Source organism: Geotrypetes seraphini, chromosome 5 (genome assembly GCF_902459505.1).
Source record: "Geotrypetes seraphini chromosome 5, aGeoSer1.1, whole genome shotgun sequence".
Lineage (NCBI taxonomy): Eukaryota > Metazoa > Chordata > Amphibia > Gymnophiona > Dermophiidae > Geotrypetes > Geotrypetes seraphini.
This window is the reverse complement of record NC_047088.1, coordinates 177663180-177735268: the sequence shown is the minus strand read 5'-3', so window position 1 is coordinate 177735268 and position 72089 is coordinate 177663180.

Below are 72089 nucleotides of genomic sequence, written 5' to 3'. Positions count from 1 at the left end.
TAGCTGATACAGTGATTTCAATGGACCATATTCAATTACTGAACTACATAATTTATCTGAGATAACAATAAAAGTATAAGAACAGTCTTGCTAAATTATGTGGAACTAGTCTAGTATACCATTCAATGCCTCAAGATCTCCTGTAGAATCTCATTATCAGCAACTTGTTCAATTTCCAGTCCAATTGATTGTTCAGAGAATTGAACTGAAGTCTGGAATCCACTGTAACATGAAAACTTGCTTTTTGTCTATACTGTCAAACGAAGGCATCACCAAACCATTTTTCATTTTTTGATTTAAAATCATATAAGCATTCTGAAAATTGAAACATGTAGTCCTTAAATAGAACACAATCATCATGTCTTTTTATCATCTCATCAACTTTCCTCTTTTGACAGTTATAGATTTAGTACCTGCCCTTTTCAGAATGTTTACCAGTTGAGGTCACTCCTGTCTAAAATTACTGAAAGGAATCTATTCACTAAAGGTTGTTAACAGATATGTACAGAGAACCAGTTCAATATGCACAATACATTTGCCATGCACTAAGGCCTTATATATACACACTGAAACTTTAGTAAGCTGACAGTATACCGTAACATCTAACTGCATGCTAATGAATATAATAGAATGCAAAAAAAGAAAAAAAAAATCATGAGATCAAATACATTATCACCTTATTTACTAATTTCCATATTCTGTATATGAAACTCAAACTTAGGCACATAATTGGGTACACAGTTATAAATAGGGCCAATTACACATTTAAACTAATTGGCTTAATTGACAAAAACTATCAATAATTAACTTTAACAGGCACTATTAAGCACAAATTAGCAGTTATGCATGTAACTGATCTACACCATTAAAGCGTCTACCAGCACCTAAATAATACATGCTGGAATCATGCTTACGTAGGTACTTTAGGCTGCTGAATGCCACTATGGGCATGGCTATTGCTGGAAGTAGCAGCCTTAAGCGCCTATGTAGGCACAATTCATGACAAAAGTAATGCCAGAAATATAGGCCCAGCAAATTCTGGCCTACTTTTATGGTGCCTATCTTTCACAGAGGCACACTTCTCTATAGGGCACTGTCATGTAATTGACACGAGATCAGCGTATGCTTTTTAGGCAGCTACAAATATCTTCACCCTATAGAGAATCTAGGCCTGTGTGTTTAATTTTTATAGCACACAACTCTGTAGGGAATATGGTCAGGGGAAAGACCTAGAAGACTTCTTGTTGGCATGGTTCAGTAGTTTTCTTACTGAGTTCACTTTTTTTGTGATGTGTGGAGCACAGATGTAAACTTCAAGGAAGTTGTCATGTGGGGTCCACAGGTATTCCCTTTGTCCCCCATTCTTTTTAACATATTCATTCATTCTATGTTAAAAATAATTCATACATATGATATTTGTCCACTTGCATATCGACGATTTACTGTTGATTTGGCATACGCAAAATTCTGAGATAGATTGTTCTCCTTTACAACGTCGCCTGAAAGAAATTGAGAATTGGATGCAGACCATCAAATGTCTTTGAGTATGGAAAAGACATTGGCTTGTTGGATCTATAGTGGTCCAGTATTGCCCACTACTTCTGTTTGTCTTTTAGGAAAAACACCAAATTAGCTCAGGAATGTGATAACAGATATAAATAATCAACACCTCATACTCATCCCATATAACCTTAATTCATCTCAAAGAACCTTCAGAGGTATCTGTTAGTGAACAGCGATAGATGCCAGCTATTTCACTAAATCATCTTCATTAGTCCTGAGGTTTAATCATTCATTCATTGCAAAACTTCAAAATATGCATTAAAGTTTCTATTTTTCAATTTTTCATTTAGTAGCATTCATTCATTTAGTCGCTTGAATACGTATTCTAATGCTTAAACTTAATGAGAGCCAAACACTTAGCTGATTTATATCAGGGGATTTTTGAAAAATAGAAACTTTAAAGCATATTTTGAAGATTTGCAATGAATGAATGATTACACCTCAGGACTAATGAAGATGATTTGGTGAAATAACTTACATCCATCGCTGTTCACTAACAGATAACTTACCTATGAACGTTCTTTGAGATGAATTTAGGTAATGTGGGGTGCCTCTTCTAGGGTTCTAATCTTGAAAAATGTCCCCTCACATCATAAACACAAATGTGAAGAGGAATGTCCACCTATGATCTCTTAATTTTGTTGTGAATTCCTTCAGCTCACGTCTCCCGCACTGTGTAGCTGATGCCAAATCTTGGTATATTTCTATATTGTATATGTCCTTCTTCCAAGGACACTTACCCCCCTCTTCTACAAAACTGTGCTAGCAGTTTTTAGCGCAGAGAGCTGTGTTGAATGGTCCATGCTTCTCCCCACCCTCATTAAATAGGTGAGACATCCAGATAAATAATTGTAGAGCGTCCTGAGCACCATTGATAAAGCTACATTTGTGGTGAAACGGGCCCCGTCGGGCATGTCATGAAATACTGCGCACTAGAGATAAGTAACATTTCTCACTGCTTGATATATAAGTAAAAAAGAATAACTAAAATAAATTTTAAAATAGTGAGAATTAAGTTAAACACAAAAGGCAGTGGAGGTTATATGGGTCAGTGATGGAAACTGTGAACCATTAAAAACTTGGTATCAGATTAATTATCTTTACTCAAGTAGGTTTCTGAGACCCTTTATCCTCCATGTTCTCCTGAAATATTCTACTGTGGGATTTTCTCATATTTGCGTACTATATTCTCTCAATGTGCATAGCAGGCCCCTTGAGGTTTCTCTCGAACTGCAAAGCTACCAGTTGCTTCACCACTTGAACTGCTTCCAAATATTCTCCTGTCTCAGGAATCCCCCAGAAGTGGTGGTTGCAACATTGACTGCGATTCACCAGATACTTGATCTTATCAGCAAGGAATGCAATGTCCTGTTTTGTTCCAGCATCTTCCTCATGATCTTCAAAATGCTGCTCTACTTCCTCCAACCGGTGCCTGAGATTTTTCAGATCCATCCATATGTTTACTACTAGTGAGGTCAATTTAGCTCTGCCTGCCACAATATCCCACCTGAGCTCTTGAAATCACAATTGCAACTTGCCTAGATCATAATCTACCACTCCAGGGACCCCTCTGCACTGTCACTGGACTTACCAGGGGGATTCTACCTTGCCAGGGAGAGGGAGAATTGGAAGGTGGGAACTTTTTTGGGTGGGTGGGAGGGGGATCAGAAAGGAGGATATTCCAGAGAATCAAAGGGGCTTAAATTATTTCAAAAGTTATACACTAGGGCCTGATTCTCAAAACGGCATCCCGCCATCAGAAATTTCTGGGCCCCTTACTGAGCAATCCTATTGGGCCCCCCCACGCACCCCTTCCCCCCCACTTTTATCCGGGGGGGTGCTATCAGGAAATCGGCAGGGGACAAAAAAAAGTATGACAGCAGTGTTTATTGTTGTGCACAGCAGAAGAATAATACAAGAATTTGTGCTATGGTGGCCTAGGACCAATGCTTCCTCTAAGGATTGATGAGGTGTGTGCAAAAAAAAATATGCATGAGCGACAAGTTACATACTCCACAAATTTATGAGCAGGCACGGAGGACGCATTTTTAAACAAATGTAGTTTATCCTTGTAATCCTTATGTATTTTTAATCATCTATGGATATGTTTGTATGTTTATTGTTCAAATGGTTTTATTTATTTCCCCAAATTTATTTTTGTTATACGCATTGAAAATATTTGATATTGCGTTTAAATCAAAATTTCAATAAACTTGAAACTTGAAACGAGTGCCCGTGAGATTGTGGGAGGGTTAAATACTCAAAACTTAGAAGAATAACAATTTACTTAAAGTTTTTGCTACGCCAGCTTTCTGGTATCTTTACATACAGTGGCGTACCTAGCATATGTAACACCTGGGGCCCATCATTTTTTGGCACCCCCCCATCTGTAAGAAAAACATGATTTTTAGTAACAAGCCAAGTCACACATGAGTACCTAGGAAAAGGCAGCATCTTACATATTGCAGTGAGCAGTACATCAATATACCCATTGTAAAACTAAACAAGCCAGACCAGCACAGATCAATCCTACATCGTCAATCCTAACAGAAAACCATGTCTTTCAAACACACAGAACACAGAAAACACCTTCGCCTAGTATGGAATATGTCATCACAAACGAACCCCTCTCCCTTTTGCAAAACTGTAGTGTGGATTTTAGCCACGGTGGTAACAGCCCTGACGCTCATAGAATTCTGAGCATCAGAACTGCTACCACGACGGCTGGCGCTAAAAAACGCTCCACAGTTTTGTAAAAGGGGGGATAAAATAGAAATACACAGTTTCAACGCTCTAGCTCAGAGATGCCCAAACTTTTTGGGCTTCCGAGCTACTTTAAAATGACCAAGTCAAAATGATCTACCAAAAATAAAATTAAAAAACACAAAGCACACTATATGCTGAGAAAATGTTAATTATCATTCCTATTCTGGGTTTTTTAAAGAGGTCAAGGCAGATGACTCTATGCATTGCCACCTCAGTAACAACCATACAAAAATAGACAAATATACCCCCCATCCTTTTTATTAAACCACAATAGCAGTTTTTAATGCAGGGAACTGTGCTAAATGCCCAGTGCTGCTCTCGACGCTCATAGGCTCCCTGCACTAAAAAACACTATTGCAATTTAGTAAAAGGGGGCCATAGTGCAAAATATAGACAGCATATATAAATTCAGACACATTTTGATCACTAAATTGAAAATAAAATCATTTTCCTACCTTTGTTTGGTAATTTCATCTGGTTGCACTTTATTCTTCTGACTGTGCATCCAATATTTCTTCCCTTCTTTCAGCCTCCTGTATGCTTCCTCTCCTCCAGACCTCATTCCCTCCCCCAACTTTTTCTTTCTTTCTCTATGTCTGTCTTTCTGTGATTCTGTGCCCCATATTTTTGCTTTATTTCTGGTTCCCTGTCCCCCCCCTTCTTTCTTTCTTCCTTCCTTCCTCCGTGCCCCATTTTTTGCTTTTTTTTCTGGCTCCCTATCCCCCCCACACACACACACCTTCTTTCTTTCTTCCTTCCTGCCTCCCCCATGCCACCACCACCGCGGAATAGGCTGCTGCCGCAATCGGGAACAGGCCGAAATCTCCCTGCTTCTCTTCTGCACGGGGCCGATCAACTCTCGCTGCCCGACGTCAATTCTAACGTCGGAAAGGACGTTCCGGGCAGCCAGGCAGCGATTGGCTAGCCAGAATGTCCTCTCGACGTCAGAATTGACGTCGGGCCGCTGCGAGAGTTGGTCGGCCCAGCAGGGAAGAGAACAGTTGACCGCCCCCCCCTCTTGGTACGCCACTGGAGCAGCAGCGTGTCTGGCCGGCTCATTCGTTCAAAGCTGCGGGTGGCGGCTCCTTGCGAGATCCGCGCCTGCGTCTGAAGCCTCTCTGATGGTGTGGCGTCAGAGAGGCTTCCGATGCAGGAGTGGATGGCGCGAGGAGCCGCCAACCCGTGGCTTTGAACAAACGAGCCGGCTGCTGCTCCAAAAGGAAGAGAATGATCGCCTCCAGACCGCGGGCCACAAATAAAACCTGGAGAGCCACACGCGGGCCGCGTGTTTGAGACCGCTGCCTTAGAGGGAACACTGCTAGGACCCTGGGGGAGCCCAGGCCCCCTGTCACCTCCGGGCCCCTGAATGCAGGACTGGTAGTACTGCCCTGATGGCGGCCCTGTCTGCAGGCATACCTAGGCGCTTCTGTAGGTTTAAGTCAGATGCCTTAAATGTAGGCCTCTAAAATGTAGGCCTCTAAAAAGAACAAGGAATATTGGGGAATTGGTTAAAAGTAAGAACTCGGTGGGCCCACATTGTAGGGGCAATCATACTGTATGTGGAAGGTGTCAATGGTGCATTTTAATTATGACAGGTGAAGATTGGGTGCATCCAGACACCAGGATCATCTATTACACTTATGCCTCTACTAATTGTGATTCTACCTGTGTGGTATATCTGATTCAATGTCCCTGTAATAAGATATACATTGGGCGCACGATGCGGTCTATCAAGACCCATCTAAATGAACATAAATCTTGGGTCCGCAAAGAACATGATACCGCTCCTTTAGTTAGACACTGGCAATTGATGGGGCATGTCTGGTCAGACATTAAATGGCGAATTATTGACTCTGTTACAGTAGGGTGGGACGGAGGCAATATCCAAAAAGCTCTAGCGATCAAAGAACAAAAATGGATATTTAAACTTAAATCTTTAGCTCCAATAGGATTAAATGAAGAAACAGAATAGGTATCGACCTTATGAGAGTGTTCCTATTGGTGGATACTTTCAATGTGGGCTGTGCCTCGCACTGTGATGATGACGTCACACGTTTTGCAATGTGTGTCGGGCCAGCTGTACTTAATGGCCCTAACTGTAATTCGCGGCCATGTTAAAAATTTGAACAAGCTCCCTCAAATGGTAAGCTTCTACATCTGTGCTTCTTCACCTTATTTTATTGTAGATTTGAGGCTTAGTCTGTTGTTAAGCTATGTCGATTATATATGAGAAAGGAAGGCACAGTGACTCATTTATTTGATTTTATTTTAGTTCCCTCGACCCTGAAGAAAGGTTTCACTTTGAAACATGCATATCGGGAGAGGTGAAGGATGGACACACTATAAGGCTAAGTGTAGTTCTGTTGAAAAACAAAAGTTATAAGCAGAAAAAGTAGAAAAGAAAAAAAAAAAAAAAGTTTAAAGCTGAACAATTAATAAAGATTGGACCGACGAAGAGTAATACAACCGGTAGCATTGTGCCCGGCTGTGGTCTGAAGGTCCATACAATTGAGAATAAGAACATTAAGTATAAATGAAAATTAGAATGGTTCTCTGCCTTGGATGAGACCTGAGTAAGACAACTAAGATATAATTTGATTGGACATACAACAGTGGCTTTTGTATTGTATATGGGCCTATATTTAAGGCATCTGTACAAAAAATAGACCTGATTCTGGAAGCGATATCTACCGGTGATTGACACACGGTAGGAGCATATTTTGCAGGCACTTACCGCAGCAGGCACCATTTCCAGAATCAGGCCCTAAATATTTTCTGGCACTCATTTAACTTCTGCTTCTTCCCAGCTGTATCCTCTGTAGAATGCCTGACTTGCCTACTTCAAACGTGGCTAGTGAGAGCTGATATTTAGCAGCACTGCCTGTTTAAGTGCCACTGAATATTGGTTACTGGGCAGCCACAAATGATATAAGGGGGCAGGAGAGGCTCCTACTCATTTAAATTGCTTTGAATACTGGGCAAACTGTGAATAGTGGGTTCTATGAAATGCTATATAAAATTTGAATGTATGCATATATTACTCCACATAGAGCTTTTAAAGCTATGATTTGTGAGTGGTATGAATACCCTAAGTGTAACAGAAGCCAATTTAAGACACATATTTTATACCTGTAGTTTGATTAAGACATTCTGATTGAATTTATGTCAGCATTATGTTGGGAGTTAATATGACACTAAATCTAGCTTCTTATTTGATCATGAGACTGCAATTCCTATTTTTGACAAATGTTTAAAGTGTTTAAAGCTTTCTTGATTACCCGTAAAAGTGTTCATTTAATATGGAAAGCCTTGCAAGCTCCTACAGGGATACTCTGGATGGTAAAAATGATTCATTTATTTACTATGGAATGACTGACCATGGATGCAAAGAAGGAATCGTAATGGAAGGGCTTCCAAAGAATATGGGAACCATTTTGGAATACATTTACAATTAGAGCTATTGAATACATCATATACATTGAGCTGATTCCGGAAGCAGTGCCTGCCGCGTGTCAATCTTGGACAGGCGCCGCTTCCAGGATTGCAGTGAGCAGGGTCCCTAGGCATTGAAATGTAGGCCAGGGTTTGACAGGCCTACATTTCTGGTGCCTAGGGTCCTGTCAGAATTGTGGCCAGTGGCGCATAGTGATGCCAAAGCCTGGTACCTCCCCTACACATGCCCATTTCTGTACTATACACCGCTAGCCACCTGGGACCCATGTGATAGTCCCAGAGGTCGCGTAGTAGTGAATACTTTTTTTTTTTTTTAAAAAAGGGTTTTAATGGCATGACCAATTATTGCACCACTTAAACCCAATTAAACCACTTATGTTAGGTGCCAGTAGGCATGATCTAGATCAGTGATTCCCAACCCTGTCCTGGAGGAACACCAGGCCAATCGGGTTTTCAGGCTAGCCCTAATGAATATGCATGAGAGAGATTTGCATATGATGGAAGTGATAGGCATGCAAATTTGCTTCATGCATATTCATTAGGGCTAGCCTGAAAACCCAATTGGCCTGGTGTTCCTCCAGGACAGGGTTGGGAACCACTGATCTAGATGCCTGCCGGAGCCTAACATAAGGTGACTTGTTTGTGAATCCAGCCTGAATATATCTTAGCCCTTGGATTATTGTGGAGTTTCTCATTTGGAAAATTTTTGTAAGTTGTGTGGGAGGGTAGGGAGTGGGAAGATTTGTCTCTTTTTTGCTATATCACATCTCTACGTCAATTTATGTATTATTATAAACAATGTTTTCTTTTATTGGTGGTGTGTATGAAAGCAACCATATGCTGCCATTATCTGTTTCAGTAGAATTGTTTCTGTCCTGTTTGTAATGTTTAAGACTTAAAAAAAAAAAAAAAAATCCCTTATATTGATTCCCCTTAAATAACTATTTTTCATTTTCATCAAAATATCTGTGTTTCTTCAAAGATACAAAAGTACATATTTTATCCATGACTAAAGAAAATTAACAAAAGCAAAATGAAATAGCCCTGGCGAAAGGAATCAATAACTGTTGTAATTGGTATTCTTGGCAGATCAATTAAGTTTGCATTAATCCTTAGTAATTTTTGCAATTCCAGTTCTCCTTGAATATACCTGTATTCAAATTTTAACACCACCCTCCATTCATTGGAATAGCACATAAGCATTACAATTTGATAATGTTAGTACAGAGTTGGGCTGAAAAGGAGGATTGTTGTAGTTGCCCATTTGTGAAGTGTAATTTTTATAAGATTCCTATCTTAAGCTAGAAAGTAGACACCTACTTGCAAAGGTAGCATTTTATTTCATAAAGAAAAGTAGACACCTGCTTATCTTTATAAAATGCTAACATATGTAGCATAGGTTAGGTGCCTTCGACTCGTGTTTTGAGTCCTAGCGACTTGATGAACATCATCAAGTTTTCATGTAAATGTCCATGGCTAGATATCAAAAAACATATGTAAATTATAAGATTTTATAATATATGCATGTAATGGTGTGCTCTGCCCAAACTCTGCCAATATGTATGCTCACTGGCAAAATACACACCAGCGATTCTATGTGTAAACTTATAAAATTGTTCCATTTACATGTGCTGTTGACCACTTACATATTTATGTGCACTCTTAGGACTTGATTCTCTATCGCATGCCTTAATGCACCTACATTATAAGTGTACAGGCATGCGGTTATCAATCAGCCACTAAGTGCACATAGTAGAATTGCACCTACTGTTTTGGAAATGTGCGTGAAATGTAGGCCAGCATTTTGCAGGCCTACATTTCATGTGTCTACCTCATGCATTCAGAAGCGCATAGCGATATTATTTGTAAGGCAACTTCTGGGGCAAACCATACCTCTGCCTGCCCTACGAATGATTAGGCATCACTATGCGCCTTTGTATGCCTGTGGTAGGTGCGAGGTAGGCATATTAGTACACATGCCTAATTTTTTTAGAAAGCGTGCTATGCCATTGGCTATTTAGGTAGCAGTAGCACACCTACTGCTACCTAACTTTAAAGTATGCTATGGAAAATCAGGCCCACACAGCCTGATTCTATAAAAAGGCCTACTGTTAGATGCCTATATTGGGGGCCTACCAGATCTAGGAACCTAACTTAATTTTTTTTTAATTGGCTTAATTGATGCTGATAATTGAAAGTTAAAAACTATTTATAAAATTAAAAATTAATTAGCCAATGGGCATCTATTGCAAGGCAGTAGGTGTGTACACCGAGGCACCTATCAGTACCTACACAGAAAGTTGGAATGTTAGAGGCAGAGTTCGGGTATGGATTAAGGTGGGTGCCTGCCTTAGGCACCAGTATTTTAGGCCAAGAAAACCCTGGCCTAATATACTGGTGTCTAACTCAATTTAGGTGCTGCTAGGCATGATTCTACAATCATGTCTAACTTTTAAGAACATAAAGTCCATGAAGCCCAGTATCCTCTTTCCGGCTATGGCCAACCCAGGTTACAAGTACCAGGGAAGATCCCAAGGAGAAAAAATAAATTTTAAGCTGCTTATCCTAGGAATAAACAGTGGATTTTCCCAAGTCGTCTCAATAATGGCCTATGGACATTTGTTTTAGGAAATTATCCAAACCTTTTTTAAAACCTACTAAGCTAGCTGCTTTCACCACATTCTCCGGCAACAAATTCTAGTTTAATTACATGTTGGATGAAGAAATATTTTCTCATTTTTGTTTTATATCTACTACTTAATAGCTTCTTCACATGCCCCCTACTCCTAGTATTTTTGGGAAGAGTAATCAAGCGATTCACATTTACTCCACTGAACAATCTCTTCACCATGCTGAAAAGCCCTAGCCACTTCAGCACTTTTCTGTACCTTTTCTAATTCCACTATATTTTTTAAAGATTTGGTGACCATAATTGCACAGAGTATTTAAGATGTGGCCATACCATACAGAGGCATTATAACATTTTCTTTTTTGTTTTGCATTCCTTTCCTGATAATTCCTAACATTCTATTTGCTTTTTTAGCTGCTGCCTCACACTGACCTGAAGGTTTCAATGTATCCTCAACAATGGTACCTATATCCTTTTCCTGGGTAATGATTCCTAATATGGAAACCTTCATCACATAGCTATAGTTCCGGTTCCTCTTTCCCACATGCATCACTTTGCACTTGCTCACATTAAACATCATCAGTGGCGTACCTAGGGTATGTGGCACCCGGGGCCCATCATTTTTTGACACCCCCCCCCCTCATGGAAAAATTTTTTTTTTTTTTTTTTTTGCAATAACCATGAAATGGAATAAATGGTCAGAATAGAAACAGGCAGTGAAAATTTTCTTTTATTGAACCTCATTTATGTAACCATTATTCCAAACATAACATAACATAAATTATGTCGGAATTGTCATGACATCAGAAGTACATATGGAGTAGTTGCAGGTGATGCTTGGGACAGTTCTGATTATGTTAGTTTGGTTTTATGTGTTTTTTGAATAGAAGGGTTTTTATTTCTTTTTTTAAGGTTTTGTAGTTTGTGGTCGAGGTCAATAGGTTGTAGAGTTGGGGGTCAAGTGTTGCAGCTCGAATGGCTAGGAGGTTGTCGAACAGTTTTTTTCTTTTGACGTTTTTGGTTGGAGGGTGTGTGAATGGTGCGTGAGTTCTCCTATGTCTGTTTGAAGTGGATTGAATTATTTAGCTGAAGAAATTAGTTACCCCCCCATTCCACACACATTAATTCTCTTCCATTTTTGTTCCCATTATAAAAAAACACTGATAAGTTCCCAGGAAAAAAAATACATTAAAATAAGAAGTGAAAACAAAGGCCCCTACAGATGAGAACATAACATAAGAATAGCCTAACTGGGTCACACCAATGGTCCATCATGCCCAGTAGCCCATTCTCATGGTAGCCAATAGTGCTGCCCGATTCAGAGAAAAATATTTCATTCGATTCGATTCACCCTGTTGAATCGATTTTTCGATTAGATTCACTGTTAATGACACCGCTTTTTAAGTTTAAACAAAGTATAACAATAAATTTCACAACAACAATAAATTTCACAAAGTACTTAAAAAAAAAAATCACATTTTTCCAGAACTGATTCTCACCTTCCATCCCCAGCCCCCAAGACTTACCAGACCCCCCCTGCCGATGCATTTACTTACTGCCTGAACTGGATATTAAATCGTGGGGAAGAGAGGAGAAATGCGGGGAAAGAGCCAGCCAAAACTAGTATTTGTTGCTGCTGAGTGCACCAATCCAGGGCAAGCAGACGCTTCCCCCATGTCTTAATAACAGACAATGGACTTTTCCTCCAGGAATTTGTCCAAACCTTTCTTAAAACCAGCTACGCTATCTACTTTTAACATAACTTCTGGCCACTTCATTTTTAAGCTTAGATCTTTCCTTCCAAACAGAGACCTTGCTAGATGTCAAATACAGCACAAGGTAACTTCACATGGACTTAACTGTGCAGGAAATGAATCTCCTCATACACCCACCATATAGTGCAAAAATGTGCAAAGGTCTGTTTTTTTCTTTCGATCACTACATAGCCTAATGCCACACAAGCAGCGCTGTTACAAACATATTCTGAAGGTCAATGCTAAGGTTGACAAAGTTTCCTTCCTTGGACCAGAAGGAGATACTGACAAACCACTGGAAGAGATTCTAAAACAACTACCCAGAAATAACACCCAAAGACCCACTCAGTGTGTGAACCAGTTGAGTGGAGTGGACTAACTGGGGGTGGAAATGGGCCCAGAGTTTGCTCAGCAGAATTTCCCAGACTACCTCTTCCTCTCAACACACTGACATGCTACCACCACCACCAACACTAGGAACACCTCACCGAGTATGCCAGCAATGCTTATAAACTTTATAAAACACATTATTATATTTTCTTATAAAGCATATATTTTAACTGAACTCAGCCTTGCCATTCACAAAAATAGAAAAGTTCCCATTTCAAGCTGTCTCATGTACACTTTTCAAATCTAACATATTGTAATCACAAAACAGAAAATAAAATTATTTTTTCTACCTTTTGTTCTCTGATCAATATTCAAATCTTGTTGGTCCCAGGCTCTTGTTGTCTTGCTTGCCAGGGTCTCCTTTCTCCGTGCTAACCATCCGTCTGCCATCTCTGTTCTCCCCTTCCGTTTCCCTTCCCTCTCCCGGAGCTCTGGCATCTTTCCTTTTTTTTGTCTCCATCCACAGATTCACCTTTTCTCAACTCCCCACCACCCCAGGATCCACCATCTCTCCCTTTCTGTTCCCAACTATCCTCCTATCCAGTATCTCTATCCCCCCTCCACACCATCCCCTGTTTCCAAGTTCTCTCCCTTTCTGTTCCTTCCCTCCCTAAATCCCATTATGCACCATCTCTCTCCCACTCCTCTGTTTTTAGACCCATTATTTCTAACCCCCAAAGTCTGGCATATGCACGTATCTTTGAACCCCCCCTTCCCTCTCTCCCTCTGTGTACTTTTACACCAGGACCCCCCCCCCCCCGAAGGTCTGTCCCCCCTCAGAAGGGCTACACCCCACCCCTGAAGACCTGCACCCCCCGAAGGACTTTACCTCCCACCTGAAGGTCTGTCCCCCTCTGAACGCCTAAACCCCACCCCTGAAGGCCTGCACCCTCCCCGAAGGATTGTACCCCCCACCCGAAGGTCTGTCCCTCCCTGAAGGCCTGCACCCATCCCGAAGGCCTGCACCCACCCCGAATGCCTGCACCCACCCCGAAGGCCTGCACCCACCCCGAAGGCCTGCACCCCCGAAGGCCTGTCCCCCCCCCTTGAAGGCCTGACCCCCCCTTGAAGGCCTGCCTGCTTGTCCCCCCTTGAAGGCCTATCCCCCCTTAAAGGTCTGCCTGTCCCACCCCCTTGTAGGCCTGTCCCCCCTTAAAGGTCTGCCTGTCCCACCCCCTTGTAGGCCTGTCCCCCCTTGAAGGCCTGACCCCCCCTTGAAGGCCTGCCTGCTTGTCCCCCCTTGAAGGCCTGTCCCCCCCTTGAAGGTTGGCACCCCCCCAAAGGCCTGCACCCCCTTGAAGGCCTGTCCCACCCCCTTGTAGGCCTGTCCCCCCCTTGAAGGCCTGCCTGCTTGTCCCCCCTTGAAGGCCTGTCCCCCCCCCTTGAAGGCCTGCACCCCCCCTTGAAGGTTGGCACCCCCCCCAAAGGCCTGCACCCCCTTGAAGGCCTGTCCCACCCCCTTGTAGGCCTGTCCCCCCCTTGAAGGCCTGCCTGCCTGTCCCCCCCTTGAAGGCCTGCACCCCCTTGAAGGTCTGCACCCCCCCCGAAGGCCTGCACCCCCCCGAAGGTCTGTCCCCCCACTTGAAGGCCTGCCTGCCTGTCCCCCCCTTGAAGGCCTGCACCCCCTTGAAGGTCGGCACCCCCCCTGAAGGCATGCACCCCCCCTGAAGGCCTGCCCCCCCTTGAAGGCCTGTCCCCCCCCCCTTGTAGGCCTGCACCCCCTTGTAGGCCTGTCCCCCCCCCCTTGTAGGCCTGTCCCCCCCTTGAAGGCCTGCCTGCCTGTCCCCCCCTTGAAGGCCTGCACCCCCTTGAAGGTCTGCACCCCCCCCGAAGACCTGCACCCCCCCTTGAAGGCCTGCCTGCCTGCCTGTCACCCCCCCTCCCCCTTGAAAGTCTGCCTGCCCGCCCGCCCGCCCCACCCTGAAGGCCTGATGCCCCGACCCACCCCGAAGGACCATTCGCCCCCCTGGCCTCCCCGCACTACCTATGAAGCAGCCGCAGCAGGATCGCGACGTCAGCTATCTTTGCGCTGCTTAGGAGCTGCTTCCTGCGCCGGGCTACCTTAAGCTACTGCCCCCCCCCACGCCCGAAGGACCGCTCGCCCCACTGACCTTCCAGCACACCTATGAAGCAGCCCGCAGCAGGATCGCGACGTCAGCAATCCCTCAGCTGCTTGGGCGCTGCTTCCTGCGCCGCGGTCCCGCCCCCTCCTCTGACGTCAGAGGAGGGACGGGACCGCGGCGCAGGAAGCAGCGCCCAAGCAGCTGAGGGATTGCTGACGTCGCGATCCTGCTGCGGGCTGCTTCATAGGTGTGCTGGAAGGTCAGTGGGGCGAGCGGTCCTTCGGGCGTGGGGGGGGACTGAGCGGCAAGGCCGGGAACACCCCCTCAGGGCTGGTACCCGGGGCGGCCCGCCCCCCCCGCCCCCCCCCTAGGTACGCCACTGAACATCATCTGCCATTTTGATGCCCAGTCTCCAGGTCTCACCAAGGTCCTCTTGCAATTTTTCACAATCCTTTTGCAACTTAACTTTGAACACCCCTACAGATGCCTTAGGCCGTCATAGGTGTGGCTTACGCCAAAAGTGGACAGGCATCTGTAGACGTGCCTAGGCACTTCTGTAGGTGTGAATCAAGACACCTTAAATGTAGGCCTGTAAAATGCTGGCCTACATTTAAGGCATCTGTACAATTTAATTATCTCAGTAGTTATTCCCATCTCTAGATCATTGATATATATTTTAAAAAGCAGTTGTACCAGCACAGATCACTGGGAACCCCACTATTTGCCGTTCTCCATTGAGGCTATTGACTATTTAAACCTACTCTCTCTTTTCTTTCAACCAGTTCTTAATCCATAATAAGACATTGACTCCTATCCCATGACTTCCTAATTTCCTCAGAAGTCATTCTTGAGGTACTTTGTCAAATGCCTTTTGAAAATCCAAATATACAGTATCAACCGGCTCTCTTTTATTCACATGTTCATTCACCCCCTCAAAGAAATGTAGTTGATTGGTGAGGCAAGATTTCCCTTGATTAACCCCCTCTTTTACTAAGGTGCTAACTGATTAGTGCTTGCTAATCAAATTAGCGCACGCTAAACGCTAATGCATCCATAGACTAACATGCACGCATTAGAATTAGTACATTCTAAATCAATTAGTGTGCGCTAATCAGTTAGCACACCTTAGTAAAAGAGGGCCTAAATCCATGTTGGCTTTGTCTCATTAATCCATTATTATGTATATTTTCTGTCATTTTTTTTCTTTATAATAGTCTGCCATTTTACCTGAAACCAATGTCAGACTCACCAGTCTATAATTTCCTGGACCATCTCTGGAATCCTTTTTTAAAAATCAGCATTACATTGGCCACCCTCCAGTCTTCTAGTACCATGCTGGATTTTAATGATAAATTACTAATTACTAATAATAACTGCAAGTTAATTTTTCAATTCTCTCAGCATTCTGGGATGTATGCCATCTGGTCCAAGTGATTTTATAGATTGTCAAACTGAACCCATTATTCAGTTTATCAAATTGACCCATTATATCTTTCAGTGTCACATAAATTTGTTTCAGTTTCTCTGACTCGTCAGCATTGAATACCACAAGACTGAAGGTGATATCAGACCAGAGTAGATAGAAGGGGAGGACATGCCAGGCCAGGAAACCCCATGGACCTTTTTCTTTAAGTAGAATGAGGGAGGGGGGGGTCAAAGAAGTGCTAGGCTATGGGTAGTGGGAGGTGAAGTAGAAAGGGAAGAACATATGGGTCCAGAATGATAGGGGAAAGAGAAAGAGATAGATGGTGGGCAATGGTCTAGAGGGAGAGAAGTTTGATGTGGGGTGGGGTGGAGGAAGAGGGAAAGAGATGCTTGAAGGAATGACAGTTGGGAAGAGAAAGGGAGAGAAGGTGAATCTGGAGTGGTGCAGAGGGAGGGAGAGATACAGGATGGGAGGATAGGGTAATTGGAAAGAAAAGAGGAAATATGGTGGACCTGGGGAGGGGGGAAATAGGAAAGGGTAGTTGGGAAGAGAAAGGGAAAGATGGTGGACCTGTTGGAGGGAGGGAATTAGGAGATATATGGGATAGGAGGGCAGTTGGGAAGATAAAGGGAGAGAAGTTGGATTTCAGAATGGAAAGGATGGAGGGAGAAATGTTAGGTCTGAGATGGAAAGGAGAAAGAGATGCAGCATCTTTTTTCCCTCCCTCCCTCCCTCTCATTGTTAAGCATCAAGGAGGTAAAGAGAAGAACAAAGAAAAAAAAAGAGAGGCTGAGATGTTGAACCATGGGTAGAGAAGATGAGAGATAGACCCATGGGAGGGCAGGAGGGAAGAGAAGTGAAGTAGGATAAGAAGATACTAGGAGATGGAGAGAAAGGGACAGGGATATATAGCCTGATAAGTAGAGAGAGGAAGAGGGTGACATGAATATGACTTGAGAACAGTAAGTACAGTGGCACAAATGTGGTAATGGGGAGTAAACAGAAGAAAATTGGCTGGGAATGGAGTGAGTTGGTAAATGGGAGATCTAGGGGCAGAGAGGAGATGGAAAATTGATAGGTAGCTGTAAATTTAAAAAGAAGGGTGAGAAAGATGGCATGATTTGAGTGGCTAGAGGCAGAAAAAAGGTAGGAAAGCTGAAAGGGAAAAGTCAGTATATTGGAGACAGGAATAATGAGGGAATGGAGCAAGAGAGAAGAGGAGAGAAAATGGACAGTAGACAACAAAAAGTAGAAAGAGGAACTGGAACCAAAATGATGGAAAAACAAATTGTTCAGACAAGGTAGAAAAGTGTTTTATTTTGAATTTATTAACTGGAATATTTTAGATGTAAAATATGTGCATCATTAAGATATTTGTATTGTATTCAGTGGCCCTGCCAAATGAAGACCTCCTCTTCTGGTCCAGCAATCAGAAATCTCCAAGCTTTCCAGCTAGTGACAGTATTCTCAAGATGCCACTGCTTCCATGCATGCATAAAATACTTTTTTTTTTTTTTTTTTTTTTTTTGGGGGGGGGAGGCAGCAGCTCTGAAATACTACTGTCAGTTGCAGAACTTGGAAAGTTCTGGTCACTGGATCTTACGAGGAGGAGGAGGTCATCAGCTGATGATGCTTGGGGATCCCCACCAGCAACAGCAAGGGAGGTGTTAATTTTGAGGGAGGCCTTTACTAAAAGTGAGATATTTATTGTGTCCAGTATTTACCAAGTTTAACTTTTGGGGGTTTCCAGTTCAGTTTTGGTATTCATATTTCTCTTTCTAATTTGTCAGCCATTGTTCTGTGTTTAGTGAAGGTCTGTGTGGGTTTTGTTTGTGAAGAAGTCATTTAAAGTTGTTTTATATGTGGTAGTAATGGTGGTTGGAGAAATTGGGAGAGTGGCCAGGTAGAAGAGAGACCCCCTCCTTAATTTCTTCCTTGGGCCCCAACATTTCTAAAACTGATCCTGCTTATGCACAATGTTATATAGTAAAATTTCTCTCTGAAAGTGAATTAATTCATATATTAAACAGACAACCTAGCTTAGGCCTCATAAAGAAACTGGATCATCTTGTCTCATCTAAATTCTGGCTGAGCCAGTAGCAGTAAAGAAAAAAGAAATTTATGAGTAAATATTGTTGTAGAAAGGTAAAAAAAAAACCCAAAACAAATTTGTACTTGTGAAAAATAAATATGTTTTCAAATTGCAGTGAAAAATAGAAAGTCATCAAGTTCCTTAAGTTAGATAAGCAGGCGATTGCATTTTTCTATTTCCTTTAGTAAATCTTGCCCTAAGAAAATAGGAGAAACATCAAAAAGAATTTGTTTCCTTTCTTTTGTGTGGATCATGTAACCATGATAGATAATTTGCAATCATTTTTGCAGTTATTATTATCACCTGCTGTGCTTTGAACCAATGTATACAAACTTCTGTAACCCCTTCCTTGAAAAGAATTCTTTCAGATGGAATGAACAAATATAAAACAGCAAAAGTACTGTACTGATGGAACTAGCTCAAATCTAAAATACTCTGGTTCCCATCTATACAAGTGACATCCTTATTACCCACAATTTTGTTCCAGCGTGTAGATTTTAGAAAGCTTTTACCTTCTTTTTTGCTGATTTTTCAGTGTTCAGATACAATGAATTCCTTCTCTAAGAACCATGCATTAATTGAGATGGCTACAGAGTACAGTTACAAAGGCTGTGGTTACCCAGATAATAAAAGCTATATGAACACTTCAAGATGTATCAACTTCCTATGACATTCCCTGTAAGACACTTATGTTATAGCAATAATAATCTTTAGAGAGCTGATAGTAAGCTGAACAGGTACAAATTACAGTTCAGGGTGAAAACACATATGATTGTGTACAAAGAATATGGTGTGCTCAAAACTATAATACAGCATGCTTTCTTCTTATTTTGGTAGGAAAAAGCCCTGTTTCTTCCTTTGACTTGGTTTTAGCCCAATCCATGTCCTCAAATGCTTCCACTTAAAGCCTACTTAGTTTTTGAGAGGGTGGGTTTCAGTGCATGTTCTGATCTTTTGATTCAAAAGAATGTATAACCTTGTTTCTTTCCATTTTATGGCTGTAAGTTAAAGAGTATAGTATAGGATTTTTTTTTTCTTATTCGTGTTGATTATTGTTACTTTTTGTATTTGCCGCTATTCTCTTTATTTCTTTACATATCATATACTTAGAGTTTATTAGAACATTGTATACCACCTATGAAAAGAGATTAGGTTCCTACCTTTATAATATCTTTTCCAGTAGATAGGTGAGACTTTCTAGACAAGTGTAGAGAATGACATGTGACTGTTACCCATGGCTAGCCCACAAGAACCGGGCCGGGGTGAGGTGGGGGGAATACTGCCGTGTCCCGCAGAAAAGTTTCTGTTGCGAGTTGCCTCCCATACTCTTCCCGCCCCTCCTGGTCAGCAACCCTTGGCACGATTGTGTGTTCAGCAGCTCCCCTCCTTCCCCTTGGAAAATCTTCTAATCAATCTAGTGGAGATTAGCCAAAATGGTGCAAAACTATGCTAAGATTTGTTATGAAAGACTTGAAGAACTATACATCTATACTTTGAATGAGAAGTATGATGGAAATATTTAAATAACTTAGAAGTAATCAAAACATATTTTTCAGGATGCACATGGGAATGGGTTTGTCATCACATTTAGACTAACATAAAAAATGCCTGTCAGAATCCTAATGCATCTTCTGGCATACTCTAAAAAAAAAAACTGGCTTGGATACAACACAAAAGATCTACATACAAGACTTCTTTCCTTTGAAAGTAGCATAAAATATCTGAAAACACACTTTTTTAAAAAATTACAACTATTTAGAGATGGAGAAAGCATTTCTTCACTAAAAGATTGTTAGATACAGTATTTGGAACAAACTCCCAGTGGAGGTAGTGGAATTTTTTTTTTTTAAAGTAATTTATTAACTCATGCGAAATTGGTGATTAATATGAAAGTCATGATTCTTTGTCATCTGCAAAATTACAGAAGTGAAAAATGGGCACCTGTATGGGTCTTGTCATTATTATCTGCCATTATATTTTGCATTTCTTTGTGTCTTTATAATTACTTTGGTTAGTACACCATTACTGATACAATGTGAAACTAACAAGCCAAGTAATTAGAATGCTCTAGGTCAGAGTATTCACCTTAACATCTAAAGGATAAATGAATATGGAGCATTCTAATATTTAACATATGTCACAAACACAATTGTAATACAACAACTGAAAGGTTACTTTCCAGAAAGCTCTTGATCTTCCTCCTTGACCTAAAAGTTATTTGTATTGACTTACATGGTGGTCTTAATGAAGGCCATTACAGAAATTTAATTGTAATGCAAATGGGTCAAAGACATGCGACCAGCAGAGTGACTGAACAAAGAGTTATCACATTTCACTGCTGCCGCTGCTGGAAATATGAACTATCTAAAAATTAGATTTTGCATTAACTAATCAATCCAAAATAAAATAGTGAAGGGGCAAATAGAAACAGAACATTTTTGGAAGTTGAAACATGCTGAATGTAATGTTACCCAAAGCAGAATACATGGAGGTACATGTTCAAGGCCCCTGCTAATATCCATAATAACCACCTATGGCAACACAGACGGCAGCCAGATGCCATAGAGGTAACTCAATAAGATACTAGATGGTTGCTCAATCCATTCAATGGAGTGGGTGCAACAGATGCCACCAGGATGATCTCGGGGCTCAAGGATTTATCGTACGAGGAAAGGCTGAAAAATTTGCGGCTGTACTCACTCGAGGAACGTAGGGAGAGAGGAGACATGATCGAGACGTTTAAGTATATTACCGGCCGTATCGAGATGGAAGAAGAGATTCTCTTTCTCAAAGGACCCTCAGCCACAAGAGGGCATCCGCTCAAACTCAGGGGCGGGAAATTTCATGGCGACACCAGGAAATATTTCTTCACCGAGAGAGTGGTTGATCCTTGGAACGAGCTCCCGGTGCAGGTGATCGAGACAAACAGCGTGCAAGAATTTAAGAGCAAATGGGATGCCCATGTGGGATCCCTTAGAGGGTTAAGCCAAGGGAACCTGTCACCAGGAGTAGGATCCCTAGGATAGTAGACTTGGGGGTGGGTCAGTAGAGTGAGCAGACCTGATGGGCTATGGCCCTTATCTGCTGTCATCTTCTATGTTTCTATGTAAAACTCATCAGAGAAGGCAACCCTCTGCTAGTTGGTGTAAGTCCAATGTCAGTAAACGTGCCCATTAAATTCTATGGATGTGTTAGCATTTAGCGTGCGCTAAAACAACTAGCGTGTCTTAGTAAAAAAGGGGGATTGTGCAACATATGTAACATGAGAAATATTAGCATTATAGACATAGTATGGAAAAAACAGTATGGTAGATACAAGTATAGTATGACATATGACAAGGTGTGGCAAAGCATTGTATGACAAAACATGGCATGGTCAGACTTAGTACATAGTACGGTAGAACCATGCATAGCAATGGAGGCTATACATTATACCACCAGAGGGGACTTGGTACAGTAGAACTTTATGGTATGGTAGGATGAAGCACATCAATGTTTGAGACTTGAGACAGTGGAAGGTTGGTGCCGTTTCAGTTGGTTGCTACACTCTCATAGAGAGTCAAAGGAAGAGGTGTGTTTTTGTTGCCTTCCTGAAGATCAGTAGACCTTCTTATGTGAGTAGGTTTTTAGTTCCAGAGGCACGGTAGGTAATATGAGTAAGATTTTTTACAGGTGGCCTCAAGGTGGAGGACATGTCCTGAGGGCGTGTGTAATAGATTTTCTTCTTGTGAGCAAAGCAGTCAATTTGGGGTGTAGAGTGGAAGTTTGGAAACCATATAAGCGATATCATGTCATGGAAGAGTTTGTAGGCCATTACTAGACCTTTGAATATACATTGTTTGTCATTCAGCAGCCAGTGGGCAGCACGCAATGCTGGGGTGATTGGATCTCATAAGTGAAGATTCTTTAGAAGTTGGATAGTGGTATTTTGTATTCATAGTTGATGAGTCCATTTAGGAGGGCATTGCAATAGTCCATATGGGAGAGGATAAAAGCATAGAGTAGTTGAGAGAAGACTGGTTCTGAGAAATATTGTCTTTTTTTGTAGTTGACGGAGGTAGTAGAACGAGGTGCATACTACTTGGAAAATACTACAAATGTCTAACCACCCTCATTTCAAATGAACCCTCCTACCAATCCTTCAGGAAATCAATTAAAACCTACCTCTTTGATAAATTTCTCTGACTCCTTCCTACCTTGTCATATCACTGAAATATCTGCTGTACCTCTGACATATTTCCTGTTATACCCAATCTCTCTCGGCTCACTAATGTAATTGAAATTTGTTACTAATGTACTTGACAAAATTTTCTGTAACATCGCTGTATATGTACAGTCTCTTCCTCTGTAAACTGCTCTAAACTGCTTGTGGTACTGCGGTATACAAAAAAATAAAGTTAAGTATATGGCCAGAGAATGAAAGGTTGCTGTTAAGGATTACCCCTAGGCTACGTACTTTGTCTTTGGTAATCAGGGTGGCAGATTCCCAAGAGATTGATGGGTGAGTGAGTTTGGGATCACCTCTCAGTATCCAAAGGAGCTCAGCTTTCAGCATGTTTAGTTGCAGCTTGTTTTGAGTCATCCAGTTTTTTATTTCTGATAGCCAGTTGCGTAGTTTGGAGATTTGAACATCTTGGTTTGAGCCTAGTTATATTAAAATGGGGCTGTCGGTTGATGGGAGATTCATATACTCTTCATATCCCATTTGGGGATTTTTGATGGATAGCATGAGGGATTGTATCTGTCAGTACCTTTTTCCATAGCAACAACAGAAGTGCCTCTTAACTCGCGAAACATGATTCATGTCAGTAGTAGAATGGTCCCCGGTCCAATAAAAGATAAGACATTTTTATTAACTTTTGAGTTAAGAGTTATTGACATTTAAACATATGAACTGCACTATTGAATTAAATCTAAATCTGAAGATTAAAATATGAAGACAAAAAGTTGAACAATAATGGGTCAGTGAAGAAATGATGCATAAATCATTAGTGGTTATGACAACATGAACCACAATGGGTGGCACCACTGCGACCTTTGAAGAAACGTAAAGTTTTATAAGTGTTTTTTGATAGTTGATGGCTGATGATTGATTACTTTGATAATTTGATCAACTTCAAGAGTATTTTTCTAATTAACCAGGTATTAGATTATAGAATTGCCTTTCATATCCTAATATGAAGAGTTGAAATCATATTCAGTATCCATTTGGGTGTCTGCATTCATGTTTACTCTTTCTTCTTTACTTCAAAAGAAAAAAAAAATCCATAAGCTGTGTTGGGGCATTTTATATTATCAGACATAAAACAGTCTAGATGACAAAATTCTTCATGCAGATTTTTCTTGAAATTGACACTCCAGGCTATTTTCAGTTGTGTCATATGCACTCTATAGCAGTCTATGACAAATAAGCATATTTCAAAGATAGCATATACAGAAAGGCATTTGGCCAAAAGTGCAACTTTTGAGAGCACCTTAGCCACAGTTAATAGTAATCAGTGCCTTGTGGTATTTATATAATCACTTTCCCTGCAGGTTTTAAGATGATGCATTATTGTTCTATTAGATCTTAATTCAGAAACTGTAAATCTTGTCACTCAATGCTGTGTGTAACTTTCAAAGAAAAGATTCAGCCTAACAGTAGGGAAAACTTTTGCATATCTAGTGCTGGAATGACCATAACCTTGGCTACATTTGGGAAATGTAGACAAATTTACAATTTCAAGTTTATCTAAAATTTGATAACATTGCTTTTTCAGAATTTCAAAGTGATGTACAATAAAAATAGGGGAGACAAACAATATTGTCTAGAACTGATCCTTCAAGGCTGACTTTGCTTTCACACAAATATGACAATACCCTGAAATCTTTTCTTCCTAAAGTAAAAATAAAAAATAAATTGCAGATAAATCAGCTAATTTCTTTTAAAATACTGCTAATTTATAAAATTTTTATCTATGTATTTGTATATATGCATTGTTACATTGAAAGATCTCTCATGAACAAGAAATGTGTAGAAAGACACCTGTCCATCTAACAATCCCAGTGCACATTAAAAGGTGTCAGTTAAAAAAATTATAGTTTAGATGTAAGCTCTGGAGAAGCTTGAATAAATAAAGCTTGGAAGGTCCCACATTTACTGTTCATTTACACTCAGGGTGAGAGAAAAGTCCAAGTTTTTCTATATGAATATTCTGCAATATATTTATTAAAGCATCTAATACTTCTTCCATCAGCTCTCAATCCCTCAAATTTACAAATTATTTCCCAGCAGTCTTTTGAGTATGCAAGCTAGTTATTCAGCCTCTGTTAATGCTCTCCTTCCCTTGAAAGTGCTTAAGAAACAAAACCCTTGGTTGCTGCATGGCTGCTACTTTAAGTCCACTGGCTTCTCAGTGTCATACAGCTGCTTTCTGTCAAGTTCAATTAATAAAAATGCCTTCTCGTATACAAAACCTGTGTCTATTAATCCAGCTGTTTTACATATAGACAGCCATTTTAACTACTGGCAGCTTATAACATACTTGGCTGTCCTTTCTCAAGTACCATGCTTACCATGCTCTTTTTCTTTAGCAGGCATTCTGCTATGCCATTTTTAGATCATTTTTACTATTTAGGGTTTAAGCATATAAAAAGAGAATGTTCTTTCCACATGGCTTCCTTTTTGCCACCCCCCACCCCCCTTAGCCATTCCTAAACAAAAGATGCAGCCACACTGCAAGAAAATTTGCTCCCAAAATTAAATTAAATATAGGGCTCCTTTTACAAAGGTGTGTTAGGGCCTTAACGCGCGGAATAGCGCGCTATAAATTGCTATGCATGCTGGACCTTAACGCCAACATTGAGCTGGCTTTATTCTAGAAGCGCGGTTTAGCACACATTAATTTTGTGCGTGCGCTAAAAAAGCTAACGCACTTTAGTAAAAGGAACCCATAGTCTATTCCAACTGTCTTTAGCCTTTAATGGTCATATTTTCTAAGAGAAGGTTCAGCAGGAATTAGAGCCAATATTCTCAGAACTTCTAGCTCAGAACAAGGCTTTAACTTTCTTCTCTGACTTCCCACTGCAGTGTTTCCTCTCAGGGCAGACTCTTTCAGATCCTGAGTGGAGCTCTTCTTTTCCTCCCCTTCAACTTCCTTTTCTATCAGCCTAGGAAATTTATATACTACAGGGAAACTAACATCTCTCCCATCCCTCTGTGGTTGGAGCATTAAACCTCGGTAGAGCCAAGGAGTCCAGCTTTCTCAAGTGTCCTCTGACGTTCTGCCCTATGTTCCCCTTGCCCAACTTTTAAAGGGACACACATATGCATCTTTTTATTATCTGGTCTTAAGGGCTGTTAACTCCCATTACACTTTGCCCTGCATTGCCTATATGCTCTGTGAGACAAAGTCGCACATACTTCCACTTCATCATAGGCTCTAGGGCCACTAAACGCCTATTCCAATAAATGAGTGTCATGCCAAGTTTTCTTCCCCTTCTAAGCTCTAGTCCATCTTCATGAAACTCCTATGTACTAGCCAATTAGGAAGAGGGCAAAGGGACACCAGAGCAGCCTCTTGGATATGGTCCACCACTTAATATAAAAAAGGTACTAAGAATCCTGACTTGCTTCTTTTAATATTAATGTTGTCATGCCAGCCCCAGTCCCTCTACCATAGGAGCCATTTCTGTGGGTGCTGTGGGTACATGAGCACCCCCAATATTGAACAAACTCATTGATTGTATCCAGGGAGAGGCAATATCCATTGGGTTTACCACCCCCAGTAATTTCTAAAAGCTGACTTATTTTCCCTCTATTATATGTTTCTGGGCTCCTTCCAGAATACTGACCTTAGTGACCTTTTTTCATAGGCTCTCAAGGTCTAATTCCATAAATGGTGTCAAACTGCATCTAACTTGTAGGCATTGCTCCTCGTAATTGTCAATCAACTGCTATGCATCCTTTATAGAATCATACATAGCTGCGCTTAAGCAGACTTAGGTATCGCTAAGCTTTGTAGAGATAGGTATCACTAGGCATGTGAGTTAGATAAAACCTGGCCTAATATACAGGCACCTAGGTTTTCCACACCTATTCCCTGTCCCTAACCATGCCTACTTTTGAGGCATGGTTCCCTAGGTGCCCTTAATTGTGAATTTAAAAAATAGGTTTTTAATGGCTTAGTCGATTATCACACCATTTAAACCATTATAAATGAATTAATGTATGGACAAATTTTCATTAGGCATCTGAAATTAGGGTACCTAACCTTGGCACCATTTACAGAATCAGGCCCTCAAGTACTTCTGTGTATGAAAGAAGAGTGGGGCTTGAGGGTAATTGTGTCTTATGATCTTAAAGTTGCAAAACTGGTAGAAAAGGGGGTCGTTGGGTCAGGAGGGCTTGGGCTCCCTCCTGCCCGGATTGTTGTCAGGCGGGGGGGGGGGGGGAGTCGCTGGGGCAGGAGGGGTTGAGCTCCTTCCTACTCGATCTTGTCTGGGGGGGGATGGATCGTGGCAGAAGAGATTGGCTATCTCTCCTGCCACGATGGCAACCACCCCTCTACCTGAACTGCCACAAACCATGGCAGGAGAGATTGGGCATCTCCTGCCATGGGTCGTGCCAGTTCGGGTAGAGGGGTGATTGCCATCGCGGCAGGGGAGATGAGCCATCTCTCCTGCTGCGATCCATCACCTCCCCCCCCCGACAAGATCGAGCAGGAAAGAACTCAACCCCTCCTACCCCAGTGACCTCCCCTCTCGCCTGACAATGATCCATATACAGAAATTGGGGGTTTATATACATGCCAAATCTTATATAAAATTACTTCATGACACACACTATGGAATTAAGCATGGACTTATAAATGAATTTAGAGTAGGCAGGCTCAGGAGGGGAGTTGGATGGAGCACAGATGGAGTTAGGAGAAATTGTGGCATATAGGGTATGTAGCCTGGAGCAAACATAGCACATAGTGAAATGTAGTGGGCAATAGGGACCATGGCCTTACCAATTTATGATGCTAGACAGATATAATAATAATAATAATAACAGCTTATATACCACAATACCGTGAAGTTCTATGAAGATATGTATGGTCTGTGTCCTACACGTGGTAAGAAACAAAGAAGTGTGGCCAAATCCAGAATGGTGGAATGGAGGTCAATGCCAGAGAGACTTGTATGGTGTGTTGATCATTTTATTGTTGCATACTGAGAGTAGGGGAACTATGTAGCTTAGAAAGGAAGGGAAAGCATCTTAACCATGTAGCTTAGAAAGGAGGGGAAGCCATCTTGACTGAATATTGTAAGTAATACACCATGTATCATCCCCATCATGTTTGGCTGCCTATCCCCCTCTTCTACGAAATTGCATTAGCAGTTTATAGCACAGAGAGCTGCATTGAACGGCCCACGCTGCTCATGATGCTCATAGGAACTCAATGAGCGCATGTCATTCAGCATGGCTCCCCATGCTAGAAACTGGTAGCGCAGTTTCGTAGAAGAGGGGGTATATGGTTGACATGGCGGCAATATCACAACCAGAATTTAAACATGGGTGGACTGGGTCTACAAGGATTGGTTGGCGACGCTCTGGACATCTTGTTGAGAAGACTGGATAGACCATGTGTGTGTTATTGTGCCTGTACTATATATGCCAACACATATCTTTTCAAAGCAGGCTTAAATGTTTGCAGCTTCAATCTAGGTATATTTTTTGCAATATTTGTGCTAATACTTTATTATATAAGCTGTGTATAGGTGCTTTATTTTCTCTTCACATATAGAACATTTTAGTAAAATAGAATTGCCCTCTGAAAGGTCTTCATAATGCCACATTTTTATTTTACAACATATATCTTTCTAAACAATCTATATGTACTGTGGCACATTCACATGTATTTGGCATATTCACATGTATTTTCTGGCATTTTACAAAAGGTTCCATGTTCAACAGAACTTTTTATAAAATCCATGGGGAACTGTGAATGTGTCATCCTGGACTTCCCCCCAACCCCCAATATTCAGTGATATTTAAATAGCATTTTTGTGGCTAACCACAAATACTCAGTAGGAGATAACCATTTATCTCTTGCTGAATAGACGTGATTAGCTCCTACTGCTAAACCAGCAACATCACGTGATTTATTTGGCTAGGTACAGATATTCAGCACCATATCATAAGAACATAAGAATAGCCTTACTGGGTCAGACCAATGGTCCATCAAGCCCAGTAGCCCATTCTCACGGTGGCCAATCCAGGTCACTACTACCTGGCCAAAACCCAAGGTGTAGCAATATTCCATGCTACCAATACAGGGCAAGCAGTAGCTTCCCCCCATGTCTTTCTCAATAACAGATTATGGACTTTTCCGCCAGGTATTTGTCCAAACCTTTCTTAAAACCAGCTACGCTATCCGCTCTTACCACATCCTCTGGCAAAGCGTTCCAGAGCTTAATTATTATCTGAATGAAAAAAAATTTTCTCCTATTGGTTTTAAGAGTATTTCTCTGTAACTTCATCGAGTGTCCCCTAGTCTTTGTAATTTTTGACGGAGTGAAAAATTGATCCACTTGTACCTGTTCTACTCCACTCAGGATTTTGTAGACTTCTATCATATCTCCCCCAGCCATCTCTTTTCCAAGCTGAAGAGCCCTAACCATTTTAGTCTTTCCTCATACGAGAGGAGTTCCATTCCCTTTACCATCTTGGTCGCTTTTCTTTGAACCTTTTCTAGCACCACTATATCTTTCTTGAGATAAGGAGACCAGAATTGAATGCAATACTCCAAATGAGGTCGAATCATGGAGCGATATAGGGGCATTATGACATTCTTAGTTTTGTTAACCATCCCTTTTTTAATAATTTCCAGCATCCTGTTTGCTTTTTTGTCCACCACCGCACATTGGGTGAAAGGTTTCATCGTATTGTCTACAGTGACACCCAGATCCTTTTCTTGGGCACTAATCCCCAAGGAGCCCTAATCCCCAAGGTGGACCCTAGCATCCGGTAACTGTGCTTCAGGTTATTCTTCCCAATATGCATCACTTTGCATTTGTCCACATTAAATTTCATCTACCATTATGTTTAGTAGTTAAAATCAGACTACATAAAAAGCAGTCTTATCTTTAAGCACTATAACTTAAACAGTCAGCCGCTGAATATTGGTTTAACTGGGTAAGTACAAAAACACACACACACAACAGATATTCAATGCTAGTTGCCAGAAATGGCCTGGGTTTCTGGAAATAATGTCAACAGCAGGCAAAGTGCTATCTGCTACTGGCTTTATTCTAACTAGACATTCTATGCAAAGCCAGGTATACAGTATTATATGCAAAAACTTTCTGAAACCAGCATTTGAGCTTTCAATAGAATGATTGCCTTCATAGTACAGAATGCAGATTAGAAAAGTTGCACTGTGTAATTAATATCCTGCTATTCAAACGGAACTGGGGAAAATATGTCACAAACTATTTTGCTACATTTCACAGCTCAGTTGCATTCTATGAAGTATACAAGAACAAAGACACTAGTGTAATAAACTAAATAAAGTCAAGACCTGTAACTTCAATATCTCAGAATTTGTTGACAGTGCATGACTTGATGTGTCTGCAAGCATGGCTTACAGTAACCTTGAGTTTTTGATATATTCTGACATTGTCAGAGGGGACTTTTGAATTCCACTGAACAGCTGGAATTATAAAACAGCTCAGGACTGATATTTTGTATCTGAGCACAGTTCCAGGAAAATTAAGAAATTTGTGTTGTAGAAGCAAGGAGAATTTGTTACAGTTGCAAATTAGCTTTGTAGCAAACATTTGCATGGAAATTAGCAAAAGGGCAAGACGATTATCATTTTGAAAAAAAAAAAAATATGGGCCATGAAGTTTTTATCACATGCCCATTTAAACTAAAATTTAAAATGAATGAGCCACTTTGAAAATTTGTGTATTGCAGAAGTTCAATATTTTTAAAAGTAATCTTTCATATATTTTTTAATTTTTTTTATTATTATCAATTAATTACACACAAAGAATTAACTTTGAAAAGAAAATTAGAAACAAGTACAATCAATTTCCATTGAAATGAAACATAGAAAATTCCTAACTTAATATATAGTCCACAATTGGGAGAACAAAGTAAGAAAATAGAAATCCCTTTCAGGAAAAAGGGTAGATACAAATATAATTATAAAGAATAGAGCAGTTAACATCGGCTAATTATTAACAGACATCAGAAATCCCTTTTCCTTCTTTTTTAAAAAAAAATTATTTATTCATTTTCAAACTTACAATAAGTGTGATAAAATGTCCAAACAAATTAACAATATCTATATCACTTAATAATCATCAATGGTAACAGTGATAAATACTTAACTCCCACCCTTTCCCCCCTTACCTATCAAATAATCAATACTTATACAGTACATAACTATAAAATCCCCCCCCCCCCTTCCCTCACAATTGAACTTGTAAATTTAAGGGAAAAGAAAATTTCATCTAATTAGTACAATACTTTGTTAATGGCTCCCAAACATCTTGAAATTTCTTGAAACTATCCCGCTGTATTGCCAGATATCTCTCCATTTTATATATATGACATAATGAATTCCACCAAAAATTATAATTTAATCTACTCCAGTTTTTCCAATTATACGTAATTTGTTGAATGGCAAGAGCAGGTCATTATGAGTAATAATTTGTTATTGTTTATAGAAATCTGACTTTTTGCTCTCATTGCCATTCCAAATAGCCACTGGGTTATTTAATAAACAATTAATTTGGTCCCAAATTGATTTCCAGAAATTCATAATAAATGGACAATAGAATAATAAATAATCTAAAGTCCCTGCTTCGAGATGACTGTGCCAACATCTATTAGACTTAGAGCTATCCAATTTTTGTAACCGAACAGGGGTCCATAACGCTCTATGTAACAGAAAAAACCAAGTTCGTCTCATAGATGCTGACACTGTACATCTCATCCTCCAAGACCAAATTCGTGGCCATTGAGATGCAGTAATTTGATGCTTAATCTCAATGCTCCAAATGTCTCTAAGACCAGTGTTTAATTTATTTTTAATAAGTCAATTTAATAATTTATACCACTGGGCGAACTGGTGACCCAAGAAGTTTGACTGAAAACATAGGAACTCCATACTATAATGATTATTAAGGTTTTTCCAGTCAGGGAACCCCGCCTGAATGGCATGCTTCAGATCTATTAAGTCCATATTTATGTTGCAACTATGAAAATTCAAGCATATTAACATTAGAAATGACATCATCTAATATACGTATTCCTGCAATCATCCAATGCTTCCAGACGAGCCTTTCTCCGCCAATTTGAATCTTGGAGTTCACCCATATAGATTGATTTGTAGATTTGTGAATTGGAATAGTTATTAAATTATTTACATACCACAATGTTTTCCATGTATCAGCTAAAATTCGGTTATTTTTACTGTAACTAGGCATTTTGATACTGAGCACATGACAAAGGCGTAATAGAGACATGAGTTACCATTCTATCCACAACTAATCTAGGAGTTTTTCCATGAGCTCTGGGAGGACCCAATACATACCCTGGCGCAAAATATAGGCTTGATGATACCTATAAAAATTGGGAAAATTTACCCCTCCCTCTGAAATTGGTCTTTGTAAAGATACCATAGCCACTCTAGGAGTTTTACCCAACCAAATAAATTTTATAAGAATACTATTTAATTTTTTGTAAAAGGACCCTTGAAAATAAACCGGCAACATACCCATCTGATAACAAATTACAGGCAAAATCATCATTTTAATAGTTTGAACTCTCCCCCACCATAAAATATGTAGAGGATTCCATTGCTCACACAATTCTGTTACCTTCTGCATTAAAGATTTTTCATTAATTTTCATTGTCTCTTCCAACGTATTTTTAATCCAGATGCCTAAATACTTTATTCCATCCTCTTTCCAAAGAAAGGGAAATGAATCAAATAAACCTTTTGTACAGTGGACATTAAATGGAAGAATTTCTGATTTACTCTAGTTTATCTTGTATCCTGAAAATTTTCCAAATTCCTCAATCAGTTCAAGTAAAGAGAGAATAGTTGTCTCAGGATTTCTCAAATAGAACAATATATCATCCGAATAAGCAGAGACCTTATATTCCCGATCCTTATAGGGAATACCCTGAATCTCCTCTGCCTGTTGAATAGCTAATAACAAGGGTTCCAATACAATATCAAAAAGTAGAGGAGATAAGGGACATCCTTGTCTAACCTCCCTCTGCAACCTAAAGCCATCTGAAAAATTATTATTAATATATAATTTAGCAACAGGGGAGCTATACAATGATTGAACCATTTGTATAAATCCTGAACCAATACCAAACCACTCCAATGCTTGATACATGAAGGTCCATTCAGTACAATCAAAGGCCTTCTCTGCATCAAGAGACACAGAAAAAGCCGGATCATTTAAGTCTTTTGACAAATTCAACATATGTAATGCAAGACCTGGAAACAGAGGCAAAGTGCGAGGTTATAAAATTTGCAGATGATACCAAACTGTGCGGCAGAGTTAGGTCCAGGGAGGAGTGTGAGGACCTGCAAAGGGACCTGGAGAAGCTGGAAGACTGGGCAAACAAATGGCAAATGCGCTTTAACGTGGAAAAATGCAAGGTCATGCATATAGGGAAAAAGAACCTGTTGTTCAACTACAAATTGGGGGGGGGGGCATTGTTGGGAGACAGCAGACTTGAGAGAGACTTGGGTGTGCTGGTGGATGCATCACTGAAGCCATCTGCACAGTGCGCAGCAGCCTCGAAAAAAGCCAACAGGATGCTGGGCATCATAAAGAGGGGCATCACAACCAGGACGCGGGAAGTCATCATGCCATTGTATCGAGCGATGGTGCGTCCACATCTGGAATACTGCGTTCAGTATTGGTCGCCATACCTCAAGAAGGACATGGCGGTACTTGAGAGAGTCCAAAGGAGAGCAACAAAACTGGTAAGAGGGCTGGAACACTGCCCATACGCCGAGAGGTTGGATAGGCTGGGGCTCTTCTCTCTGGAAAAAAGGAGGCTCAGGGGAGATATGATAGAGACCTTCAAGATCATGAGGGGCATAGAGAGGGTGGATAGGGACAGATTCTTCAGACTGAAGGGGACAACAGGTACGAGGGGGCATTCGGAGAAACTGAAGGGAGATAGGTTCAAGACAAATGCAAGGAAGTTTTTTTTCACCCAAAGGGTCGTGGACACTTGGAATGCGCTACCGGAGGAAGTGGTCAGGCAGAGTACGGTACAGGGATTCAAACAGGGATTGGACGGATTCCTGAGGGATAAAGGAATCGTGGGATACTGAGAGAGGTGCTGGGATGTAACACAGGTATAGAAAGCTAACCAGGTAATAAGTATAGAAACCCGACCAGGTCGTGCATGTGCAAGACCGGAGGGTTAGGACTTCGATGGGAAGATAGGACTTAAATGGGAAACCAAGGTGGCAAGGGGGCCCCTTCTGGTGATTCAGACAGGTTTGGGCCGCCGCGGGAGCGGACTGCTGGGCATGATGGACCTATGGTCTGACCCGGCGGAGGCACTGCTTATGTTCTTATGTTCTTAAGCCTAGTGTTGTTAGAAGAATGTCTTTGAGCAACGAATCTTGTTTGATGCATTCCAATAATAAAAGGGAGAGCTTTAGCCAAACATATAGCTAAAGTTTTAGCTAAAAGTTTTCCATCTACATTAATTAAAGAAATAGGCCTGTAATTTGAAACCAGTGTGGGATCTTTATTTGGCTTTGGCAAAACTATAATTAACAATTCTGCCATGGTACCTGTAATACATCCTTTAGTTAATTGAGTCTGATATAAATTTAACAAATATGGTAATAGGGTAATTTGGAATGATTTATAGAACTCTACTGTAAAACCATCCCCACCTGGAGCGGATCTAAGGGACTTCAATGCTACTTGCAATTCTTTTATTGATATTGGTTTTTCTAAACTTTCTTTTATATGTTCAGGAATTTTAAGTCCCTTTATTAAATTTAAAAATTCCAATCCATCCTTTACTTTATCTAAATAAGGCTCAGAAGAATACAGGTCTTTGTAGAAATCCAAAAACTGTTTTAAAATTGGTCCAATTTGAGAATATGTATTCCCTTTTTCATCTTTTATTGCCACTATTTTCGTTTTCCGTTTTTTTGCTTTTAGATAATTTGCCAATAATCTTCCCGCCTTATTTGAATTCCCATAATACAAAGCCTGTTGAGAAAATAAATCTTTTCTTATCAATTTAGAAGAAATCTCATTATATAGTTTTGGTTAAAACAACAATTTGAGCTTCAGCAAAATGAACTTGATCATTGGGGTTGAGCCTCAGATAATTATAAAGTTCCATTCTTTTTGGAGATTTGGGAGTTAGCGCACTACTGAAGATCTTGAAAAAATCAGCAGGGATGCCATCGATGCTCAGAGCATTTTGAGTGGATACAGATTTAATAGCCTTTGAAACGTCATCTGTAGTGATTAGATCATAAAGATTATGGTCCTGGTATTCCATAAGAGTAGAAAACCCTAAATGGATAATAGCCAATAATATCCAAAAAGTAATAAGAATAAAGTGAAATTGGCTAACACACCTGATCCTTGGGGAAAAAAGTCTAAGGAGATGGGGCAAATCTACAGATTAATAAATAATGGACATCAGTATGAGCCCTTCATGAATGAATGAACGTAAACCTCTGGCTCAGGCAATATCTCAAGAGGTGACCAGCACCAGACCACAGTCTAAATGAGAATAGCCTCATACATCATATAGTCCATATGTGTCTAGGAATGCGTACTGCATTCCACAGCCTCCCAAAACTAAATAGACTTTTTTACACCAAGGGAAAGGGGTTAAATGGGCAACACATACATACTATCCCTAAAAACACACCTTGTGAAAAAAATTTTGTTTCTAATACATGCAGCAATGAATATAATAAATATAATAAATACTATAAATATGCATATAAAAAATATATAATATAACAGTGTTTATGTGTAAAGTGCAGTTAAGAGAAATAAATACATAAATACTTGATAAATAATCATACAAAGTGCAAGGTGCTTCATAAAGTACAAAATGTGTGGCTGAAATAAGACGTAAAGTGCAAATGCAAATGCAACCTATAGCACCAAGGATGAATAAATACCTAATCAATAAATATCAAGGAAATACAAGGTGCAAAGAAATATATGGCAAGAATGAAACTTAAAGTGCAAATGCAGTCTATAGCACCATGAAAAACACTTATAAATATAAATATAAGGTGCAAATGCAAATCCTTCCGTTTAAAGTGCAAGTGCAATCTCTCACTCACCATAAGTTATAAGCACCACAAACGCACACACATGCGCACCAAGCAAAAATAATGAATAATAAATACGTAACTAGCAAATGCTAAACACTCACACATATACACACACTCATACACCGGCTCAAATAGAGCCCAATCAAATATCCAAGTGTATCACAATTTGAAAAATCACTAATGAATATCACCACTCATATCCAAGTGTATCACAACTTGAAAAATCACTAATGAATATCACCACTCGACAGAGCTCCGTTTCGCCACTTCGTCAGGAGCGGAAATTGATTTAGAAAGAATATATATATGTAAAGTGGATAAGAGCCCGACATAAACTGCTAAGTTTGTCGGTGGAAAAAAATCTCACGGTTCCCAAGCGTGTTGCAATCAAGAACGGTCCCAGCGTTCTTGATTGCAACACGCTTGGGAACCGTGGGATTTTTTCCACCGACAAACTTAGCAGTTTATGTCGGGTTCTTATACACTTTACATATATATATTCTTTCTAAATCAATCTCCACTCCTGACGAAGTGGCGAAACGGAGCTCTGTCGAGTGGTGATATTCATTAGTGATTTTTCAAGTTGTGATACACTTGGATATTTGATTGGGCTCTATTCGAGCCGGTGTATGAGTGTGTGTATATGTGTGAGTGTTTAGCATTTGCTAGTTACGTATTTATTATTCATTATTTTTCCTAGACTCTTTAAATTGTTTGGGTCTTTGTAAGGAGCAGACTCTTCACTACATCAGCTCAAATATCTTTGCAGCGCCGGGGGTGTTAACAGTGCTGCCTTTGGCGCTTTCCTGATGAAGCTCCTGTTTAATGAATGGGAGCGAAACGGAGGTCTTCCGTCGTTGAGAAGAAAATTGAAATAAAATATTTTCAGCCAAAGAAGATGAAAGCTAAATAATTTCCATTAAAATGGAAGAGTAATATAGTAGTATTTTAGCTGCACTAAAGATAGAAAAAAGCATAAAAAAATAATATATATAAAAAAGTATAAAAATACAAAAATAACTATAAATTATTGGTACAGAGAATATAAACGGGACCGATGATAGCTCACCGAATAAGCCACTAGCTTTATAATATACATCGGGCTTCTGGCTGTGAGCACTTGAGGCCCCTGGTTTCTCTCTGTAATACCTGTTCAAGTGATTATAGACCTGTGTGATAGCCTATTCTTAAAGATTTTAGTGAGGTTTTTATTATGACACATTAATATGCGTAGAAACCATAGCATGAACAGACAATGATTTGGGTAGAATAGATGATGTGAAATCTAAGTGAAGAACATTTTGGATAAAAGAAAATCTGGAGTAAGATTGGTGTGAAGCAGAATAAAATGTGAAATCTTATGCTGTGGAGTTGAGTATTCTCCATGGATCAGATAATCCAAATTATTTGATGAGAGATTGTAAATCCTGCCACATAGCAGATGGACAATATCTATAGGTTGATTGTTGGTCTAATATAAGGGCTAATGGAAAGCTGAAATCTCTACCCACAATAATTGGGAATTGACTTTGTCACATTTGCTGTACTGGGAATCACTACTGTGGCTTTGTAAAAGGGGCCCTATATTAGGTGCATATACATTTAATACTGAGAACTTAATTAATGTGAATAATGCTATTGCCTATCTCCCTTCAGTGGACTGCTAAAGTATAGAAGGATTAAGGGTTTTTATTTAAATAATGGGCACACCAATAGGTTTTGGTGCGATTACCTTGGGTCTCCACAAGTAATCGGCTTTGTAAAAGTGTTTGAAATATGAAAATCTCTCCATCCAGTCTGTCCATCCACAGTAACCATTTTATCTTTCTCTCTCTGAGAGATCCCAGTAATAACCCAACCAGTGTCTCTAGCATAGAGAAGCTCAAACAGATACATAGTGCTGATGTAAAACTTAAGGCAAAACACCTCATTTCAGTTGAACAAAAAAAAGGGGGAAGGTAAAATTAATAAAGTATAATCCTGAGGCATAACATATGGGTGTTATTTTAATTATAATAAGGTTTGATTAAAATGGAATTAATATACAGTGAAAGTAAAAATGATGAGATAGGATATAAATATAAAAAGTCTTGAAGCGGTCTAGATGAAGGCAATAGAAATGATAAGGGATCTGAACCAAAAGAAGTATGAGAAGAGACTGGAAGACTTAAACATGTATACTCTGGAGGAGAGGAAGGACAGGGGAGATGTGATAAAGACATTTAGGGCTCCTTTTACAAAGCCGCGCTAGGGCTTTAATGCGTGGAATAGCGCACGCTAAATTGCTGCGCGCGCTAGCCGCTACCGCTTCCTTTTGAGCAGGCAGTAGATTTTCAGCTAGCACATGCTATAACGCACGCTAATCCGGTGCATGCGCCAAAAATGCTAACGCACCTTCGTAAAAGGAGCCCTTAAATACTTGAAAGGTATTAATATAGAACTAACCCCCTCTAACTCTATGAACATCAGAAGCACCGCGAGCCATTCAGCGCGGCTCACCACGCTAAAAATGGCTAGCGCAGTTTGATAGAAGAGGCCCTAAATCTTCTAATTCTTCCTGCCCCATTACACTGAATCTTAGGGAGAACTGTTTCAATTTCATTTGTATGGGTAGATAACGGTTCCAGCATTGTTGAGACCAAGCTATTTGAAAATATGTGTCTTCTAACACCTTCCTCATGTCTAAAAATGCTAGCATGGTTTTGTAAAGGAGGGGGGGGTATGTGCCTTGCGCACATAAGTGCCACTGTAATCGGCAGTACATGCCAAGATGCACAAGGTGCAGTTCTATTAAAGCAGCATGTAAGTGTTGTGCCATGTCACTGCAAGGGGTGGAAAAGTAACAAGTCTCCCCTGACCCAAAAACAAGGTGCGGAGCAGAGGCAGCCGAACCAAGCCAATCTATCACAAATTATTATTGGTGGATGGGAAGCCCTCGGTCTCACAGCTTGCAGTGGGACGCGTCCCTAATGCACCAGCTGTCACAGTCATACACCCAAGTGGGTATTATCTGGGAAACATCACTGGGCTGCCCGTATAATTGAACTAGTGCACAAATGTTCATTTCAAGCTGGTTACTTATGGAGAAGGTAAGTACTGTTTATTACCTTTGACCTGCTCGTGATTAAGTCAGCCCAGCTGATTTTGGATGTTACTTGACCCCCGGATGAGGGGCAGAGACAGCTGAACCATTTACAGTATATATATATATATATATATATTGTGATTATTTATTTATAATATTTACTTCATTTTCACTTGTAGCACATTTGTGCACTAGTTCAATTATATGGGCTGGCATTAGTTCTAGCCCAGTAGCGCAGGGTTAGCGCATGTTAATCTGCTGCATGCGCTAAAAACACTAGCTCACCTTAGTAAAAGGAGCCCTAAGTGCTGGTTATATTGACTCTCATCATGCCCTATTGTAGTGCCTCATTCAAGACGCCAAGTTATAGAATTACCTCCTATCAATTGGCCAAGCCAGATAAACATCAGATTCATCAAAAATAAAATAAATGTTTTCCTAACATTATTTGAAAAAAAAGATGAAAAACCTATGTTCTCTCTCTTAAGCACAAACTCACGATTAAAAATAAAATGTGCTTTAAACTGACATTTTTTTTCTGTCTCACAGAAAAACATATGCTGCTCTGTAAATAATGATTGTGTTTATAAGCTTGTCTCATAATGATTCCGACATACGCTTTCTGACTTCCTATTGCCTCCTAACCTCAGGACATTAATTCTTTTATCTGGGATGTCCCGGGACTGCCACTGACAAGTCACCATCGGGAGGCAGTCAAAGGGAAGACAGCACTGGCAGTCGTCAGCAGAGCAGAGCTGCGTGAAAAATGAGGCTGTCAGTCCCTGTTGCTGCTGCTGTGTGTCATGGAAAATAGTGGCAGGTGTAGGCAGGGGAAGCATAAGGTAGACAAGCAGGTTGCAAGGAAAAGACAGCAACAGTGTCTCCAGATCCTTCATGTGTCCTCGTATGTGCCTGATTTTTTTATACTGTCATAGTTTATGCTGGCTGTGTAAATGGCTTAGAATTTTACTTGATAGACAATCAGTGTGATGTGAAAATTCAATATACAAATAAATTAATTAGAATAGTTCTTCGGTGTTTACGCAAACACTGCAAACCAAACACCCAGGTATCTGGTTGGTCTGACAGTCAAATCTTTTGCGTAGTGACTTCAGAGTTTTTAAAATTGCTAAACCATTTATTTTCTTTCAAAAGTACAAGCATTTGATCTTTTTAAGATACTGTATGTGCTGGCATGCTGTACTTTAGTGCTGCCCGATTCAGGAAAAAAAAATTTGATTCGATTTGATTCAGCCTATTGTATCGATTTTTCGATTTGATTCAATTTTCCTGTTTTTTTCCAAACATCTTGGTGGGTTTATTTTATAACCTCTTCACTACCTTTGCCCTCTCCTACCTGCACTGGTCCTGTGGTGTAAACAAAATAAACAAAAAATACTTTTCCTCTCTCTGTTAAATCCTAGCTCACGTTCGCAGTCTAACACCAGCTGTGGAAGGATACAAATTTCAAATCTGACATATTGTAATTATTTTTCCTACCTTTTGTTGTCTGGTCATTTTTCAAATCATGTTGGTCCCATGTTGGTCTGGTTGTCTTCTGATCAGGCTCTCCTTTCTTTCTCCGTGCTAACCATCCATCTTCCATCTCTGTCCTCCCCTTATGTTTCCCTTTCCTCCCCCAGGAGGTCTGGTATCTTTCATTTTGTTCATCTCCATACCCCTGCAGCTGCAGCAATGGACCCCACCATCCACAGATCCACCATCTCCTTTTCTCAACTACCCTTTAATCCAGCATCTCTCTTCTGTGTCCCTGTCTCTATTCTCCTCTCCAGTACTGTCCCCCTTGCATCCCTGTTCCTATTCTCCCTCCATGCCCAGCATCTTATCTCTCCCCATATCCAGCTTCTTGTTTCTCTCTTCCTTACCTCCTGTATCACCTTACCCAGGTACAGGCTTTCTCCTGCTATTTTTCCTGCCATCCTGCACCCTGCCCACCTACTTTGGAGCAGTATCTGTCCCTCTTGTACCCTTTCCCTTGTGGTCTTGCATTTCTCTCTCCCTCTCTCCATTAGTCCAGAACCTCTCCTCTGCTTTCCTCCCCCTCTTTTTGGTTTGGTCTTTCTCTTCCCTTCACTTCACCCCAGGTCTGGCATCTCCCCTACCCTCTCTTACTCCTTCCTCCTCCTCCCTCTGCACAGGCCTGCCTCTCCACTGTAAAGGCACTCTTCCTCCTTCTCCCCACCACGAAGGCCTGCTCCCCCTGCGAAGACCTGTTCCCCTGCCATGTAGGCACTCTTCATCCTCCTCCCCGCCGCGAAGGCCTGCTCCCCCCGCAAGCCTGCATGTTCCCCCAGCTTCCCCACTCTTACTTTAAGCAGCTAATACAGCAGCCTGCAGGATAGCTGGTGCATGCAAATGCCCTTTGTCTTCAGCGGCACGCTCTCTCTGCCACGATCCTGCCCCTGACGTCAGAACATGGAACAGAACGTTCCGCTGAGAACGACAGGCTATAGCATCAGCAATCCTGCAGGCTGCCGTAATAGCTGCTTAAGGTAAGAACGGGGAAGCTGGGGGAACATGCAGGCCTTTCTAACTGACCCTCCCTCCTCAAGCACGAGTGGCAGCGGACGGCCAACAAGAGGCAGCGCTGCCACTCCTGTTTTAGGAAGGCATGGTGGAAGGGTAGGTCATCGAATTGGGATGCCAATTTTTTTTTTGAATCGATTTGAATCGATTCACCTGATTTGAATTGGTGAATCAATTTGAGTCGTGAATCAGGCAGCACTACTGTGCTGGCACCTTTTTTCACTGCCTTCCCATAATGTCCTGCAGGGACCACAGTGGCCTCAGGTGCATTACTCTCAGATCTGCAGCAGCCAGTAGCAATAACCGAGAGAGGAAGTCCTATGCATAAACCCCACCCCGTCCTGCAGGAAATCTGCATCAGAGAGTTTCAGTGCAGGTGCAAACTCAAAGTCCTGTACGTCTACTTTAGGTAATTTCCATTGGCTAATTCAGATATGGATGTGATGAACCTGAAGTGGACCTCAAGCCACAAGGGCTAGGAAAAGAGGAAGAGTTAGTGCTGGAAATTGCTAGTGGTTGGGGGGGTTGATTAAGGAGAGTAAGAGAGAGTGCTTGAGGATTAGTTGGGAATGAGGAAGGGTGACAGAGAGAGCTGGGAATCAGATTTGGGACCAAGAATGGTGATAGTGAGAAATGAGTTAGTGGTTGGGAACTGGGAGGCTGAGAGAGAGTGCTAGGGAACTGGCTTGAGACCAGGGAGGTTCAGAGACAATGCTGAGGGACTGGCTATTGACTGGGGAAGCTGAGATAGTGAGTGTTGGAGGGCTAGGGATGCTAAAACAGAGTACTGGGGAGCCAGTGAGAGTAGGGAAATAGAGTAAGAAATAGATAAGCGAGGAAGTACGGTAGATTGAAAGCTAACAGGTAGATGGATTTAGATGAAAGGTAAACAGATGATTAAAAAAAAGAAAAAGAAAAATGAAGGGTATAAAATACATGCTTATACAAAAAAAAAAAAAATCCCATTGAAGGATTTTTGTGTATGAATCTAGGTGAAAGGTAAAAAATGGGTGTCTGAGGCCTGGAGGATAAAAAGAAGGAAATGTGAGAGTGAGGTAGAAAGGAAAGAAATGAAGGAAAGACCTTAAAGGGCAAGATTAGTCAGATATAGGGAATGTATGGAAGAAGATAGGAGAAAAAAAGGGGATCCATGGTAAATGGACAGAAGATCCTGGAAAGAAGATTAGGAAAAGACAGACTAAAGAAAGCAGAAATGAGAGAGCTGGATCAAAATGGCTAGAAAAATATGTCCAGTCAAAGGTAGAAATGTGTATCTCTGAAGTCTTCGTATTTTGCAAAGAAATGCTTTTCTAATTTGTAGCCTCTTCTACTGTTTGATGAAAGTTTGGTTCATCTCCAGCTACAGCAAGGATGTGCTAATGCTGGGTAGGCCTAAACCCAAAATAGATGGACCCTAACTTAGGTCTACCTGTGGCTATTAGTACACAATTTTAAGAATTGTCCTGTTAATGTCTTACTTAGCTGAGGGCTTTTATTTACATTTGTGTTTAATTAATTAGAAATCTGATTAAATAAACAATTATTTTTCTTTTCTTGTATGAGGAAAACTAAATATGAATATCATTCCAGTTGCCTCTGCTTACTTATCTTTCAGAGACAATAGACATATTTTGGTATTGTCCCCATCTGTTGTGTTGGGCCCTATAATTTATAAACTCATAGAACAAATAATTAAGGCAACTACTGTTTGAGGTTATTTACCATAAAACTCTATCTGTGAATTTGTGTTGGAGATATTCTGCTTTATATTCAAAGGCAAAATTGATTAGACCAGAAAACAGTAATGATCATTTAGGGATCCTTATATGAAGCAGCGATAGAACCACTCAAACTTACTAACTTTACAAAAATTTTAGGAGTGTTTATAGATAACAAACTTACGTTTCGTTCACACATTAGCGCGTTAGTTAAAAATTGTTTCTATAAGTTGAGGATGATACGATCATTAGTCACCCTTCTTGATAAAAATTCCCTTAATATACTAATTCATTCTCTAGTAATATCTAAACTAGATTATTGTAATTCTCTATTAAAGGGTGCATGCTTAAAAGATATAAAGCGTCTTCAACTCATACAAAATACAGCGATAAAGATAATTTCAGGCTCAAAAAAATTTGACCATGTTACTCCATTATTGCAAAAAGCTCACTGGTTGCCTATTACGCATAGGATAACATATAAAATTGCTCGTCTAGTTTTCAAGACTATACAAACTAACGCCCCAGCATTTATAAACAGGCTCCTGATTCCGTATGACTCTCCGAGAGTTCTTAGATCAACCTCACAGTCTACTCTTCATGTTCCCTCCTTGAAAATAATTGGAACTCGCCGTGCTCTTATTTTTTCTGTAACTGCTCCAATGATATGGAATTCTCTTCCCCTATATCTAAGACTGGAACGAGATTTGCAGAAATTCAAAAGCAGTTTAAAGAGCTTTCTTTTTAAAGATGCTTTTAACTGAAAACACTATGTTTAACTAAAATATAATTTTAGCAGTTCTCTACTTTGACCCTATCTTTGCCACCAAACTCTTTCATCTTATCCCTCTGTGTACTTCCCTTTTATGTTCTTTTTCTCTAAAATTGTATTTCTTCCCCTCTTCCCTATTGTTTCCTGTGTCTTTAAAAAGTAGTTACCCTTGTATGTCCTGTAATGAATTATGTATATTATGTTACTTTTATTATTTGTACAACACTTTGTACCTTTGGTTAAGCATTTAATCAAACAAATGAATAAACTTGAAACTTGAAACTTTACCATGGGCCAGTGAGGTAAGTGTTCTGACACTCATAGGAATTGAATGAGAGTCAGAGTATTTAACTTGCCAGTCTGCGGTGAAAGGCTGTTTGATAAAAGAAACCCTTAATTTTCCAATCTAACCTTTTAGGCAGTCCAAGCAAAATAACACAGGAACTATGAAAGACATTAACCCCCTCTTTTACAAAGCCCGATAGCGTAGGCCGGTGCAGTAATTTCCCAAAGTCCATAGGGATTTAAAAGGCTTTGGGGCTTTTGCCGTACGGCAGCCATTAGCGTGGCTTTGTTAAAAGGGGAGTAAAACAGGTAACTATAATCTATCAGATTTCAATTATCTGTTATGATGAAAACATTTAGGGCTCCTTTTACTAAGGTGCGCATGCGGTTTTAGCACGCGCTTAGCGTGTGCTGAATTGCCATGCGCACTAGACGCTAACACCGCCATTGAGCTGGTGTTAGTTTTTACACATAGCACGGGGGGCAGCGCGTGCTAAAAATGCTAGCTCACCTTAGTAAAAGGAGCCCTTAATATTTTCACCATGTTTTTTTATTTTCCCTTGTGATAAAGTTATTAATATCTCACATTTTTGCGTGTTCTTTAACATAAATATAATAAAGTTCATATAAACCCATTTCAATATACTTGCTACTTGATAAGTTGGTTTTTCATGGCAATAAACCCATTTTCCTATTTATGCATGCTATTTTCAATTATCCTATATTTTCAACTAGATAAATCCATTTTATTCATTTGACTCAATGGAGCTTGAATATAGGTCATTGAAATTGACTCTCCTTATCTCCCCTGTATTTATTCTATAATCCTGCCTTCTATTGTATAGTGAGAATAGCTTTCAACTTATCACATTTCTCAGCAAGAGGAGAAATTTTAACCTTTTGTTATATAAATCTGAACAAATTTTACTCTCAATCCATGAGCCTTTAAGGTTTAGAGAAATATATTAAATTCTGAATCTTCAAATGCATTCTGTGAACTTTAGAAATAGCAGCACCTGCACGCATTATTACAATCTGCAATTTTGATTCCTTCCACTTTACAAAAACTATATGGTAGGAATAAGACAAGCAAAGGTTGTTTGTTGTCAGTGTATTATGAAATGTTTCCATTGCTTCTTATAATTGTGTTCTTGTAAATAAATAAATAAAAGCTTTCAGTGGAACAGGTTTTAACAAAAACAGTTGATTATAGCATAATTATATGAAAATCTATTTATTGTCTTTTAGCTGGTACTATGCTTATCCCCTTTTTATAAAAGACAAACTTCTTAATGGGTTTGCACAAAGATAAACCACAGCTAAAATTATGAATAAAAAGAAAATCAAACAATTACTGTATTTAGGATCTCATCACATTAACTGAACCTACCGAGGACCTGACATACTATAACTACAGACAAAAAAGACTACAGACAAAAGAGGGGCATAATCAATTGTGTCCCTTTTTGGCCTAAGTCCTTAAACGTCAAAGCAGAAGCAGGGAAAGTGTCCACAACCAAAACAAACATCCTTGTTTTGATTATGGCCTGCCTCTACTAAACGCCCAGATCACCACTACGTCTACAAGTACACCCCCACGACGTCTACACTTTTTGGCCATAATGAACTAAAAAAACGCCTAAGCCCCAAATGTCCAACAGAAGGGCTTTTAGGCAAAGGAGGAGCAAGTCCTTCGCCTAAAAGCTGGATTCTGTAACTGGTGTCTGTCAAAAACAACACCGGTTACAGAATCCCCCCCCCCCCCTACACACACACAATGATCCAGGCAGGAGGGTGCCCAAGCCCTCCTGCCATGACGAACCGCAAACCCCCCCCCAACAACAACATCGGGGCAAGAGGGAGCCCAAGCACTCTTGCCCTGGCAATCGTGCCCCCCCCTGCCGAGTACGAGCAGGCCAGGAGGGAGCCCAAGCCCTCCTGGCCCCGGCGACCCCCCCCCCCCCGACAGCAACGGGCCAGGAGAGAGCCCAAGCTCTCCTGGCCCTTGCGACCCCCCCTCCGACAGCAATGTGCCAGGAGGGAGCACAAGCCCTCCTGGCCCCAGCGACCCTCCCTTCGACAGCAATGGGCCAGGAGGGAGCCTAAGACCTCCTGGCCCTGGCAACCCCTACCCCCCACTATAATACGGGCAGGAGGGATCCCAGGCCCTCCTGCCCTCGACACAACCCCCTTCTCCCCAACGACTGCCACCCCAGAACCCCCGATCGCCCCCCCACCAACCCGCGTCCCCCCCCCCGCCGACCCCACGACCCCCATCTCCCTTCCCCATACCTTTTATGTTTGCCAGACGGATGGGTGCCAAGCCCGCCCTTCCGCAGGCCAGCCGGGTCCAGAATGGGGCCGGGTTGGTCTAGGCGGCAGAAACCCCGCCCACAGGTGGGGCCTGAGGTGCCTGGGCCAATCAGAATAGGCCCAGAATAATACTAACCTCAACTGTCCAATAAGGTTGCTCCATAAATTCACCCACGCTATTGAAAATGCTTTTTTCCCTCTCAATGTCAGCATATTTTACATGTTATAATCCATCCCTCCTGTCAGGTGTCTTGCAGGGGTGGCAGCAAGAGGGATTGGGCATCGTTTCTTCCGCAGACAGTCGGGGGGGGGTTTTGAAGGTTCCCTGCCGCAGCTGATCACAGCAGGGGAATTTCCCCCTCCCCCCTCAGCTGAGTGGCAGGAACTCCCCAAAGCCATGATTTTGTAACTGGCGCCCTAGAATGATTGATAGGAAATCCGACTTGGGCGCCAGTTACAGAATTGTGGCTTTGGGGGAGTTCCTGCCATTCAGCTGATGGGGGGGGGGATTTTCCTGCCGCGATCGGCTGCTGCAGTCCAGCGATAAAGATAAGCAGCTGAAATGTAGGCCAGAGTTTTCCGTGCCTACATTTCATCCACCTATCTTGGCATGATTTGCAGCTGGGTAGCCATTTTATCCCGCTTAACACCACTTTGGGCATTGGCCACACCTACTTTGGCATTTTGCAGCCTAAAGCAGCTACTTAGCCACGATTCCAGTGACCATTTCAGCCACCTTTTATTTAGGTGTCGTTAGGCAATTCAACCCTCCTATTTCTGACTGCATTTTTCAATTACTTAGGCATCGGCAGGGCACCTACTGATCCTAAATTTAGGCGCTGGTTATAGATTTTCCCCCCTAGTTCCTATAGTGCTCAACATAAAAATAGCTTAAAAGGGCAAACTAATTCTGATATAGTTATTTTCTTGAAAACTTTTCTTGGAGTGTACTCTACTTCAAAATAACCATGTGTGATATTTTTAAACTGCCTTCTATTCTACTTAGCGACATTCTGTTTGATTAAAATTAGTTCTTATGCATTTTTGATTGACTCTAGCTATCAACCTGAGCCTTCTCTTAGTGTTTATAATGTCAAAGCTTTTAAGCAATTAGCTTTTCCAATCAAGAACAGCAGTACAGCCTGCCAAAAACAGACATGGAAATCTAAAATATTATTTCAGGTGGTTGTTTGGAAGCTGTAGCAGTACTGGGATTATGTAGTTATTTACGACAAAATGAAGTAAATTGCAAGCATTCAGAATGGAAACATTTCAGTAAAGCAGATAAAATTTGTTAAAATAGCATATTATACTCTCTAGAATAAAAATGTGAAGTTTTATCATCTGGATTTTTAACTCAGATGTTACACTATAAGCAAGTTGTATTCATGGTGAGTTTGAAACAATTCAGAAGTTAATTTAACAAAGCTAAATGAATAATCAGGGTAATTTTCAAAAGATGCAATAGCTCTTTTTGCTGGGAGCAAATATTTTTTTATTGCAAAACTCCTATATATATAGACACTCATTTAAAGAACCTTATGAAAAACAAAAGTGAAAAGGCCTCAGAAGCTACAGGGCAAACCTTGCACCAGAGCTGTGAGGGGCAGCTTAGGTTGCTCACTATCTCCCCCTCCCCCCACCCCCCAATGCTTCTATCATTGGCTGAAAAACCCCTGTGTCTGGCTTCTGGTTAAATAACTCTCAAAAAGGTTCAGCAGACAACAAAATTATAGTGTCAAATAATCATTAGAGAAGCAAGCAACTTATCTTATCTTTAAGACTGAGACTTCTGAATGCCGTGCTTGCTCCTCCGTGCTCCCAGCATACATAAATAAGTACATTACTGGAGGATTTGTGTATAGTTCATTTATTTTTCACTCCAGTTCCTCTTTATATTCTCATTTGAAAATTCCATTCTCATTTGAAAATTCCACAGTCTACAGGTCTACCAATTTTTTAACATACATAATTTTCACATATACACTATACAGATTAAGCATGTGAAGAGCAGGTATGACTATCAAACTGAAATTCCTATGCTTGCTTTTTCAGGCCTGCCTTGATCTGCTCTCACCTTTGCCTTTTGCCCCACTAGTTCAATTTTTAAGTTTAATTTTTTTCCCCCACTTGGATAAACACCTATTTACCCATGGACATTGCACTGAAAATTGTCCCAAATATGAGGAAAATCAAATTATGGGCTAATCCATATAAGGGATAATTGTATAAAGGTGCTTTTTTTGTGTATGTAAAGCCTGTTTTAACATATGAAAAGGCTTTTCATAAAATTGTATGATGGCATACATGTTTGGAAGTACACATTAACAAGATGGAGTATACTTATTTGTGTCCTATAGATAGGGGTTTCCTAGGGCAGAGTTCCAAAATACATGTGGGATTGATATTTGGACCATGAGAGGCAGGCTGGCAAACTTCCACAGCAGCGCTAATCATGGATATTCATAACATTCGGACTCGCACCATGCAAATAACTCAACAAAATACTAAATAAAACCACAAACACTTGTTGGCAGAAAATTTGGCCGCAGCTTTATTAATTCATTTAAACAACTAACAATGTACATCCACTTTTATACCTCTCTTCCTTGGCGGCCTTTAGTTTCCTTTCCCCAACAGCTAGTCGGTCACGACCTAGCTGCTCTGCCCCCAAATTCCCATATCTTACATTCAATTTCAATAAACCCAATAGCAAGACCTGCGGTGTCGCCCGGCCTCACATCTGTCTGTGGTGGTGCCGCACACAGTCTACCACATTATAATCACTATTTATTCTTCCTACCTCCCTGGCCGCCTGGAGGATCCCTTTCCCATTTCCGCACAGCTGCGACCCCCCACCCCACCCCTCCCCACTAAACATCCCCAGAACAACAACACCCCAACCATAACCAACCCAATAAAACTTCTCCCCCCCCCTCCTCCCGAATCCTCAAAATCCTACACCCTTTCCAAATACAAATCCAACCAAAAGGGAGGGAAGGGCGGGCAACTAAAATTAACTTTAAATACCCACTCGCTTCCAAATTTTATTTTTCTTTTACAGACGCCTGCTCTCCTCACATCCAACCTCCCTCAACCACCAAACCTCCCACAGCCAACACCTCACTTCTCCCGCCCAAATTCCACCAATCACTCAACATTCTAATCCTCTTTCCACATTCCAAATTCCACCAATCCCAACTTTAACTTTCCTCACCTACTGCCTACACTTACCCAATCAACAACCCCTTTTTCTAACTCCCCCCCCCAATAATCCTTTTTCAATAAGTGTTTTTTGCTGGGCTCGCCAATATTATGAGCCCACTGTTGTACACAGTGAGCTTTCAATGCTGAGCCACTTCTGATGATCGGCATTGAATATCCTGGGGGGGAGGGGGGAGAAGAGAGGGTTGTCCACTTTAAACTTACTGGCTAAGTCAATATTCAGCGCTGACCAGTTAAGTTTATACTGGCTGAAGATAGAACTGTTATTTTCGTAAAGCACTATGGAATTATGATATTGAAATGATGCCTTCTAACTTCGCAAATCTCGTTCATACTACTTCTACTGATAAACAACTAACACAAAATTAATAATAATAGAATAAACATATTTATATGAAAAATAAGAACTATGGGGCTCATAATCGAAAGAGAAAAACATCCAAAAACCGGCCTAAGTCGGCACTTGGATGAACATTTATCAAAAACGTCCAAGCCTTCATAGTGCCGTTCAACGTCCAAAGCTAAACGGGGCGTTTTTGGAAGCGTGTTGAGGGCGGGAGTTGGGCGGGACGTGGGCTGGCTTAGACTTAGTCGTACAGCATGTAAAACCGAAAGTTATACAACCCAGGATTGACGGAACTTGGACGTTGTGACTTAGACCATGTAAAACATGGTCTAAGTCACAAAAACCCACCTAAACACACCAGATAAGCACTGCAAACACATAACACAGACCCCCACACACTACCCCAGTGATCACCAACCCCCCCTCACCCCCATAAAAATTTTATTCACAACTTTAAATTTCAGCCTCCAGACCATCATCACCTGGCCGCCTGGCATAGGATAGCCTAGTCGTCCAGCCCAGAGGCAGCTTAAGTCGTCTTGGGGGTGGGTTAGGGACCCATAGAGAGGAGGACCCATGCCCATAAGCCCCTGTAATCACTGCATTGATACTTACACATGTGCACTGCCCTATACACCCCTAAAACCCTTTTTTACTGGCATATAAGTGGCTCCTGCAGCCATAAGGGCTATTGAGGTGGTAGATAAGTGGGTCTAAGGGATTCAGGAGGTGGTTTGGGGGGCTCACTGTCACCTATAAGGGAGCTGTAGTGAGGAGAAGCCATGGCACCCTTTTTGTGAAGTTCACAGCAGTGCCCTGTAAGGTACCCCACTATTTAGGTGGCATGTCTGGGTGTGCAGTCCATCACTTTGCATACCCCTCCCACGTCCAACAGGGCTTGTTCTAGGCGTTTTGGACTTGAACTGAAAGTTGGACTGAAATGTGGTATAAAGGTGGACGATTTAGCGGCTTGGACGATCAGATCGGCAGGATATATAATTAGATGATTTTCAAAAGTAAAAAAATGTTGGACGTCTCTTTCGAAAATGTGTCTTAGGCTCTTTTTAACTTTGGATGACTTGAGAGATGGACGTAAATGGACTTAGACGTCCCTTTCGATTATGCCCCTCCACGTATAATAATAAAGACAAAAAAATAAGTAACTTGCAAATGCTTGCACTGTAGCAGAATAAAGATAGAATTACAGCCGTTTAAATACTAAAATGACCACTGTCAGATATTGGAATGAAGACACACACCATCTGATATGATTTCATGGCATCAAAAAGTGATTACAGAGTCTCTTTTCCCTTGGGAATGGCTGTAGGTATTCCAACTCTGGCTGGTCAATGTGATGATGATACAAAGAGCTCAGATGATAATATTAGATTAATGAAGATTATAATATATGATTAGTGAAGAATAACCCCAACAGTAGCAGACGCCTTTTATATTGTTTTAGAATCAGCACTATCTCCAGTTGTAGATTCTTTTGTAATAGTTAATTGGCTATGACCTTTATATTATGGCTTGAAATATCACAAGAATGTCTTTTAACATCACTCTGGATGCTTTTCTTGGGATTCAGGGCTGAAACAGTCTTGGTATCTATGAGTAACCCCCTCTTTTACAAAGCCACGCTAACGGCTGCTGCACAGCAACAGCCCTGAAGACCTTTAAATCTCTATGGGCTTCGGGGCCGTTACCACAGCGGCCTGCGCTAAACGGTTTTGTAAAAGAGGCCCTTAGATTCTTATCAGTGGTGTAGCGAGAGAAGGAGGCATCCAGGGTGGTGGACCCCTGTGCCCTCCTCTCTGCCCCTCACTCCTTCCCTGCCACACTTTCACCTTCCCTTTCCCTGTACCTCTTTAAATCTTCACCAGTGCGAATGGCTTCTGCGGTCTGCTGCTTGCAGAGTGTTGGTTTTCACTCTGACATCACTTCCTGGCACCACGACCATGAAGTGATATCAGAGGGGCGGCCAGGATCTACATTCCTTTGTCTTTTGTAATGTTAACAGGATCGTAGCTATCTTCTTTAGCAGACTTGCCTGAATATGTTTAAATGTGCCTTGGTGGCACACTGAATATTACTGCAACATCATTTGCTGTCTGGCAGGATCACTGGAAATCCTGTTGCAGCAAGAACAAAGATGGATTTTTCATCTAAGGACTTTAGAGCCAGATGATTTAAATAGTAAAATTAAGTGGGGCTACCTGTTTGGGAAATTGAAAATCTCTAAACATACAATGCAGTGTTAACTGAAAGTAGGGATAGCGGTTGTTCTGATCGAAAGTATCTGGCATCATGAGTGTTTATAAAGACTATGACCATGGCCATATTGTGAACATTCTGATATGAGTAGCACACAAAGACGGTATAACTAAAACAGGTATGCAAAGTTTGATTAATTTTTACATTGGTTGGCAGCATGTGTATGAATTTTGAAGGTTTTTTTAAATTCAACAGTCTGTGTCCTTGGAGCTCTGAAGCAGCTCAGAGAAATCTGGCCAATGTCGACTGTGAGCTTAATTCAAATTTAATTGGGATCTCATAACATTTGAAAATATAAGTGCTGTATATGAACAAATATAAGTAAAAAGCAGATTAGTGGAAAGCTTTTTATGCCAATAATGAAAATTATCAAGCTCAATAAACAGTAATGCCAGAACTTAATGAGGCTTTTTTCTTCCATTTCTTTAAACGATGATTGATTGAATTTTACATAAGAACATTGTGTTGAAAATTATAGATTGTGGTTGTGTTGTACAGAAGAGATTTTCCAAACTCCCCATTTTTTTTGCAGTGCATGTTTAAAAGTAGTCAACAGTCTTTGCTTTTTTGGTGCATAGGCACTGTATCTATAATCTAGAGCAGTGGTTCCCAACCCTGTCCTGGAGTTCCACCAGCCAGTCAGGTTTTCAAGATAGCCCTAATGAATATGCAAGGAGCAGATTTGCATGCCTGTCACCTCCATTATATGCAAACTCTTTCATGCATATTCATTAGGTTATCCCAAAAACCCGACTGGCCAGGACAGGGTTGGGAACCACTGATCTAGAGCAGTGGTTCCCAACCCTGTCCTGGAGGACCCTCAGGCCAATCGGGTTTTCAGGATAACCCTAATGAATATGCATGGAGCAGATTTTCATGCCTGGCACTTCCGTTATATGCAGATCTCTCTCATGCATATTCATTAGGGCTATCCTGAAAACCCGACTGTCCTGGAGGGGGTCCTCCAGGACAGGGTTGGGAACCACTGATCTAGAGAGCCAGCTTCACCAGGATGGTATAGACAGCCTCTGTAATTTCCTAGTTATAGTGACAGAGGTCTTACCACTGCAATGGTATTTCTTCCCTTGTTCAAGAAAGGGTGTAGTATAGGGATTCTCAACTTTTTGGGACACATCAAGCCAGGTGGCTTTTAATATATCTACAATGAATATGATTGAGATAAATTTGTATGAAATGCCTCCAGTTTCACATGCAAACTATACAGATTAAACATGTGAAAAACAAGCGAATCTCATGCATATTCATTGTGGTTATCTTGAAAACCTGTCTGGCTGGGTGTGTCCTGAACACTGGGCAAAGAACCCCTTGTCTAGAAGCTTGACAATGATTATGTTCTAAAAGAGAATGGTCAGCAGGTTAGTGATCATTTTTACATAAGTATGGGAAGTTGTTCAAAAGGTACTTGGGTTTGGGTCGGCTGCAAGCCAGAATTTGATTCCAAATGTTTCAGGTTTGCTCACCATGTAGTGGATAAATGGACATCTTGATTTAGTAGAAATAAGCTTCTCACCAACCATTATTTCTCCTGGCTTCTTGCAAGCAATTCTGTTCTCAATGAAATGGTTGCAGACTTCTGAAGCTAATACAAGTGCTGTATATCTGTCTCCAACTGGACTGATCTTCTCAATTCTACTTAAAACTGGATACTGTATATTGGAGATCACATGATGCTGTGAGCAGAGAAGGATGTGGCTGCCTGAAATTGCTTGGCAGCACCCCATAATTCCCTCAAAACAGCTTTTTTGCTACCTGCCGAACCAGATTCCTCATAAATTTTAGATCAGGGTACATTTATGGATGGGTTTGTGATCAAGTCACAAGAGAGCATGTTGAGTAATGAGTAAGTAGCAAAACCACAGTGGGGTCAGAGCCAAGACTTCAGAGGACAAGATGTGTAGCTTAAAAAAGGTGATAACTGAAGCAGTAGTGTAGCCTCGTCTCTTATCGCTATTGCTTCAGTGTATAATTTACTCTTGGATGTCACTAAGCAAACCGGGGAATCAGAGGTATGTATCTCTGCCCTGGAATACCAGGACCATCAACATCAATGCAATTTGGATCAGCATGCTAAGCAGGTTAGAGAACATGCAGCCAAACTAGATAATTTGGAAAATCATTCACAGAAAGACAACCTATGGTTTGTTGGGTTTCAGGAAACATTACCGGAGGGACGCCTGAGCTCTTTTGAAGGACTGGCTTACTATAATGTTCCCTCTCATGTCTGGTGCATGACCTTACCTCATGGAGTGTGCACATTGCTTGGACTATAAGTGGGAAGGAAAGGTACGGTCTAGGTCTATCATTACCTAATTTCACAGCTATGCTCAAAAAGCAGGTATTTTATGATGTTACAAGCAGCAATGCGCTGAGACCAATTATGAGACTTTACTAATTGTGTTGGTTCTTAAGGAACATCACAAAGCCTTTATACCTCTGTGCACTATGTTAAATTCATGTTCTTTGCTCAGCTAAAAGTGATGGATGATAATCAATCGAAAATTTTTGAATGTGCACAAGCAGACAAAGAATGATTAACTACCTTGAAGAATAAATCAGATTAAAACCAGAAGATAAGTCACTACGTGGAGCTTCAGTTTGCCCAACTGTCTGGATTTGAAACATATGCTGTGGCAATGGAGTTTCATAAAAGGAGGGATATCGGAGACAGTCCTGGGCCTCAAGGCTGTATGGAGTATTTGTTCTTGATTTGACTGATATTATTTGTGCTTAATAATGCTTATTCTCTGTGTGTTGGAGGAACTGGGGGGAGCTGCTGTACAGTGTTATTAATATGATTTGCTTGCATTTCCCAGGGGCGGTCAGCAGTCTGAATTAAGTATGGATAGAGTTTGGTGGGAGGGAGGGTATAGGAGAGTAGGGATGGGGAAGGAGTGGTATGATTGTTTCACTATGTTGATTTATTCTTTCAAGGTTTGTTTTTTTTCAAATGTCACAGGCATTTGAAAATGTCACCCACTACTTGTGGGTAGTTTAGTTGTTTTCATGACTCACAAGATTGCTGTGGTCTTGACATGTATATCCTGGACATCTGGATGATTCAACTGGACTCTACAGACCTAGATTTTCACTTGTGTATGCTGGACACCCTGCTGCAAACTACACCCTGCTGCAAACTTATATTTTCCCATAAGCCTGCCTGTACCTTCCTGTTTGTCGTCATCTACAGCCTTTGCAATACTAACAATGATGTTCTTGTTTCCCTGCTGGGAGAATATCCCTTCAAGGTTCTGCTGAACTGTTATCAGTACTCTGCTGAACTGTTATCAGTGCTGTATGACTTCATGGGCCAGGCACCCGAGAGAGCCATACAACTTTTAATGAGCAAGGAGCTCTGCTCATGTGGGTGTAACGAGATGAAAGAACTTGGTACCAAACCATGGACTTCCTGCCTCCAGACCTAGCTATGGGAACTAAACAGCTACTTTCATCTTACAAGGACACCAGCTCGAATATGCATAACCTCTAATTAGCAGCTGCATGTCTAGGAAAGTTCACCAGAAGTTCTCTTTTTTTTCCAAGGCACCTGGTGGAAGTGAGAGAGGCGTGGACTAAGGGAAAGAGGAGTTAGCTGTACATCATGTTATGTACCAATAGGGAAGTACATAACCAGAGCTAGGGGATGGCCTTTCTTGGAACAAAGGAAGAATTTCTCTGTATAAAAAACACGTGCTTGCTAAGTAGAGCCAGAGAAAGATTCACTTACTTATACTATGGGGAACTGCTAGCCCCCTGTTACGCATATGAGTGAAAATTCTTCTCTCCATTGTATATTCTGAACTGACAATACATTATGCTTTGCTATGCCTTGGCTGCTGTAATATTGTAACTTTTTACTCTAACAATAAGCGAATATTGTCTGTTTTGGAAGATACAATGCCGTCTTGTAGTTATTCCAAAGAGGTAACCAAAGCAGCCTTTTTATCTCAGTCTAAATAGAGTGGACAATCAAATGAAAAATAGAGAACAGGATTAACCAAAAACAAATAGATCCACGGAAGAGGTTAATCAAAAAAGCAAGAAGTCATCAAATTAAATGACCTGCATAGCTAGATCAACACGAAGGAAAAAGATCTCAGATTTGCCACTCCTGCAGATTATATTGTTATAGCCCACATATGGAATAGTGGCGTGGTTGTCTTTCATTGATCTAAAAAACCTTCATGATGAATATATGACTTAATTTGTCAAAAGTTTAAATATATCTTTTCACTACTCTTAGTAATTTAAACCTCCTCTCTGAAATAGCAGCCAAATCCTCACCAGAAGAAATGATGAGTCTGTGCCTGCATGCTATTTTGGGTGCACTGCCCTGTGCTTCCAGTTGACCTGGTTCCTTCTGCTCTGGCTCCTTAAACATCCCTCTGGTCTGGTCTGTCAGTTGACTCCTGGCATGGTTCTGACGTACACATGTCCAAACGTGGAATGTTCCAGTGAAAGAAAAGTCCAGTTAGCCAGTTCAGGATTCCCAACAAAATCAGAGATCACAGGTACAGTCCAAATATGAAGGGAAAAAAACAAAACAAAACAAAAAAATGTGGGTTTTTTTCCAATCTTCAATATTAACCACCACCTGAAGGGGGCGCCAGATCTCACTCCTGACACTAAGCTTGTCACCTGTCTGACCCTGGTCCTGGACACCATAGTGTCGTGGTGGGTGACCTGACTGAATCTGAAAAGAAGCCTTAGGTAGCCTGTAACAGATTCCAGGCATACTCATGGAGTGAGCACAGAGTTACAGCTCATTCAAGCTCCACTCTGGACAAACCATCACAGGCACAAAAAACCCTTCATTAGCATGTAAATTCAGCAACAATCTGTGAGATAAATTCAACAATCAGTAGAAACTCTAAAGAATGTTATAAATTGAAATGCTTCACTGCCATCGTTTTGTGGCTCTTACACACCGCTGTTTTGAAGGCGCTGGATTAATTGGCACTAGTAGCACTCACAACTCAAAACCCAAGACCCGAAGTCTCGGGTTTTGATTTGTGAGCGCTACTAATGTCAGTTGAAACAGTGGTATGTGTGAGCCGAGCTATAGTCGGGGAATCTTAACGCTGTTTTCCTGCCCGGATAAGCATTTTAGTTTATAACATTCTTTAGAGTTTCTACTGATTGTTGAATTATTACATATATCTCACAGACTGTTGCTAAATTTACATTGCTAATGAAGGGGTATTTTGTGCCCATGATGGTTTGTCCAGAGTAGAGCTCTGTGAGTGTGCCTGGACTCTGTAACGGGCCACCTGGGACTTTTTTCCTTTATTATCAGCAACTGTTTGATGTATACATTCATGTATTTATACTGGAGAGGGATTTTTTTTTAATATTGATGGTCAAAACATATTTGCTGCACAATTGGGGTTTTTTTTCAGTAGCTCTGTTTGTTTTTGCTGGGTTGTTGTTTTGTTTTGTTTTTTTGTCACACAGAACAGCTGTCTGTACCTTTGCTGGCTTTTTATTTCCCTCTGGGACCTATTAAATATTGTACCAGTTTCTTTCATTATGTTGGCTCCCTTTTCACTATAGAACCTGATTTTTTTCTATGTCACTGCCTACCTCCTAGGCATATACACCCTTCACTGACCCCTCCCCAGTTGGTTTTGTGCCTGCAGTGGCAGCACTTCAGAATTCAGGACTTTCATCACTACTAATTGCTACAGCTAGTGCAGCTTTTTTTCCCTTATCCTGGCAGGCCAAATGAAAGGGTTCTACAAACCAGAAATGATCCATCAGCCTCGTGTTTGAAACACCTGCTATAGAAGCATTACCCAACTGATTTAGGCCAACCAAAGTAAGCAGCCTTTATATTTCTACCAACCTTGTACCCCACCATACATTTGAGAAACAGTGACCAATGTATAAAATGGCTACATCACGTCATAGATACAAGTGGTATATCCTATATCATCAAATGCATAGAGAGATCGTTAAATAAGCTAGGCTAAAAGGAGGCCTTGTTGCACCTTTACAAGGGCCTTTCCCATGTGCTAAGACCATTTTTATTGTGGTAATAAAATGGCCCATTTTCAATTATTTGAATTAATGGCCATGCACTAACATTGCTATCATCGTGTGGCCATTAACATAAATTAGGATGTGAGCACTTAGGCCCAGATTCTATAAATGATGCCTAAAGTTAGGCACCTAGGTTGGAGCGCCTAGCCAATCTAGGCGCCTAACTTAATTATTTAAAAAGATATAAACAGGAGTTGGTCCTAAGGAAGGCTTCTGAAATGGTGCGTGGTCTTCGTCATAAGGCATATGGGGGACAGACTTAAAGATCTCAATCTGTATACTTGGGAGGAAAGGCGGGAGAGGGGAGATATGATAGAGATGTTTAAATACCTACGTGGTGTAAATGCGCATGAATCGAGTCTCTTTCATTTGAAAGGAAGATCTGGAATGAGAGGGCAATGGATGAAGTTGAGAGGTGAGAGGCTCAGGAGTAATTTAAGGAGATACGTTTTTACAGAAAGGGTGGTAGATGCATGGAACAGTAGAGTGGTAGAGACAGAGGCTGTGTCTGAATTCAAGAAAGCATAGGACAGGCAAGTGGCATCTCACAGGGAAAGGAGAAAAACAGTGGATGCTCCGGATGGGCAGACTGAATGGGCCATTTGGCCTTTATATGCCATCATGCTTCTACGTTTCTCTGCTAATCAGCACTGATAATTGGCAATTAACAACTTGTAATCCAAGGTACCTACCAGAAAGTAGGCAAGGTTAGAGGTGTTTTGCACGCTGGCATCACACATTAAGCTATTTTGTGGCCTAATTGTTAGGTAGAATGGTTGGACCATTCTGGTTTTCATCTGTTGTATGTTTTGCATTTTTTTTCCTGTCTCTGTTTCTCTCATTTCCTTTGCTGTTGTTGTTTTCTAGAATGATACAAACCAGTCTACTTGCTCTTACATTTATGGGTGGCTCCTTTTCATTGACAAAAGAAAAATGAAGTGGAGCTTTTAAGTGAAGACATTTGTTTTAATTCAACAAAGTCGTTGCCCCCTATAATGAATACCTGATGAACTCAGGCCGTTACCATATAAAATGGAGGCTACCAAAAGTGCTTAGGAGCTCACTGCTTTAATACACCTACAAGGGGAATTTAAAATGTTGCTGCAATCTGCTCTGGAAGTCTCTTTAATTATTAATATTAACTGTCAGCTTGATTTGCATATTTGGATGCAGCTTGATATTGCTTATTCCTCTGAGTCTACTACTCATTGCTTCAAAATGTTTTGCTAAGCAGGATTTTATTTTCCAATGCTTGCCTTGTGTTCATTTCTTTATTGTAATGAATATGATAAGTTCATGCAAAAGAATGCTCCACTGCTGACATAATAAAAATGAGGTGTATTTTTTTTTAAGAGGAGACATATTTAAAAATGACAAGACCACAAAATGCAGATGATAAATACTACAGGAAATCATAGGCTATTTTTAATACCTCTCTATTCAGTTTTTAATATATTAGATTTGTTTCAGACATGTGAATTTGTCTTAGCCGACTCTAACCGTATACTGTTCAATCATGCTATGCTAATATTGGAAACAAATAGTATAATTAAATCATCATGCTAAGATGTATTGTTTAATAAGTAGAGACAGCTGTACTGCACTGCAGGATGCTTGGCACAAAGTTGCCATTTATTCACAGAAATTCAGGTCATCACAGTAGAAGACCTCTGCGAGCTATATATATCATGACTTACTGAAAGTATTGTTACTACATTCTATAGATTTAAAATTATTTGTAGTGTATAGGAATACAGTGGTACCTCGGTTTACGAGTGCACACGTTTGCGAGTGTTTTGCAGGATGAGCAAAACATTTGCAAAATCGGCACCTCGGAAACCGAGCATGCCTCGATTTGCAAGCGGCGCCCCCCACGATCTGGTACCCTCCCCCCGCGATCTGGCACCCTCCCCCTCACGATCCGGCATCCCTCCGCCGCGATTGGGCACCCCCCACCACTTCATACTGTCTTCTGGGCACTAGCACCGGCACGTCCTGTGCGTTGGTGCCGGTGCCCGAAGATCGGCCTCCTCTTCTTGATGGGCCTTGAGCATCTGCGCATGCTCAAGGCCTGCGAGTTCACGCTTTCTCCAGAGATCTCGGAGAGAACGTGAACTCGCAGGCTTTGAGCATGCGCAGATGCTCAAGGCCCAGGAAGAAGAGGAGGGCGATCTTTGGGCACCGGCACCAACGCACAGGACATGCCGGTGCCCAGATGATAGTAAGAAGCAGCGGGGGGGGGGGTGCCTGATCGCGGGGAGGGGGAAGGTGCCAGATCACAGGGGGGCCTTCGGGGGGAGCAATGCCAGTTCTCGTGGGGGAGGGGGGAATAGTGCAGCACCGCTGGCCTCGGGGGGTGGGAACATATCAAAGCGAGTTTCCATTATTTCCTATGGGGAAACTCTTTTTGATAAACGAGCATTTTGGATTACGAGCATGCTCCTGGAACAGATTATGCTCGTAATCCAAGGTACCACTGTACTTATAATATGGGATGGGCATACATTTAATATAACTTGGACTCAATTTAACTTGTACTAAAATGATTTGGTATTTTCAGTTGAAGAAGCTCTATAAGACCATATTTGCTTGATGTGAAACACAAGGGGGCACATTTTCTTAAAAGAAAAATGTCCAAAAATGGGGAAGGGGTAAAAGGCGGACCTCACGGACCTGATGGACCTCGCGGATCTAAACCCGTACGGCCTTAAAAATCTGAGGTCCCTGTCGGTCCGTGTCCCTGCCGCTTGTAGTTTCTGTCGCTGACAGACCTTGATGAGATTTTAGCGCTGACGGATACGTCTCAGCATAGGGAGGGAAAAGTGTTAGGATCCATCAGCGCTAAAATCTCTTTGAGGTCTGTCAGAGCCAGAGACTCGTGCTGGAGTTTGGAGACTTCTTTTCCATAACGCATGTCCAAAACCTATGTCCCCGCTCTCTTGGCTTCTGCTCTGCCGCTCCTGCACTAGTCTCTGGCTTTGACAGACCTCAAAGAGATTTTAGCGCTGACGGATCTTAACACTTTTCCCTCCCTATGCTGAGACGGATCCGTCAGCGCTAAAATCTCATTAAGGTCTGTCAGCGACAGAAACTACAAGCGGCAGGGACACGGACCGATACGGACCTCAGATTTTTAAGGCCGTACGGGTTTAGATCCGCGAGGTCCGTCAGGTCCGTGAGGTCCGCGTTTTACCCCTTCCCTCCAAAATGTGGCATAAAGAGGCAGATGGACATTTTTCTTGCCAAAATCCTTCCAATTCATTATTTTTGAAACCAGTGTTCTAGATGGATTTCTATGCTGTTCATCTGCAGTGCATCTAAATCTTAAGAGGGTATGTTGGAGGCATGGTTTGGGTAAGACTAGGGTGGACTTATGATTTGGACCATTGAAGAGGTGAAGGCATGACCCCCCCCCAATCCTCCCAGTGGTCACTGACCCCCTCCCACCCCTCCAAATATGTAAATGAAACAGTACATACCTGCCTGTATGATAGCTTCAGATTTTATGGCTAGTTCTAGTAGATCAGCAAGCAGGTTTCTGGAGTAGCCCAGTGGCCAGTGTAGTCAACCGGGGACTCAGGCCCATATCCCAATCTAACTACTATATTTATGATGGACTATGTTAGCTTTCCAAAATCTACCCAAATCTCACTGCACCTACTTATAAGTGAAACCATCAGGCATAAGGACTATTGATGTGGTGTACAGTTGGGTCCAGGAGTTTTGTGCGGATTTTGGAGGCCTCACAATACACCATAAGGGGCTTATGTGTACCTGGACCTCTTTAGGTAAAGTTCACTGCAGTGCCCCCTAGGGTGCCCAACTGCTCTGCTGGCATGTCTGTATGTGTCCAATCTACTAAAAATACTGCCTTCTATATCTCAATTGCTTGTTTTGTGTGTTTTTCTTTTAGATGTTTGTTGTTTTTTTTTTTTTTTTCCAAAAATGGTTCATAAAGATAGATGCACAGAGGACAAGCACATTTGAGAAATGGACATTTTTGAAACAAAAGTTTAGACCATTTTTCTTTTGAAAATGGTCATGTTTGCTACTGGATTTTTGCGCATGTTCTGCAAAACTTGGATTTGGACATCATATCGAAAATGCCCCTCAAGGTCATGCTGGCATCACTGAGAGAATTATTCCTATCTAATTTAGCACATATATCATGTCTCAATAATGTATCTTCTGAAAGAAAACAGTGATGCAGAAAAAAAAGAAAATCATTTTTAGATATAACAATTAAGAAACTATATATATTTTTAAAAAAATTAAAAACAAGATGGCCTTCATAGTGCCGCACAACGTCCAAAGCTAAATGGGGCATTTTGGGAGGCGTGTTGAGGGCGGGAGCTGGGCGGGACGTGGGCCAGCTTAGACTTAGTTTTACAGCATTTATAACCAAAAGTTTTACAAGAGTCTAGACGGAACTTGGACGTTGTGACTTAGACCATCTAAAACATGGTCTAAATCACAATAAACCACCTAAACTCACTAGATAAGCACTGAAAACACATAACACAGACCCCCACACACTACCCCAGTGATCACCAACCCTCCTCCACCCCCATAAAAATTTTATTCACAACTTTAAATTTCAGCCTCCAGACCATCATCACCTGGCAGCCTGGCATAGGAAAGCCTAGTTGTCCAGCATAGAGGCAGCTTAAGTCATCTTGGGGGTGGGTTAGGAACCCATAGAGAGGAGGACCCATGCCCATAAGCCCCTGTAATCACTGCATTGATACTTAAATATGTGCACTCCCCTATACACCCCCAAAACCCTTTTTTACTGGCATATAAGTGGCTCCTGCAGCAGTAAGGGCTATTGGGGTGATAGATAAATGGGTCTAGAGGATTCTGGAGGTGGTTTGGGGGGCTCATTGTCACCTATAAGGGAGCTGTAGTGAGGAGAAGCCATGATACCCTTTTTGTGAAATTCACAGCAGTGCCCTGTAAGGTACCCCACTATTTAGGTGGCATGTCTGGGTGTGCAGTCCATCACTTTGCATACCCCTCCCATGTCCAACAGGGCTTGTTCTAGGCATTTTGGACTTGGACGGAAGGTTGGATGGAAATGTGATATAAAGATAGACAATTTAGTTGCTTGGATGATCAGATCGGCAGGACGTTCAATTAGACGATTTTTGAAATGAAAAAAAAGTTGGACGTATCTTTCAAAAATGTGTCTTAGGCTCTTTTTAACTTTGGACGACTTGCAAGATGGATATAAACAGACTTAGACGTCCCTTTTGATTATGCCCCTCCACGTGTACAGGAACCAAAATTATGGAACTTACTTCTCTTAGAACTATGTCTAGAAACTTCCATCACTACTTTTAAGAACAAAATCAAAACATATCTTTTTGATAAAGCATTTGCTCCTTAGGGTGCTTGCCATGCATGAAGTCCAGGTCCTCCCTCCAGATGGTGTATAATGTCTCCTAACTTTTCACATATTAATTAATCTTATCTGCTTTCTCTTCTCTCCTATATTATTATTGTAATTACTTTTCCATATCCTGAGCACCTTATAAATGTAAACCGCTTTGATGGTCTTCCCTAAGTGATATATTAAGTTTAAAAAACTTGAAAACTCATTAATAATGTAATTAACTCTAATTCTACACTTTAGATGCCATTTATAGAATTTGAAAATATAAGAATTTATAGAATTTTGAAAATATAAGTTTCTGTTGAAAGAGATGGAAACTGAAAGTGGTGAAGTAAGATGGCTGACACTGCTCGATGGCAGTTGGATCTAGGTGTCTTTCCTGTGGAAACTTTACCTCTTCTTTTCTCTCGTGTATGGAGAAGAAGATGATAGGTATTCTAGTTAGAGTAACTACATCAAAGCTGGGTTCAATGAATTGCCATCTCCAGCATCCACTACCATCTGGGAGTACCCAAATGACTATATCACTTGGATCATCTGTAATGTCAGCTGAAGAGATATAAGTTTCTGTTGAAACTCTCTTTGACACTGGAAATCTGTTAGCACAGGCAAAGGACAGCATCCTTCTAATTTGGCCACTAAGAGATCTTCCCTTGGGGGAGGGGGGGGGGGGGGTTGACACTGCTGGCTGAGGAATTGGTTGTATCTACAGCAATAGCAGCAATAGTAGGAGTGAGAGTAGGGCAAAAACCTCTTTTGAGAAATGCTCCTGAAATGTTGGAAGACATTCAATCTGACGTGAATGTTACTTACAAAAGATTTACTTTTTCCTTTCAATGACTTGTAACTGATCTTTGGATTCTATTTGGATTGCAATAGAAGAGTAGGGTAAGATTTTGACAATTCATGTTTAAGGTTTATTAAGGCATTATATACCACTTAAAAAGTATCCTAAGCAGTTTACATAATACAAAGTTAAAAAGAATTTAAACCAAGGTGGTCAGACATACACCATTAAAAATATGATACAAACAATGAGGGAGACTACAACTGATACAGAAGGAAGACAGGTAGGGTTACATTGTTTCCTTAACTAAAATAAAACTTGATGGGGGAGGGGAAAACAAAAGGGCATGTTTTATAACTGAGATTAGGCTCTGGGTCTATACCCCAAAGGCATCTTTGAAGAGAAAGGCTTTAAGGTTTACTTTAAATTTAGCAGTGATAGTTTCTTGTTTGATGTCCAATGGAAGTGAGTTTCACAATGTAGGAACTGCCACCAAGAAGATTGCTTTACGGGTCTTATAATAGAATAACTGATGAATAGAATGAATTGCTGCCACAACCTCTAATGGCAGTCTTATGGTATTTCGGTAACTTATTCCATAACAGGGAGGGTTCCAGCATAATATGATCAACATTAATGTTATCTGGGTAGTGTTTTGAAGATTGACACTTTCTGGATAACTATTGGTTTCACCCTTACCAAACTGGTCTATGAGGATATTCAAAGGCACAATCCAGCCATGGCTTTGAATATCAACCTGTAAATCTTTATACTCTCTCTTATCAACTTTTAAAATAAATCACTGCAAACCTTTACAGTAGAACATCTTGCATGTGGTTATAATTGGCAATGTAATAAAATTCTCTGCTTTCATCTGAGACAGTTTAGTTTATATTCACAGCACTTGGACATTTCAAGCTTATCACAAAATGTCACTGAAATATATTCAGTGGCCTTATCTATTCTAACATTTAGCAGTAAATTATTCCAAGTCATCATGTTTTATGTGTATTCTCCTTATCCCTGATTTTCTTCTTATCTGCTTATTAATTTTGAATGTTGAGCTGTCAAGAAGTTGCAATTCCACCTTATTAAAATCACATTAGATTAACAAAAATTACGGGGATAATGTGTGGGTTAGTAAAATGAGAATTTGACAGTTGCTGATATTTGCTTACCACAGTAGTGAAACACAGCAAAAAGTATGTAAATTCAGGTGAGATGATTTGCTTTTCCTATGAAGTTAGTTCTTGCTATACTGCTGGGGAATATCTTGTTGAATCTGCATATCTTCACTGCTGTTACTGATGATGTTGATGATTAAGAACAAATCTTAATCCTTTCAGTATGCTGCGGCATGGCTCTTAAATTTTTCAATTTCATCAATGATTTAAATAAAATAAACAGATGCAAACTAAGCAAGCTATCCAGGGAGGCGGTGGGGGTGGGGGTGGCACAGAACATCTAAATTCAAGGTAATAAGCAGGTCCTAAGATCTACACAAATAGAAAACCAGTATGTGCTTTTAATTGCAGGGAGGATGGACAAATTTAAGATAGTCCTAAAAGAAAGTAGGGTAGGACAATGGAAAATCCACAAGGAGCTGAAAGGTGCTTTACCAATTAACCTCTTGTTTCAGACCTCCCTTTTGACTTCTTGTTGATTTTCATTTCTCCTACCCTACTTTCTCTCTTTTTGGATTTCCCTCTATATAGGGTTTCTTTTTCTCATTCTGACTGCAAAGTTAAGATAGATCATTTACCCGAATAAAGGGCATTTTTACTAAAAGGTGATAAGCCCTTATTGTATGGTTAGTGCATGCAAACAGGCTTCCATGGAAAAATGTTAAAGCAGAACATCAGATTCATTAGTTGAGCTTATGTCACCTGCTGTTAATATTTATTGGATGGTGGTGTGGGTGAAATGGGGGGGCAGAGGGTAAGGGGAATATATGAGGTGATGTCAAAGGTCAGTAGAATATGGATTGCCATGCTTATAAGAGGAGGTAAGAAAGGGTTAATAGAAAGAAAAAGGATTGAGGAGGTTTATGAGGTGATGGGGGTGGAGTAGTCATGGGATTAGTTGGATGCTGTGGCCGGTTGGAGGGAGTTCTGTGAGAAAAGGGGAAGAGTAGAGTAGTCTCTTCAGGAAAAAAAAAATATATATCCCTCCCATGTGTGCTGGTGGTATGTTTCATGTCAGGTTTTTTTTTTTTTTTTTGGTGGGGGATACAGGTTTTATGTGGACTTGGGTGGCTTTGGTTTGGTTTTGGAGTTGGAGAGGCAGTGGCAGCTTTGGGCGGGGCAGAAAATGGGGTTTAGCCCAGTTGGATCTGAGAGATGAGCAGTTACTAAATAAACAAATGTAACACTCGTAGGCGACACCGCTGCGAGGGGAAGCATGACCTGGCATCACTGTGGGTCATGTTTGGGGGAATGTTATAAGTTTAGACTTAATGGAAGCTAGTTTTAACATCGAATAGCTCCTGGGGTTGTGTGAAATATGCATTGGGGGTTTATTGGTTTTGGACTATATGTTACTAATATTATATACATATATATATTTGGAAGGGGGCATGGCATGGGTGGGGAATGAGCATAGAAAGGTTATCCAGCTAGTGTGTTATATTTAACTTGTACTAATTGGATACAGAGTTAATGCAGGAGTACTTAGAGCCTCCTGAAACCTTACAGTTATATGTGGCTAACAAATTAACAACTGTTACAATAAAAAGTAGTTCAATCTTCCAAAATGTTTGCACACAGATAGGATTTCAATAGTTTCCTAAAATGTAAGTAAGCAGTAGAACTAGCCAATAGCTGTTGAAAATCATGATCCCAAGTTGCAGCTTGAAATGATAGTAGTTGCTGATATCTTGTATGTTGATTGCCTTTTAAAGTTGGAAAGACAAATAAAGCAGAGGAACACAACAAGCTAAATATCAGGCCCATTGGTTTTGTTTTTGGTTATTTTTTGGATCTGAAATGAATGTTATCAAAAGTGTGCACTCTTTGCAAAGGAATGTGCATAGTAACATAGTAGATGACGGCAGATAAAGACCGAATGGTCCTTCCAGTCTGCTCTGCCTTACCCACTCTTTAAATTACTGATTTAATTTAAATTTTCCTTCTTCATACCTATTTCTGGGACAGAACCTAAAGCTCTGCCCAGTACTGAGCTTAATGTTCTATCTAAACCATCTAAACCATCCCAGCCATCTAAACCCTTCCCAGCCCATCCTCAACCAAATGGCCATATACGGACACATATCGTGCAAGTCTTCCCAGTGCTGGCCTTAGTTCTTCAATATTTACCATTACTTTCTGATTCGAGATCCTCCGTGTTCATCCCACTATGTATAATGTAGATGTATTTTTCTTAAAGAGTGCATACTATTTCCTGATAGTGCACACGTGTGAACAATCTTGCATGTGTATGCTTGCATGCAGTAATGAGAGAGAGTGTGCACTGTTTAAGAAGAGAACCATTTTTTGCACAAAGGCATCAGTTCTATAAACGGCTCTGTGAGGTACACCCTATTTAAGTCAGGTTTTCTTCTTTTTTTTTTATGGGGGGAGGCTAAATGAGTTTGCCTAAATCCAAAATAGTCACCTATATACCAAACATGCCCATGATCCTCCCCCCTAACCATGCCTACTTTCTAATAGGTGCCTTGGACTAGATGTCTACCTGAAAGTGGTAGGATGCTACCGAGTTAGGTGCCTACCATCCAATTAACTGCAATTTAAGCCAATTATGAGGTGCTAATTGCTTATTATCGGCTCCGATTAAGCTTTTTAAATAATTAACGCTGATTTTTACAAAGCTGCAGTAGAGGTTTCTACCACAGGACGACAAGGTAAATGCTCGGATGCTCTTAGAATTCCTATGAGTGCCGAGGCATTTACCTTGCTGGCTCACAGTACAAACCTCTACCACGGCTTTGTAAAAAGATCCCTAAGTTAGGTGTCTAAATTGGCTTAGTGTGCCAATCTAGGCACCTAACTTCAGGCATCTTTTATAGAATCTGGGCCAAAGTGTGCACTTTCTAAGAAAAGTGCATCCTCTTTACACATAGCATGAACTCTGTCAGAAGAGTGTTTACTATTATCAGTAAACAACATTTCATCACAAACTACAGCCTATCATTAATGATATTGCAAAGGTGAGAATGAAAGGAGAAGTGGTGATAATTGTGAACTGAATAAAACCTCATCAAAAAATGTTGATTTATCTTTTGCAAGTTTCAGAAGTTTTGGTATTATTGGTATGGTATTTGTTATGGGAAAGAAGTTTTTTTTTCATGCTTGGGCAAGGAGCAATACTGAAGATACAGGAGGCGTGTCAGCCAACTGTTAATCAGTTTCTCCATCTTCACCTGCTGGAAGATGTGATTTGCAGGTGTCCTCTTGGATGGAGCATCTCCTGGCCAATTAGTATCGTTCTTTGCCCAAGCATCAGGAACAATGTCACTGCATAACAAAAACTCCTTTCCCATATGTAAAAAGAATACAACCGACAAGAACAACAAACTTGAAGCAACAACCAAAACAACCCGTGAGAGGAACAACAGCAGAAAAATGTAAAATCAAAAGTGAGCTTACTGGCTTTCAGCATTAGCTGTTATGTTGAGCTCCTTAAAAGTTGTGAGGTCTTTTTTCTCCACTTAAGAACATAAGCAGTGCCTCTGCTGGGTCAGACCAGAGGTCCATCATGCCCAGCAGTCCGCTCACGCGGCGGCCCATCAGGTCCAAGACCTGTATAGTAATCCTCTATCTATACCCTTCTATCCCCTTTTCCTTCAGGAAATCATCCAATCCCTTCTTGAACCCTTTGGGTGAAGAAGAACTTCCTAGCATTGGTTCTGAATGCCCTCTCATTCTTGAAGTTTTTGAAAGTTTGAAGATTCTGTCCCTCTCCACTTTCTCTATGCCCTTCATGATCTTGTAAGTCTCTATCATGTCCCCTCTAAGTCTCCGCTTTTCCAGGGAAAAGAGCCCCAGTTTCTTTAATCTTTCATCATATGAAAAGTTTTCCATACCTTTTATCAATTGTGTCGCTCTTTTCTGAACCCTCTCGAGTATACGCATATCCTTCTTAAGGTACGGTGACCAATATTGGATGCAGTACTCCAGATGCGGGCACACCATCGCCCGATACAACAGCAGGATAACTTCTTTCATTCTGGTTGTAATACCTTTCTTGATAATACCTAACATTCTATTCGCCTTCTTAGAGGCCGCTGCGCACTGTGCCGACGGCTTCATTGTCTTGTCCACTATTACCCCCTAGTCCTTTTCTAGGGTACTTTCACCCATTACCAGCCCTCCCATCGTATAGCTATACTTCGGGTTTCTGTTTCCTACATGCAAGACTTTACATTTCTCTACATTAAACTTCATCTGCCATCTCGTCGCCCACTCTTCTAGTTTGTTCAGGTCCCTTTGTAAATCTTCACAGTCCTCTTTAGTCCCAACTCCACTAAATAATAATAATAATAATTTTATTCTTATATACCACCAAAGCCATAGAAGTTCGAGGCGGTTTATAGCAAGAAGCACTGGACAATCAGCGAAGAGGTTACAATCAAGTCAGCCATAAAATCTTACATAATGAAGGAATATGAGAGTTATACAATCTTACATAAAGAATGAATATGAAAGCTGTGTAGTTCATTAGGGATACTGGTTGAGTAAGCAGAGCAGAGAAGATTCTTAGTTAACAAATCAATTGAACAAGCTCGTTTTTACCTGTTTTCTAAAATTGAAGTAGGATGATGAGATCGCGAAAACGTTACTAAGCCAGTCGTTCCATTTGCCTGCCTGGAAGGCAAGAGTTCTGTCCAAGAATCTTTTGTAGTGGCAGGCTTTTATTGTCGGATAGGAGAACAGATGGTTTGGTGTATTACTTCGCACTTCGTCCCTGTTTCTAGATCATTTATAAATACATTGAACAACAGCGGTCCGAGTACCAACCCCTGCGGAACACCACTCATGACCCTCCTCCAGTCAGAGTAGTGCCCTTCACTCCTACCCTTTGCTTCCTACCTGCCAACCAATTTTTGATCCATCTATATGCGTCTCCTTCCAAGCCATGGCTCTTCAATTTCTTTAGTAGGTATTCATGGGGTACCTTGTCAAAGGCTTTTTGGAAATCTAAGTATACGATGTCAATGGGGTCCCGTTTGTACATCCGTTTGTTAATTCCTTCGAAGAAGTGCAATAAATTCGTTAGGCACGATCATCCCTTGCAGAAGCCATGTTGGCTTGTTTTCATCAGTTTATTCCTTTCTAGATGCTCATCGATGCTGTCTTTTATCAGCGCTTCCGCCATCTTCCCCAGAAACGAAGTCAAACTTACCAGTCTGTAGTTCCCTGGGTCACCTCTCGATCCTTTTTTAAAGATAGGCGTAACATTAGCTATCTTCCAATCCTCCGCGATCATGCCTGTTTTCAGGGATAGATTACAAACCTGATGTAGTAGTTCCACTATTTCCTCCTTTAGTTCTTTCAATACCCTAGTGGGGATTTCTTCCGGGCCCGGAGATTTGTCAGTTTTTAATCTATCTATCTGCTTATCTACGTCTTCAAGATTTACCTCCATGGATGTTAATTTTTCTGCCTGATCTCCTTTGAAGATTTTTTCAGGTTCCGGCACGTTGGATGTGTCCTCTTTTGTAAATACTGACGAAAAGAACATGTTTAGTCTATCTGCCACTTCTTTTTCCTCCTTCACCACTCCTTTCCTATCTCCGTCATCCAGCGGTCCCACCTCCTCCCTTGCCGGCTGCTTCCCTTTAACATATCTGATATTATGCTACCTCTTCTCTATAGAAGAGAATAGATTGAAATTTAAAGTATGCAGTGGTAATTGAAATCACTCATTATTACTGTGTTACCCAGTTACCCATTAGGGCTCATTTTAGTATAAGGTAGGGTTACCATATGGCTCCAGAAAAAGGAGGACGGATTTTACACATCCGGGTTTTACTTCCATTGCTTTCAATGAAAATAAAGCTCAGATGTCTCTATCTGTCCTCCTTTTTCTGGATAACCAATAAATTCCATATTTTTTTGTACCATCTATATATCAAAAATCCGGCACATATAAATCTTCCAGCTTGAATGATCATTCAACAGACTGTATTCAGTTTATCACCATTAGTGACTACTAGTTTTCAAGATTGAAGCTTGTAGTCACTAATGGTGATATATTGAATACAGTCTACTTTTTCTGGAGCCATATGATAACCCTAGTAAAAGGGCCAGTCAGTCCCTTTCTGCTCACATTGTAGGCTTTTACAAAGGTGTGATGCTGAGCAGCATACACTAATCCCCTCCTTTACAAAGGACCCCATTGTGCATGAACAAAATGTTTAACTTGTATATCATCCTTTTGCCCTCTAAGTGCATAGAGGGGCACAATAAAAAAACAAAAAAAAAAACGTCTAAGTCCCCTTTTGGCCTAGGCCCTAAACGCTGAAAGTAGAAGCAGGGAAATTATCCATTTTCAAAAAAAACGTCCAAAAGGAGGTGTGTTTTTTTTTATAGTGGCCTGCCTCTATATTCAGCTGTTTAAACGCCCAGACCACACTAACAACATATAATCAACCAAAAAAAAGCCTAAGTCCCAAATGCCCTAAACCAGGCCTTTTAGGCGAAGGAGGAGCCAGTCCGTCGCCTAAAAGCTGGATTATGTAACCGGTGTCTGTCAAAAACAACACCGGTTACAAAATCTCCCCCAGCAACGATCACGGCAGAAGAGATAGCCAATCTCTCCTGCCACAATCCACCCCCCCCACACTGAC